The sequence below is a fragment of the Vipera ursinii genome, assembly GCF_947247035.1.
Source record: "Vipera ursinii genome assembly, chromosome: 12".
Classification (NCBI taxonomy): domain Eukaryota; kingdom Metazoa; phylum Chordata; class Lepidosauria; order Squamata; family Viperidae; genus Vipera; species Vipera ursinii.
The window spans coordinates 11,371,772-11,443,860 of NC_139525.1; the positions used below are offsets into that span (position 1 = coordinate 11,371,772).

General features: G+C 41.6%; 2 protein-coding genes across 2 annotated transcripts; one reads left to right on the forward strand and one right to left on the reverse strand.

The window, feature by feature from the left end:
* Positions 1-23,010: 23,010 nt before the first annotated feature.
* Positions 23,011-27,795, reverse strand: LOC310645841 (uncharacterized protein; the record flags this gene model as incomplete). Its single annotated transcript, XM_083371861.1, has 1 exon — positions 23,011-27,795. The coding sequence occupies exon 1, from the start codon at positions 27,778-27,780 to the stop codon at positions 23,011-23,013; it is 4,770 nt and encodes a 1,589-aa protein (XP_083227987.1). The 5' UTR covers positions 27,781-27,795.
* Positions 27,796-35,394: 7,599 nt separating this feature from the next.
* Positions 35,395-44,760, forward strand: CHMP1B (charged multivesicular body protein 1B). The gene is made up of 8 exons (XM_083372242.1): positions 35,395-35,646; positions 38,798-38,895; positions 39,758-39,904; positions 41,278-41,346; positions 41,434-41,541; positions 42,302-42,345; positions 43,523-43,595; positions 44,125-44,760. The coding sequence occupies exons 1-8, from the start codon at positions 35,631-35,633 to the stop codon at positions 44,167-44,169; spliced, it is 600 nt and encodes a 199-aa protein (XP_083228368.1). The 5' UTR covers positions 35,395-35,630; the 3' UTR covers positions 44,170-44,760.
* The last annotated feature ends 27,329 nt before the right edge of the window (positions 44,761-72,089 follow it).

The following is a 72,089-nucleotide window of genomic DNA, read 5'->3' on the forward strand; positions in this document are numbered from 1 at the left end:
TGAAATGGAAAGTCTTTATTGCACTCATCAGCCAGCTCAATTTGCAAAAATGCCTGCACTCTGAAATTGAACATGTCACTGGGAAACATTTCCCAACATTCATCTGCAGCCTTGCCTCTCACAACTGAGGCCCACCTTCTGCCTTGTCCTACAGTCTAGGATGATAGAGAATAGCTTTTGACTTTCTGCTGCATGGTGCCTCTTGGGGACTTGAAGGCTACTATCATATCTACCTTCTCTTCTCAATGGTGAAGCTTACAACCATCTCCCATTGAGGATATGCATTTAATTTTTAATATCTCTCTCTCTCTCTCTCTCTCTCTCTCACACACACACACACACATAGAGAGAGAGCGCTATACAGCATGAAAGCATAAAATGTTATGGTATGGTGAATACTGGCATTATTTTGAATATTAATTGCTGTGGAACATGGGTTCCAAAAGTCCAATGAAGTGAGTTGGGCTGAGAAAGAAGGCTGGCCCAAAGTCCCCCAGCCAACTGTCATGCCTATGGCAGAACTAGAACTCGCCGTCTTCTGGTGATTGGCCCAAAGTCACCCAATTGGCTTTCATGCCTAAGGTGGGACTAGAACTCAGTCTCCTGCTGATTGGCCCAAAGTCCCCCAGCCAGCTTTCATGCCTAAGGCAAGATAGAACTCGCAATCTCCTGGCTTCTAGTTGCTGCCTTAACCACTAGATCAAACTGATTCATGTCCTGCTTAAGGACTTTTTAAGGGCTATTATAGGTCAAAGATGCTTGTAGTTGGCTGAGGAGAAGCCAGAGCTCAGAAGTAGAAAGCTGCTTTGAATACAGAACTTTATATACAGAGATCCAAGCTTAGATTCCTGGCATCTCCAAGCATCTGGGAAAAACTGCATCCTAGAACCCCATCCTTCAAAATACCTGATAAATTCCCATGCACATTAAAACATATCTTTCCCCGACATTGGCTCATTCATCAATCTATCTTTTGCACTCATGCACCCTGTTCAAATTCTGCTTCTAAAATTAAGTTAGGGCTTAGATTGGTTCCCGGCCGACAGAAAACAGAAATGAAGAAAAGGGTAGATGACTTATAGACAAGCCCCTGGAAAGAAATGCAGCTGCCATGGAAACTGGAGATAATGGAGCAAATCCTGAAGCCTTAGATAGGCATAGATGTAATCAAAGGCCTGCCTGCCTTCTGAGTCACAAAATAGAGGAGCATTTGACTGCGTGCGGGAGGATTTTAGGAAAAAGTGATTCTCTGTTTGCTAAAATTCAGGATGTATAAAACAAAAGACAAAAGATCACACAGGCTTTTTTTAAAATGGTGATTAATATTTCATTTAAAATAAGGCAGAGCTAACCAAAATTTGAACAAGCCCAGCATTACTGGAGGAATTCTAAACATCCACTCTGGAGACAAAAAAAAAAACAAACTTGATGAGATTTAGTTGATTTAGGATAACGCCTAAATCATCATGAGCATCCATTTGGAAATATTACAGCTTTGGATGGAATAGTCTAACTACATTCCGCCCAGCTATTTCCTCTAAAAGATTATTTATAAGAAAACCGCCTTCGAAACCAACTAAACCAGTCTTCAAATGAAATAGATGGATATTCTATGAAAATTGCAATATCTCCCCAAACCTCTGGGCAATTGTCAGTAAAAATGTCCAGAAATATGTATGCAATTTGTAATTTATATAGTTTCCGATAAGCATGCCATGTGTTCCACTTTAGGAAAGATTTATCGAGAGTCAGGTGATGCAAGCCATCAGTTTGCATGTAAAAACTCTAGCTAAAAAAAATATCAGGATTTTGGAAAAAAAAACAACCTAATTTGCAAATTGGAATTTGAATCAATGAAAAAACAAAACAAATTCATTTGCACAATGGAATTTGAATCAGTGAATTATTACCCTTTAGCCACTAAGCAAAAATGCAGTCAAATCACAAGTGGAGCATCATACTTAAAATAAAAGTCATCTTAATGTCCTCAGCTCAGGTACATCTACAGTAATTGGGCGCTCCTCTTAATAGTAGCATAACAGAACTTGGCAGCCATTTTAATTATATCTGAACTCAAATCTGCAAGACAGTTAAGTTACATAAAGCACTGTAAATAATTTATTCCTGGGAATCTCCAAAGTAGTTGACCTATATCTCTCTCTCTCTCTCTCTCTCTCTCTATCTATCTATCTATCTATCTATCTATCTATCTATCTATCTATCTATCTATCTATCTATCTATCTATCCACACACACACCTACCATGTTTCCCCAAGAGTAAGACCTACCCTGTAAATAAGGCCTAGCTTGATTTTGGGGGGTGGGCCTAATATAAGCCCTACCCCTAAAATAAGCCCTAGTTTTAGGGCGAGACACACACCTAAAATTCAAGCTAGGGTGTGGGTGTGGGTGGAGCTGCCCCACGCACCCCACACCTGCTTACTGTTGCAGTCAGGCCCTCCTCACTGGCCCAGATCTTCTGTGGCGATGTCTGCAGCCAGGCCTGCATTTCTTAGTCACAGGCCTTTTCGGAAGGCCCGTGCAGCCAAGAATCAAGCTATGGATTGAAGCCATAGCTTGGTTCTGCAAGACCTTGCAGCCGAGGACTGAGCTATGGATTAAATTCCAGAAAGGCCTCTGACTGCAAAATGCAGGTCAGAATACAGCTGCAGGATGAAGCTGCTCCTTCAGCCCCAGAAGAAGTGGACCAGTTGGACGGGGATGTCGGTGCCAGAGGTGAGTGTAAAAGACACCCCCTGAAAATAAGACCTGGTACCTCTTTTGGAGGCAAAAAAATAAAAATGTTATTTTCAGAGAAACACAGTATATAACTTGATAAAGGACATGGGATAGGAAAATGTGTCAGTTTCAATGGCACCCATGTCACAAGAAGATATTAGTCAAGGACTGGAATTTGGCAACACCTCAAAATTGTGAAAAGATCTGATGGTTATATGAAATGTTGTGAACAGCTTCTCACATCATCGCATCACATGATTAAAAAATGGAAAAACAGACGGACCTAACAGGAAGAAGACATGTAATAAAAGCAAGCCCATCTCTTTTAGTAGGGACTCTCAAGAGCTGCTCCCATTAAGCTAATGTCAACAATCCTAACAAGAGCCTTTATAATACTACCTTATCTCAGGATAATGCATCATTTGCTACTACAATCTTTTCATGCTATTAGCATTCTAGTCACCTCATCAAACACTTAATAAGTAACCCACGGCCATATGCCACTTTGCTTTTGATGGGGAAAATGGGAGAAGGAATAGAAGGAGCCAACTTTCATCTTAAAAACAATTCTCTTTTCCAAGAATTGAACAGGATGGATTGCCTAGCCTCAAACTCTGTACATTAGTTGGCATGCTGGTGAAAACAATAGGCTCACAGGGAACCAAGTTTTTAATCTACTCATTTATTTATTTTTAATCTGGAGCTTTAGCAGGCTTATTGTTCTACTGGTTATGATGCCTTGATTGTGGAATGTTCCTTCCACCTTTTTCCATTTAATTCGGAGTCACTTTTAACAGCTTTAAGTGCCAGAAGAGAAATGCTGAACTCTTTCTATTACTGTGTGTGTCAAATACTTCATTGGCTAGAGAGAACACTAGTATTTAATGTTCAGGACCTTGGACAGTTACACACAACTATGCATGGGAAGCATAGGAAGGGCAGATGTGGGAATATTCTAATGTATCATTGGTAAAGGGACTCAGTAGGCCCCACTTTTTTGGGCAGATAAAGCAGGAAGGTACCTAATGAAGGAATCCATTTCATGTTACATCAGCTTGCTGGATTCTCTAGTTCAGATTCCTAACTGTGAATGAATAATTGATTGATTGATTGATATCAGTTTATTAAATCTTGTGGGGTTCTTTAGGACATCTCACAGTTCAGAATATAAGATTGTTTTTATCAGTAGACCTTTGAGGGTTCAGAATGTAGGATTGCTTTTCTTGATAGACTATTGAGACTATCAGATAAAAGTTATTGACTGTCGTTCTAAATCATTTGTAAATGCATTCATGGGCTGCATTGATTTGGTAAGCTATCTGGATTTTTTGCTCTTTTTTCTACTTCCCAAATGACAGACAATGATGATTTTATGAAAATGCAAATACAGCACTTAAGTTTTTCTCAATCATTTGGTATGATTCTGTGCTGATGGCTGAGGCATATCGGTATAGAAAAAGGCATACCTAATTGTGATAGTTTAATCCTAGGATAGGATAGGATAGGATAGGATAGGATAGGATAGGATAGGATAGGATAGGATAGGATAGGATGGGATGGGATGGGATGGGATGGGATGGGATGGGATGGGATGGGATGGGATGGGATGGGATGGGATGGGATGGGACGGGACGGGACGGGACGGGACGGAATGGAATGGAATGGAATTGGGAATGGAATAGGAATGGAACTGTTCTTTATTGGCCAAGTGTGATTAGACACACAAGAAATTTGTTTATGGTGCATAATCTCTCAATTTACATACAAACAACAAAGTAATATAACAATAAGATACCAATAGAAGAAGGTAAAAGGAAAGATGAGAAGGATAATAGTAATACAGCCATAGTACGTGGGTAAATATCCTTAGGCATAAGACAGGACTGTGGGAATTAGGTTCTCAGCAGAGTGATGGCACCCGAGGGGGGGGGGGAGAACCTGCCTCTGTATCTAGTTGTTTTGGCATGCAATGTCCTATAGAGGCATCCCAAGAATTTAAACAGTTTGTGTCCAGGATGGGACACAAACTGTAGGGCCCTCTTTCTGGCTCTTGCAATATACTGGTCCTCAATAGAAGACAAGCAAATTACTCTCTTCCCAAAGTGTCATTTGCTTTTACCCAAGCAAATGACTCTTTTCCATTTTTACTAAGTTTGGTTCAATAGAAAATCTGGTTTATGAGGCACCACAAAAAGGTGATCAACTGTGTTCAATTGTTCAGCTCTGTCTCATAGGTCAGAAATCCATAAAGAATGATATGGTTGATTGGACCTGATAGGTTGCTATGGAATACATTTGTAATTTTTTTCTTGATGAAAAATCTCATGTCCCTTGAACGTTTGCACTCTCTCACTTGTTTCAAGATAATATCACCCATCACTATTACTACTACTGGTGATCCACTTCTCAATATAATTTCTAGGAAGAAGAGAGCATTTTAAAAACTTACAATGGTTGGATTCTTGCCAATCATGTACTTCTGTAGAATTAATGTGATGATTCACTCGATCTTTTTGGCAAAAATACAAATGGTCATCTTGCCACTGATAAAATCATGAACCTCCCAAAGAATTGCTCTGAAATAAAACAGATAATAATAGAGAGATTTGTTATACAATGTCAGTCTGGTCACAGAATAAATCAAATGTTAGAATTATTAAATCCTGTATTCACAGCAACATTCTTTTGAGACAGAATAACTTAGGAGGATGTTTGTGACTTGTGAGATTTACAGTATATCTGTTTCCTTCAGCAGTGCGGGGTGGTGAACATTACATTCCCTCCTCCACATTTTTCCCACAACAGCCCCATGAGCCAGGTTGGGCTGAGAGGGAGTGATTGGTCTAATAATCTCTCAAGGATCAAGAATCAGATTTGCTGAAACCAAGTATGTTATCAATCCCAAGACATAAACAGGTATAATTAAAGCTTAAGATGGAAGAACAGAACAATCATATTCTGTAGCTTTACAGACTGGGTGGGGAAGATTGTTGAGCAATATTAACCCATGGGCTGGGCTAGCAGTTAAAATATCTGCAGTAAGACAGAGTTGATACCAAGTTGGACCATTGGCAAACCATCCCATCAAAAAGATGTTCTTCACCTTTGCTTGAAAAGTTATACTCAAAAAACCAATAACTTTGTTTCCAGTTTTGACTGGAGCTGGTCAATCACTTGGATGCTGCCCTGCACTTCTTAAAGGAAATCCAAGGAAAACAATAATGATCACAGGTAGCCATGACTAACTCAGGTTTCACTAACTGTTGATGAGTCTACTTATTCCAGACTAAGTCTGGCTTCAATATTATTGTCCAAAACCCAATGTTTTTGATCATTTAGACTAATTTTTGATGTTACAAAGATGTCAATGGGCATTCTTGCCAGTAGAGACATAAAAGATCCCATCCCAACTGATTGACCAGTTCAGAAAAGTCTCTCTTTGACTGACAGAACCTCCTCGTTTGTTAACGATGCTAGAAAGTGCGGGGAGCCAAAGAAAGAAAAAAAGCAAAATCACAAGAAGTTCATGAATAAAGCTATCAGGGGCATGGTGGGTGGCCAGGAAGCAACAAAGCTTCCAGTTCTTCTCCTAAGTTAACGAGAGGAAAGGATATGGGGGAAGGAAGCTTGCTTCGATTATATTCAGAAAATATGAAAGGAAGAAGGCCTTTTTTTTTGACAGAAGCCCTCGGTTTGAGGCCATTCATAAAACTGCAATCATTCATTACATATAATAGCTGAGCTTGGAAGAACCGGAAAAGCCTCAAAAATTCGATTCAGAAGTTTCAGAATGACACCTGCAAGCTTCCAGGATGCTTTTCCTTACATTTCTAACAATAGACCAATGATACCTTTTATAACAACCGCCTGCGATCTCATTTTCTTCTTTCTGGAAAGCAAGCTTTTGCAATTGTGAAAAGAAACAGGGGCGAGGGGGAAAAACAATCCCACAGGTCTGATTCACACCATGTATTAAATGGCTTACGCAAAAGGTTTTTTTAATATTAATTTTAATTAATTTTACTGTAATTGGGCTTTAATACTTAATTCTATTTTAACTTTTGTACACTGTATTTTTATTGTATTTATTGCCCTGTACACTGCCCTGAGTCCTTCGGGAGAAGGGCGGTATAGAAATTAAATAATAATTATTATTATTATTATTATTATTATTATTATTATTATTATTATTATTATTATTATTATTATTATTATTGAAAAGTTTTACAATAAATTTTTAAATACAACCCCCCCTCCTCGCCCTCCCCTCTTCCCAACCCCTCCCTCCCCTCGTCTCCCCCCTCCCCGACTTCCCAGAGCTGAATACAGGGTATAAAAATACAAGCATAATCTAAAATATGCTAACAACAATAAGACATTAAATTCTGTCACACTTTAACTCTCCATCGTCAAAATATTAATAAAATACCTACTAACTAGTTATACATCATATAGATCCAGTACTTATTCAAATGCTAAATGAAACTTTTTAGTCCCATATTTATTCTGAATATATTCAATCCATCTCCTCCATTCCACAATGTATCTCTGTTGCGATTGGTCTTTCAAATACGCTGAAATCTTTGCCATTTCCGCCAAGTTGGAAACTTTTAAAGTCCACTCTTCTATAGTCGGCAGTTCTTCCTTCTTCCAATATTGCGCTACTACTACTACTACTACTACTACTACTATTATTATTATTATTATTATTATTATTATTATTTATTATTATTATTATTATTATTATTATTATTATTATTATTATTTATTATTATTATTATTATTATTATTATTATTATTATTATTATTATTATTATTAAACAAATACCCACCAGAACAAAAAGATGCATAGCCTGCTTTCTGTAGATGTGGTCAATAAAGATATTTGAGAAGAAGAAAGCAAGGGCAACCGACTTCTTGCCAAGAAAACTGCAAGGACGCGCTTAGGCAGAGATCAGGAATCAACACTGACTTAAAGACACACACATTATATGCACAAACCACACAAAACACGCACACATGTGAGACCTTACATTGAAATGAGCTTCATGTGGATAGTTCTTGATTCATATAGAAAAGCAGTTTTTACACAGCCCCCCCCCGCCTATCAGAATACAGCATTTTCACCCCGTTCTCCTACATTTGTGTTATTGCCCAAGTTCTAAAGCTGAGCCCCCATGTAAAAACAAACCCTAGAATTTCACTGAGCTTTGCTTTCATAAACAGAGCTAAAATGAAGGATGCTGGGTTGAACCACAACACTTGTGTTCTGCTTCTGCTGCAGAGTGCTGTTGCTGTTTTCAGCTGTGATGGAAAATGAGAAGGAGAAAGAGTTGAAGAGAGCCGATGGCTTGCTTCTTCAAAGTGATAGGTCTGCTGCTGATTCATTGCAGCTTTGGGCTACCGACTCCTTGAAGAAAAAAAAAAGAATGTGCAAAGGTACAAAGAACAGAACCAGGGAATAACCCAAAAGGTATGCATCAGAGAGCGAGGCTGTAATAGTTACCCCTGCTTTTGACTTCCTGAAGTTCTAAGCTCTGGGCTGCAAATTCTTAGACAACTTCAATCAATCAGTGAGTGGCCGGGAGGAATGAATAAATCTGATCCAGCTCAAACTGCTTCTGATTGCTTGAAGGGTGCAGGAGTGTGTGTGGGGGGGAAAGAGAGAGAGCAAATCCCTCAGACCAATGATTCATTCAGGAAATTCTCCTTTCACCGGAGTGCCATTGAGACAGTTGGTGGGGGTAATTAGGAGGTGAAATTTGAAAGGAAAATCATCTCACTGTGACAGCAAAGTTAATCATCCAAGGGGGAAAAAGGGGGGTGGAAGAGGAGTACATATAAGAGGAGGAAGGCAGATCCATAACTGGACGTTCAATGGTTGCCTAGTCATACTTTCCAATTGCTTTGTTGGCTCTCCCAGCTCAACCAATTTGTCTTGTGGAGCAGACGGCTCAATGTGAGCCTCTCCATCAGACATGAGGGGGTCATCTGAATGAAATTGCAGAAGTTCTCTCCCTAATCTGTGGTTTCTTCTCTCCCTTTGCTCTCCAAAGCGAACCCCTCATCTTAGGAGGACACGTGGACAGACACATGCCTGGGGGGGGGGAAAGAAGAAGAATGAGCTGTGGATCACATATGCCTGACCCTAGAGAAGAAACAAGAAAGAGAAAAAAACACCATTTCTTTATAGCATCCCATAATAATCAGATCTTGGGAACGTGACTGAAAAGGGTTGGGGGTGTTTCTAGAACTTGGGGGATCGGTGGAAACTTGTCTAGCCCAGATTTTTCTCCACTAAGGGGAAAGTCCATGAATCTTACTAATGGGACACACATTCTAGAGTCAGTCTTTGGTGCCTCTGAAGAAGTGATCAAAAGTGGAGATCTTTCCTGTCCAGCCGAGCTGATGGAAATCAGAGTGGATGTCATACACATCCCATGCCTCAGTGGTTTTATGGATTTTTGTAAACTGAGACCCTCATTAATCCACGAATGACACTGAAGGAATGGAACAAGGTTCACAATAATAAAACAAAAAACCTCAGCGAGTTCCCAATAGAATCCTGAAATTCAGAAAGCTGAATTGCTTTGCTGAGCCCCCAGATGGCTTTTAAAGGAAAGGCAGCTGAAGACTTTGAGTTCCCTATAGATTAGAGAGCAGTAAATATTATATTTGTATCTACTTCTAACTACTGATGTTCTACAAGTTAGGGATTATTTTCAGAGATTGAAACTTGTAAGCAGAAAAATTGCTATTGCTTCAAACAGTTGCAGTTCTTATACAGAGTCTAAGTTCAAGGAATTCATAAAGGCAGGATTCTTCACTTAGTAGAAAATAGTTGTCCAGATACCATACAAACAGGAGCACAAAGCCTACAACACCTACACAAGTCCACATACACTGGTTGGATCATCTCATGTCTTTCCACGGTTTCTGAGTTCCATGGAATTCAGTTCCCACTAGTATCCACCAGCAGAACCATTAGTCTAGGATATTAAGAGATAATACATTCTTAGAACAGATACACAAAATCTGTTCAGTTGCAACCTGCAGAAAACTCAGGTTTTCTGTAGCAGCTAAAGAGGGTTTTAAAAAAGAGCCTTGGTGGAGCAGTGGGCTAATGCCTCCTTAAGTAACACCAGCTGCCTGCAATTAGTGCAGGTTCGCATCCCACCAGGCTCAAGGTTGACTCAGCCTTCCATCCTTCCGAGGTAGGTAAAATGAGGACCCAGATGGTTGGGGGCAATTAAGCTGACTTTGTAATAATGCCGCTTGGGGGGGTGTATGAAAGCCCTAATAAGCAGGCATATACATAGAATGAAGGCTACTGCTAAGCTTGTAAGCCGCCCTGAGTCTTCGGAGAAGGGCGGGATATAAATGGAATTAAAATAAATAAATAAATAAAAAAATACCCCTAAAATACCATCTTTTAATGACTTAGAATTGGGACAGCTTGTCTGACCTAAAGCAAAGCAATAACAGCAACAACAATAGACACGTATTGCTCTATCTGAATGGAAGTTTTTATAAGTGTGATTTTCCTCATAGTGTATATTATAAGGAACCTGTAGCAGATACAGGAAAGTCATAGAAATGAAAGACATGAATCTAAATCCTTCTATGTGCTTTGGTTTTAGCTCCTGTTCTTGCCCCAAATCTCACTCATTTTAGTGAATCTCTAGTAAACTAAAAGTATCTAGAGACTTTTTTGTGTGAGATTACAAAATTCAGAGCTTCGCAAGGCAGGCCTTTCCAGCTAGTAATGTTGCAACTTTCCACCTTCAGGCCAATTGTTGAAGGCAAGGCTCCAGGGAGTGCCAGAAATAATAGTAACAATATCCATGCATGGGGACCACACCAGGAGATGTTTCTGAGCTCCATCATCCCCTTGTTGGATTATTCCCTCCAGATCAAGAGGATTTCCAACAATGTCTTGCATGGATTTCAGGTTAGGCTGGAGTAAGACTTTCGCTCCTTCCGCCGTGACCTGAAAACTCACCTATTTGAACAAGCCGGCCTGGGCTGATGGGTTTGGGGTATTTTAATTGTAATTTTAATTCACTTTTTACTGTAATTGGGCTATTCTATTTAATTCTCATTTTAACTTTTGTATATTGTATTTTTATTGCATTTTATTGCCCTGTACACCGCCCTGAGTCCTTTGGGAGAAGGGCGGTATAGAAATTAAATTAATTAAATAAAAATAAATAAATAAATTTAACCCAACAACTTGCTGACCTTAGGTTCAAAGTCTTGAGGCAATGGGGGGGGGGGAGAGAGAAAGCCAAATACTTATCAACCAATGAAGTTGGCTGCAGAAAGGGTCCTTGAAGTTTTAGCTGGGACCTAAGGGAGAGAAACCTTCTTGGCCAAGATTTGGAGAAGACTACCTTCAAAACTCTGAGCTTCCTGTGAGGAATCCTTATAGCTGAACGAGGAGTATTGAACTACACGTTGAACTTCATCTAGTCAACCTCCCGGGTCTCCAGAATGTCTTCCCAGTACAAGGACCCCTTGCACAAACTCAAAAGAGTTTTGAACGCCTACAGAGATGGGTGAGACGTTCAACAGTCGACACAAAACAGCATTCCCCCAATAACAATAACAACAACAACAACAACAGGAATTACAATAGTACAAACAATGAGGCTACGAAATGCTCGGTGCCTCTTAACTCCAAGCTCCCCTTTTTCCCCCCCTCCGGCTCCTCGGCAAGAAGAGCGAAGTACTCACCGGGACGGCCTCGTGGAAGCGGCAGCTCAAGACCCCCCCCCCGTCTCCCCGCTGGCGTCCCCCAAGCCTGCCGGCGAGGGGGTGGGGAGAACGCGCCCCTCACTGCCCTTCTCTTCCCTCCGTTTCCTCCCAGAAATGGATGGCTCAGCCCCGAGCTGGTGAGGACGCCGGGGGGAGAGCAACGGTCGCAAGGCACCCCAGGGCCCGCCAGGCCCCCCCCAGAGCCGAGGGGGAAATGGGGGGCAAGAGGGGACACCCGAGAGCGGGAGGGGAGGAGGGAGGGGGGAAAGAAGCGCGGAGCGGCGGCGCCGAGGCTGCTGTCCACCTCCACGGTGGTGCTGAAATGCGCCCCGACCCTCCGGCTGGCTGGCCCGCCCGCCCGCCGCGGCTCAGCCCTTGTAGCGTAGAAGAGTGCCCATGGCAACCCCGCGTCACACAGTTTGAGGTGGGGCTGCCGGTCAGGGCATCCTCGTCGCCCTGAGCCCCGGCGGAGAGGGGCGCAGGCGGGGAGACCTCTCCCGGCCGCAGCCCGGCCCGCCCGCCCTTCGCCCCGTCCTCCTGGGGCTTCAAAAGCGCCACCTCCCCTTCCCAAAGACGATCTCGCAGCCAACTTTCTTTTCCCGGTGGGGGTGAGGTGGGGGTGGGTGGGGGATCTCCCCTTTCCCCCTCCTCCGAAGTCGCCTTGTCTGAAGCCAGCTGGCGGCGGGGCGGAGCTCCGGCACATTGTTTACCCAGCCTGGCTTTTGGGGGAGCCCCTCTCTTGCAAAAGGGGCCTGGGAGTCCCCGACCGTCAGGCTCCGTTGAGCCACATCCCAGCCCTCCCCGTTTCCATCGCTGTGAAGCAGCTGGGTGGTTTGGAGGGGGGGGGGAAGGGACGCTTGGAAGGAACGAGGTGGGATAAATATTGGGGACCCCCCTCCTCGGCGCCCTGGAGAGCCACCGCGCCATAATAACTAGGGAAGGGGTGGAGGTCGGTGCCAGAAACGGAAAATTCACGGGGGGAAACATGCCCGGACAGGCTCAGTCAAACGGAGTCCTTCCTTTTTCTGCTTTGCATATAGGGGGACCTTTTCGTGTAATTGATTATTCCGCCAGCAGAGGCTGTTTGCCATCTCTCTGCTTCCCCCAGGATTCAGTTTTGAGATTGAAATTTGAGAATACAGACCTAAACAGAGAGAAGCGCTCACTTGAAGTGCTCTGAGATTTAGACCAAGGTTCACCTATTACACCAATGTATAGTTTGCTTAACTATCCTTTAAAGTAGACCAGCGCAATAACACAACGTATTAACCTGTGAAAACATGGTTTGCAGACCACAGTGGCTGGCAGCAAGGAAATGTCAAACAAACCATATCCTTGCTTAATGCAGTGTGTGAAACTACAACCTAAAATTCAAATTTGGGAGAAATATGATTTTCGTTGGTCCTGTTTTGTGTCTTCAGGGAACTGGAGCAGAACAAATGAATCATATAGGCATTCACAGTAGGCCTTCACTTTCTTCACTGTCTTCAGAGGAGTTCCTTGTGATCCCCTGCTGTTCTCTGAACTTATTGGCTTGTGATCTAATAATGCTGGAAATGAAAGATGCAAACGTTTAAGTTACAAAGGAAATTTCTTTAAGGCATTGGATGGTTCAGGGGGAAAAAAAGAACCACTTGGTCTAAAACTACGGTCATTCCAAGCATTAAAAAAAAATTCTACGAACGGGATAGTACGTTTTCCCCAATTCACTGAAGATGTGGAGAACTTTCTCTTGTTCTTAGATCCCACAGCATTGAAGACTTGATAGCAGTTCATAAACCGCTAACATTCCAGAAGACGTAACAAGGATATTTTAACTTTCATTCTCCTTGTTAAGAAGCTTTCACCCTTTTGCTTTTCATTTCTGTAATAAAAGCAGAATGAATGAAGCAATAGTTGAAAGTCCCCTCCATCCATATTCATTTTCAAGGGCTAGATAACAAGGATTTGGGGTTTGCTGATGTGGAATCACCAGCTATTGGAGGGTGGGGGAAAGAAAAGAGGTATGCCAGCATGGAGTTGTTCTGTGGGGAAAGATATAGACCAGCCTAATGAAGCTTGGGACACGGTGGCTCATAGGTTAGGGCACTGAGCTTGTTGATCAGAAGGTCGGCAGTTTGGCGGGTCGAATCCCAAGTGCCATGTAACAGAGTGAGCGCCTGTTACTCGTCCCAGCTTCTGCCAACCTAGCAGTTCGAAAGCACGTCAAAATGCAAGTAGAAAAACAGGGACCGCTCCGGTGGGAAGGCAACAGCGTTCTGTGCGACTTTGGCACATGACCACGGAGACGTCCTCGGACAAGCGCTGGCTCTTCGGCTTTGAAACGGAGATGAGCAGCACCGGCCCCTAGAGTCGTAAACAACTAGCACGCATGTGCGGGGGAATCTTTACCTTTTAATGAAGCTTATCTACTTGTTCCCACGGAAATACAGCTGGTTTGGCGAGATTCTTATAATATAGTGATCAACAATAAAGAAACTGCTTTAGCCAATTCGTGAAATTGTTTAGGTTCTTGTGCCTGACAAGCCCATATTATACAGAGAAGTCCTTGATTTACAGCAGCTCATTTAGTGACCATTCAACGTTACACCATGACCATTTTTCACACTTGCAGCCATTGCAACATTTCCATGGTCACATGATCAAAATTCAAACCCTTGGCAACTAGTTCATATTTATGATGGTGTCTTGGGGATCAAACTGATCCCTTTTTGTGATCTTAAGCAGTCAATGGGGAAGCCAGATTCACCTATCAACCGTGTTACTAACTTAAGAACTGCAGTGATTCACTTCACATCTGTGGCAAGCAAGGTTGTAAAATGGGGCGAAACTCACTTAGCAAATTTTTCACTTAGCAACCTAAATTTTGGGCTCAGTTGTGGTCGTAAGTAAAGGACCACCTGTAAAAGGTCATCAAATTTTAAATGTACTGAAACATCCGCAGGAACTTTATGTGAAGGTAACTATTTTTCTTTGTTCGTCTTTTTCTGTGATCCCACTGTCAGAATGGAGGCAATATGGGATACACAGAAGATTACAAACTGTAATGAACTATTAGAGAAGCCCAACAGAAAGTCAAAATACTTTACTTTCTCAGCAGCAGCTTACCTCTCCTGAATCATTCAGGTATTTCAAAAATTCTTGAGACTTGGCTTCGTTTGCTGGCATGAAATTTGCTGTTTTGTCCCTTCATTTGCTAGGCTACAATTGCAATATTTATTTATTTATTTATTTATTTATTTATTTGATTTATATACCGCCCTTCTCCCGAAGGACTCAGGGCGGTGTAGAGGGCAATAAATAAGAATACAGGATACAAGATTTAAAGTTAAATGATTGTGCCCAATGTAGTAGGTTAATTAAAATAATGTTAAAACCCCAAACCCATCAGGCCAGGCCGGCTTGTTCAAATAGATAAGTTTTCAGATCACGCCGGAAGGAGCGAAGGTCGGGGGCCATCCGGAGTTCAGCCGGTAAGCGGTTCCAAAGGATTGGTGCACCCACCGAGAATGCTCTCCCCCTGGGGGTCACCAGCCGACATTCTCTGACTGGTGGTACCCTGAGGAGGCCCTCTCTGTGGGAACGTACAGGACGGAGGGAGGTTGACGCCGGGAGTAGGTGCTCCCATAGGTAATCCGGACCCATGCCATGTAGGGCTTTGTATATCATCACCAGCACTTTGAATTTCACCCGGAAGGCAACTGGAAGCCAATGCAGCTCACGGAGCAGAGGTGTAATATGGGAGTATCAGGAGACCCCCAAAAGAACTCGCGCAGCTGCATTCTGTACCAGCTGAAGCTTCTGAGTGGTTCTCAAGGGCAGCCCCATGTAAAGAGCATTGCAGTAGTCTAGACGAGAGGTCACAAGGGCATGAGTGACTGTACGCAAGGCATCCAGGTCCAGATAGGGTTGCAACTGGCGCACTAGACGAACCTGGGCGAAGGCCCCTCTAGTCACAGCTCCTATATGATCATCTAAGGTGAGCTGTGAATCTAAAAGGACACCCAAATTGCGAGCCTTATCTACGGGGGGTAATAACTCACCCCCAATAGTAAGAGATGGATTAATCTGAACGTCCTGAGATGCCAGTATGTACAGCCATTCAGTCTTGTCCGGGTTGAGTTGAAGCCTGTTCTTCCCCATCGGTTCTATTTACTGTGTGAATTCAGTCTTTACCATTTACTGCATACTTATATGCTGTGGTAATTGCAGTTTAACGAATTCCAAATTATAGCTTGTTAAACAGACTCCGGCACATGAGTGCAGAGTTTGAATGGAACCTGAAATTTTAAGTTCCATCTGCCAAACTCATAAAACCTCAAGAAAAAAAATAATTACTTAAGATGTAATCAAGTTTTAATCCCGTTGCTCTTCGCTGCCCAAAGAAGTAATTTACTTTTTTTTACTCTTGGACACTGGCTTCATATCCAAAATATTAGTCAGCAATGAATCAACCGCTTGAACCAATGATGAGTAACTGCTCTTTCAACAACCCATTTTGTAAGACAAAATGTCATGCCTTTCTTTCGCTCGGGCTGAATAATTCAATTAGTCTTTTACTTTCCTATTCACATCCCTGCCCTCTAGGTCAGGTTATACCAGAAGGTTCTTGATGATAACTCAGGTAAGGTTAAAAGAACACAATCTGAGCCTTCCCCCAAATTTTGGATGAGGTAACAAGCCCCTTTAAGCATTAGAACTGAGAGAACTCGTAGGTGCCTTGTGAGTAGCCATAATAACTGTATTCGATTCAATTTAAACTAAATTACATAAAAAGGTAAAGTTTTCTCTGTCCTGTCGTGTCTGACTCTAAGGGGGTTGGTGCTCATTGCCGTTTCTTGGCTGAGGGAGCCACCATTGACTGAAGACATTTTCCATGATTATACGACCACCATCGCTGTACTTCAAAAACACACAGAATGCGGTTACCTGCCCACCAAAGTGGTACCTATTGATCTACTCACATTTGCATGCTTTCGAACTGCTAGGTGGGCAGGAGCTGGGGCAGGCAAAGGGAGCTCACCCCATTGTGCAATGCAGAGGTCTCTAACCTGGGCTGTCAGCTTCCCAGCCGACAAACTTAAAGTCTTTTAACAGCTGAGCCATCACACCTTCTCAAATTATGTAAACCGTTAATTAAATCCAAATTAGCTTTTGCCCTGACTCTGTCCATTTCTGGAAATGAGTGAGCATGCCAATCAAAAGTCAATTTTTTTGGTCTAAAAAGAACTTGCACACCTTTGAATTAAAGCCTGGTCATATTATATTCCTGCCCTCCCCCCCCCCCAAAAAACCCCTCAGCATCGGGAGGTGGGAGGGGAAATTATGCCCTTGAAGGCATCCTTTGTATTTTGGCTAACGATGTGCTCTTCTCTACCATTAAGAATTGCCTGGAACATGTCCAACAATAGGAGTCTTGATGAAGATGGAACTGAGACATGCACGGTTATCTGGTGAGAAGCGCGGAATAGTGAATCAGCTGGCAAGATAATACTCTTCTGATAGGGGGTTTGAATCGTTTCCCAGACTGGAAAGGGCAAACCAACAATCCAAGACCAATAAATATCCTTCATTTTCTGGATGAGGATAGTGGAGAATATGACATGAGTAGGAAGATGAAAAGTCTGGATTTGCAGAGATCTGTAGGGTGCTGAATTAACACTCTTCAAAGACTATTCAAAGTAATAGATCAGGGGGTCTTCAAACTTGGCCCTTTTATGACTTGTGGACTTCAACTCCCAGCGTGCTTTGCTGAGGAATTCTGGAAGCTGAATTCCACAAGTCATAAAAGGGCCAAGTTTGAAGACCCCTGTAATAGATCAAGCAGAATCAGTGTGATTCTAATGTAGGCTTACACAGAACCAACCTCAACTGAGTCCACTCTGAAAGTTCTTTTTTCTTCTTCTCTAGCTCTTTCTCTCTTTCTCTCTCTGTTAGTTGCATAACTAACGTAAGTTGCAAGACTCACTTAACATATGCCTAGCTTAGCAATATAATTTAGGGGGGGGGTGTCAATTGTGGTCGTATGTCAAGGACTACCTGTACTGAAATAGGAGGATCCCTGCATAACTCTTTTGAGGTGGTTCCCTTGGACTTGGAGCAAATCCAGTTTGTGAGAGGAACAAGCTGCGTGTCAGAGTCTGGCGAACCTCCAAAGGGAATTCACAGATGGTTCTCCAAGAATCAGATCAAGGATAAAACAGGCCAGGAGAAAGACTGGCCAAGGGGTGGGAGATGGCAGCCAGCCTGAGAAAAGCATAAAGGAGAAGACATAAAGTATCAAGAGACAGAAGGTGAACCATCTCATAATTGACAACCCAGCCCAGGAGGCAAGAATCATGGAAAAAAGCATTAATCAAAGAGCTTAATCAATCGATGATAAATGAGAAATTTCCTCTTAAACTTAGAATAGAGCTGGAAGGGATCTTGGAGGTCTTCTAGTCCAGCCCCCTGTTCAAGCAGAACCTATACCATCTCAGACAGGTGATTGTCCAGTCTCTTCTTGAAAATTTCCAGTGATGGAGCACCCATGATTTCTGGCAGTCAGCTGTTCCACTGGTTGATTGTCCTCACTATCAGGAAGTTTCTCCTTAATTCCATGTTGCTTCTCTTTTGACCAGTTTCCAACCATTGTTTCTCATCCTTCCATCTGGTGCTTTGGTGAACAACCTGGCCCCTCTGCCTTGTGGCAACCCCTGAAATACTGGAATACAGCTATTGTCTCCCCTATTTCTTATTTAAAAGGGATGCGGTGGCTCAGTGGGTTAGGACGCTGAGCTTGTCGATCAGAAGGTCGGCAGTTTGGCGGGTCGAATCCCGAGTGCCGCGTAGCAGAGTGAGCGCCTGTTACTCGTCCCAGCTTCTGCCAACCTAGCAGTTCGAAAGCATGTAAAAATGCAAGTAGAAAAATAGGGACCACTACGGTGGGAAGGTAACAGCGTTCCGTGTGCCTTTGGCATCTAGTCATGCCGGCCACATGACCACGGAGACGTCCTCGGACAAGCGCTGGCTCTTCGGCTTTGAAACAGAGATGAGCCTAGAGTCGGAAACGACTAGCATGCATGTGCGGGGGAACCTTTACCTTTACCTTTATTTCTTATTTTCTTTAGACTAGCCAAACTTAATTCCCACAACCATTCTTCGTATGTTTTGGTCTCCAGGCCTTTGATCATCTTAGTTGCTCTTCTCCGAATTTTTTCCAAACTCAACATCTTTTTTGTGATATGGTGATCAAAGTTGGCTGCAATATTCGAGGTGCGGTCTTACTAAGGCTTTATAAAGCGGTACTAATACTTTGCGTGCTCTTGATTATATGCCTGTTTATACATCCCAGGATTGTATTAGCTTTTTTTGGTTGCTGTTGTATACAACTTTCCAAGATTCTGTAATTAATCCCAGACCAGTATTAAAGATACTTTATTGAACTCTACATAGTGCTTGCTTCCTTGATCATGCCTGGCTGTATGAGACATGGTCTAAGGTAATTTCAAAGGAATAGGGAGCAAGTCTGCAAAATTAAAATTTATTCTCACCAGTTGGCTGCAGCTAGACCCAGCACCTAACCAATCCCATATTTATCACCTTTGCTAACCCTATGAGGTTTATACAGATAGTTCTCCACTTACAACAGTCCAAGTGATTGTTCAAAGTCACAACATCACTGGGAAAAAGTGGCTGATGACCATTTTGCACATGTCCAACAGTTGCAGCTTCTCTGTGGTCACAAAATTCAGACCCTTGACAAGTGACATATTTATGACGGTTGCAGTGTCCCGGGGTCATGTGATCCCATTTTGCGACCTGACAAGCGAAGTCAAGGGGGAAACCAAATTCGCTTTACCATGTTACTAACTTAACAATTGCAGTGACCCACTTAACAACTGTGGCAAGGTAGGTCGCAAAATGGGGCAATACTCTTTTTAACAAATGTCTCAGCGACAGAAATTTTGGGCTCAATTGTGGTCGTAACTTGAGTAAATCAGTGTCTCCCTAGGTAAAGCTCCAGGACTGGGTTGAGTAAACTTCACTCCTCCAAAGGTAGGTGGGGTTGAGTAACCAGTCATAAGCAGCAGATTAATGACTAAGATTCCACCCCAACTTGAGGACAATTCAGGATGATTCCAGTCATGCAATACAAAAATGATCTGAAGAGCTGTTTCCTTTGATGCTGGCTGGAGAGAAAGGTCAACCCTGGCTTTGGAATCCGGCACCCTGGCTTAGCTTTCAGTATGAAGACAAAGCTGATGACATCAATGGAGAGAGACCAGAAAGACACAGAGCATCTGGAAGCTCTCCCCCCCACACACACCTCTCTCTCTCTCTCTCTCTCTGATGGAATGGGAGATCAATAGGACCTGACAAGGTGCAGCTGCCACCTCCAATGACGTCGAAGCAGACTTGCCTTTTCTGAGACATGACGTCAAGGAAAGATGACTCATTCTAGATAGAAGGAAGGCAGAGACCTTATTTGGTTCTATATTTAAACACTCAAAAGGAAGGAAATGTACCCTGGACAGGATTGGATGCTTCCTTTCTGACACACAAAAGTAGATTGTTGGGACATGGATGCTGCCCCCGCCCCCAAAACCAGGTCTTTTATAGAAAGGAAATGGAATAAATTATAGTCACAAGCTCTTGAGTTTCATCCTACATAAATGCTCACCAGTAGCAGCATGGCATTGGAAACAGCTCAAAATAGATGAAACCTGTAAGAATTCTAAAATTATTGGGCCAGGAGGATGTACTTAAGTTGGCTGACTTCATACACTGGAAAAGTACAGTATCGCCTGCAAATCCTAATGTCACTGTGGATTGGTGGAAACCTCTGTTGAAAAATGAGGAATGTAAAATAATTGTGGCTTGATTTTTAGTAGAAAATGGAACAGAAGGAAAGTTGGATAGGCTTTCAAGGTCGTTGTTCTACCTTACCACAATAAAGAGTCCTTGCCTTGCCCGTTTCTTGACTTGGCCCTACCTTAGAGGCTAGCACTGAGACAGCTTGTTTAACTCAAGACATGAATAAATCACAACTGGAAAATGTATTTAGCGCATGGCACAACTGGAAAAGCCTGTATAACATTAAAGCACAAAGCAAACTTTGCAAACCACAATAGCTGGGTCCACAAAAGCCACCCATCCAAACCCAACAATGCAGGAACCAGCTTAAATGTTGCCAGCTGCGGCATCGATTTATGTAGTAATGGTCAAGACGAATGAAAGTCCGCTTTTGAGAATTCTCAGCAAATAGCAATTATATCACTTTAAGGAGACTTAATTAAATAAGCTTTGATTGGACTACTTAACGTATCTGCAAGTTTACAGATTAGGAGAACCCCACTGTTCATACTGTGGATTTTGACTGGGGAAGAGCAAGAGATTACAAATCTCTGCTTCAACACAGGTTTCTTTGCAATGGCGGAGGGAGGAGGGAAGAAGGAAGGAAGGGAGAGGAAGGAGAGGAACTGGGAGAGAGAAACAAAAGAAGAAAGAACAAGAGGGAGGAGGGAGGGAGGAACAAAGGGAAGAGAGGAAGAAAGGAAAGAGATAGACTTGAAGATCTCCAAGATCCCTTCCAACTCTGTTATTCTCCATTTTGTTTGTTTCTAGCCCTAACCAAAGCAGCCTATAGAGAAAGCAAGGTAAATTTTATTCTTTCTGCTCCGTTCTTCAAGCTCAGAAAACCACAACAGACATTTCCCCAGGCTCGTTTTGCAACACCCCCACAAAGCAGGTTAAGTTAAGGTAAAAAGGTAAAGGTTCCCCCGCACATGCGTGCTAGTCGTTTCCGACTCTAGGGGCCGGTGCTCATCTCCGTTTCAAAGCCGAAGAGCCAGCGCTTGTCCGAGGACGTCTCCGTGGTCATGTGGCCGGCATGACTAGATGCCAAAGACGCACGGAACGCTGTTACCTTCCCACCGAGTAGTCCCTATTTTTCTACTTGCATTTTTACGTGCTTTCGAACTGCTAGGTTGGCAGAAGCTGGGACGAGTAACAGGCGCTCACTCTGCTACGCGGCACTCGGGATTTGACTCGCCAAACTGCCGACCTTCCGATCGACAAGCTCAGCGTCCTAACCCACTGAGCCACCGCGCAAGCCAGCTATTGCCTTTTTACAGTGCATGGATTTTAGTGTTGTGTGAGCCCAGCCATTATGCAACCACCATCAATGAGGAATGGGTGACATATTTGACTTTTCACTTCTGATGTAGCACGACTTGTTCGCCAGTCAAAGGGGAAAAGTTTTATAGGTGTTCCTCAACTTACAACCATTTGTTTAGTGAGCGATGTTAGAAGGGCACTGAAAAATGTGACTTATGACCAATTTTCACTGTTACAACCAGGCAGCATCCACAGGGTCATGTGATCTAAATTTGGATACGTGGCAACTGGAATGTATTTTATGACAGTTGAGGTGTCCCAGCCTCATGTGGTCAACTTTTGTAACCTTCTGACAAAGAAAGTCAATGGGGAAGCCAGATTCACTTTACAACCATGTTTACTGACCCAACAACTGTATCAAGAAAGGTCGTAAAATGGGGAAAAATTCTCTTAACAACTGTCTTGCTTAGCAATGGAAATTTTGGGCTAAACTGTAGTCAACAACCAGTATTTGTATAAAACATGGGTGGGGGAAAAAACACTATTGGGATGTTTAAAAATAGAAAAATGACTTTCGAATGCTCAAGCTATTCCTATTACCTGATTAAAGGAATGGTCATATTTTAGGCTTTATGGCAATGACTAATCCAGCGGTTTTCAATCTTGGCAATTTTAAATTGTATGGGTTTCAAACCCCAAAATTCCCCAGTCAAGAAGATGGCTGAGGAATTCTGGGACTTAACATCCACACATCTTAAAAGTTGCCAAGACTGGAAAACACTGCTCTAAGCAGTGCTTTTTTTTGTAAAAGAAAAAGGTGCCGGAACTCACACATGTCATACAACCCACCTTGCCTATCCTACAAGGTTCCATCCAAAAAAGGTGCCGGAACAACGTTCCGAGCGTTCTATGACAAAAAAAGCCCTGGCTCTAAGCATTTTCCATGTGCTAAATGTCATTATTACTGGAGCATATGAGTCAATTGTCAATGCTAGACATTAATCAGACCTTATCTGGCACATCAGTCTTCTATTATCAGGATTTTTTTAAAAAAAAAATAACTTTTTTTGAATCGGAGACTCAATCATCATTGCAATGAAGGTCTCAAGTAATATAGCCAAATGAAAGATTAGCTACCTAAAGGAGAAATGACTCTCCAAATTCCAGCACGTTGGCCATACCCAAGAGAAAATGGTTGATAGAAATTGAACTGTCCTTGAAATGAAACATAATAAAGAATTAAAAGAATCAGCTAAGACAGTCCTAAATATAATGTATATAAATTTTCAGCAGTTAGTTCTCCAAAATAAAATCCAACCATAGGAACAAGTCTTCAGAACAAACATTCAACTCAAGGACAGTAACTTAGAGCTTTCTTTTTTCCAAATGTATTAGATTCCCCCTCTAACTCTTCCTTTAGAGAGAAGATTGTCCTCTTGAAGTGTCTGTATCATGAAAATGGCTAGATTCGCTCTCAGAATCCAGCATTTCTCCTGATGGCTCCTCTTCCAATTCTTCTGATGTTTGCTCAATGTCATTTTGGGTTAGCTCTTCTTCAAACTCGTACTGAACAGACCTTTCATTAGATGCATTGCTGGCAGTTCCTGCTTCTCTGGGTGCACCCTCCACTTCTTCCAAGACCACATCAAAAAGGGATCGATGAGAAGCTGTTGATCTTCTTCCACTCAGTTTGAACCTTGGAGAAAAATAAATTGCAGGCGTTGGCCTGTTGGTCTTTGGCGTAGACATACACATTCCATCTGGCTTGTCCTCATCCAGGTCATCTATTAATTCATCATTTTCGTCTTCCTCATCTGAAACAATAATTGCAGTAGGCTTCTTTTTCCCCCACCAAAAACTGTCTCTGCTATCACATGGACTGTTGGAATCGTCAGTGACCACAGAGCCATCTACAGCATTACTAGCCTGGAGGTTTCTGGGATGCCCATGTTCTCCCCCAACAGACTCAGTGGCAGAGCTACAGTAGCTATCCAACCGCAGCTGGAATCCGTCATTTTCACTGTCCTCCAATGACATGTTTTTTTCTGAGGTAGCTTGTGGTCCGTTCTCCGACTCCTCCAAGGAGAGATTAAAATTGACCTGAAAGTGAGAAGAAACGGCAAAAGATCCATCCTGCCTGGTTTCTCTCACTCCAGATTTCTGCAGTGCACTGTTTTCTGTCATTTTGCTAGCCCTGGTCTCATGGGGTGCCACAGCATCTAGTTCATTCATTTCACATGCATCTCCATGAGAGATTGGAAGAACATCAAGTGACATTTCAGAAGGTGAGGCATCCTCCATATTAGAAATAATCTGAACCATTTGCTCATCAGCCACATCTTCAATAGTCCGACTGCTCATTATTTCACAGGCATCTCCACAAGAGATTGGAAGAACATCAAGTGACATTTCAGTCTCAGTTTTGTGCCCGCCATCATCAGAAGGATACAGAAATGACTCCTGCAGCAGTTTCATCTGGACATCCTTAAGCTCACTTCTTGCTTCAGGAGATGGATCGCAAGAGATCATTTTGGATTCAGAGATGACATGGCCTTCCACAGATAATGAAACCGCTTGGGGAAAAGAAGATACAACATTTAAGCTTTCATTTTGTTCCTCTGTTTGCAGTCTGCTTAGTTGATACTCTTGGTTTTTGGAATGCAGAACATTGCTATTATTTGTATGGAAAACTATTTGCTCATCATCCGTATCCTTGGCAGGTAGCTCAGAGATTGCCCTGGATTCAGGACTGCAGTCCACTTTGTTAGATTGTGAAGAACTCAGAAAAGTGGACACAAGACCTGTCCCAGCCTTTAGTTCAAACTCTTGGAGGCTGCAATATTGGTGTTCTTTCTCCTCAGAAGGTGAGGGATCCTCCATATTAGAAATAATCTGAACTATTGGCTCATCAGCCACATCTTCAATAGGCAGACTGCTCATTTTTTCACAGGCATCTCCACAAGAGATTGGAAGAACATCAAGTGACATTTCAGTCTCGGTTTGGTGCCCGCCATCATCAGGATACAGAAATGACTCCTGCAGCAGTTTCATCTGGACATCCTTAAGCTCACTTCTTGCTTCAGTAGATGGATCACAAGAGATCATTTTGGATTCAGAGATGACACTGCCTTCCACAGATAATGAAACCGCTTGGGGAAAGGAAGATACAACATTTAGACTTTCATTTTGTTCCTCTGTTTGCAGTCTGCTTAGTTGATACTCTTGGTTTTTGGAATGCAGAACATTGCTATTACTTGTATGGAAAACTATTTGCTCATCATCCATATTCTTGGCAGGTAGCTCAGAAATTGCCCTGGATTCAGGACTGCAGTCCACCTTGTTAGATTGTGAAGGACTCAGAAAAGGGGAGACAGGACCTCTGCAGGGCTTTATTTCACACTGTTGGAGGCTGGGAGGTTCTTTCTCCCCAGAAGGCGAGACATCCTTCATATTAGAAATAATCTGAACCATTTGCTCATCAGCCACATCTTCAATAGGCAGACTGCTCATTTTTTCACAGGCATCTCCACAAGAGATTGGAAGAACATCAAGTGACATTTCAGTCTCAGTTTGGTGCCCGCCATCATCAGGATACAGAAATGACTCCTGCAGCAGTTTCATCTGGACATCCTTAAGCTCACTTCTTGCTTCAGGAGATGGATCACAAGAGATTATTTTGGATTCAGAGATGACACAGCCTTCCACAGATAATGAAACCGCTTGGGGAAAAGAAGATACAACATTTAGGCTTTCATTTTGCTCCTCTGTTTGCAGTCCGCTTAGTTGATATTCTTGGTTTTTTGAATAAAGAACATCGGTATTAGTTGCATGGAAAACCATTTGCTCATCATCCGTATCCTTGGCAGGTAGCTCAGAGATTGCCCTGGATTCAGGACTGCAGTCCACTTTGTTAGATTGTGAAGGACTCAGAAAAGTGGACACAAGACCTGTCCCGGCCTTTAGTTCACACTCTTGGAGGCTGCAATATTGGTGTTCTTTTTCCTCAGAAGGCGAGGCATCCTCCGTATTAGAAATAATTTGAATCATTTGCTCATCAGCCACATCTTCAATCATCAGACTGGTCATTTTAGAGCTCAAATTGACCATATCACTAACATTATTGTCATCATCACTTACAAGATCAACAACTTCATTACTGACGACAGGACTAATAAATACAGGTGACGTAACAACAGGACTTGGAGGAGGAGTTGGTGATTTCTTCATGGATGGGGTGGGTGAGTCCACGACTATTGGGCTTGTCCTTTCAGACATGGATGGTCCAAGAGTGTCACTTGATGAAGACTTGGGTGGTTTTGTTTTTGGCTGGTTGGATGAATCTATATCTCTCAGCCATGCTCCTTCAGTCATGTTTCTGATATTTCTCATCAGCTGGTCATTCAACTGAGATTCTAGTCGCACTAATTCTTGGGCTTTTTGGACTCTGTGTTCAATGTACCTGTGGGCTTCTTCATTTTCAGCTTCGTCCTCATGTGCTGTCTCACGTGTGTACATCAAATCATGGTCAGAAATGCCAAATATCTCCAGCATATGGAGATATGCAATGTGCTCATCCAACTTGGTGTCTGTTTTTCTTTGGGTGGCATGTAAGGACTGCAACTGCAGTTGTGTGGCTGAGCTTCGAGTGTCTTCCAGGGTGAACAACTCTCTTAGCTCTTGTCTAGTGAAATAGCGATAGGGGTTTTTCTTATCACCCGTGCTTTGACGTATTAAGGAATCCTTGAAGACTTGTCTTCTATAGATCTTCTCTTCTACTGTCCCACAGGTAATTAGCCGGTAGATTATGACATTGTCTTTTTGGCCAATCCTGTAAGTTCGGTCCACAGCTTGAGCATCTGTAGCTGGATTCCAGCTAGGATCAAAAATCACCACCCGGCTAGCAGCTGTTAAGGTTAAACCGACCCCACCAACTTGAGTAGTAAGCAAAAAGACAGAGTAGTCCCCATCTTTCTGAAACATGCCAATTCTCTTCTCTCGTTCTACCAAATGGGTCACTGTCCCATCAATGCGCATGAGCTTAAAGCCCCTGTGAGTTAAGATGCGCTCTATAATGTCCAACATTTTTCGTGATTGGGAGAACACCAGAGTTCTGTGTCCCTCGTCTTGCAGTCTTTCCAGCAGCGCCACAAGGAAGCTCAACTTTCCTGACTCCTGAATTAGCATCTCATCAGAAACATGTTTAATACTCCTCTTCATGTCTGGAAACTCAACAGGTTCATTTTCACCAACTTCTTGTTCGCTATAATTGGACGCTTCCAACCCAAGTTGAATACATGCTCGATTTGACAAGAGCCTTGGATGATCGCAGAGCTTCTTCAGGACACTCAGTTCAGCCAGTGGGGACCTTGTAGACGTCAACAGCTCCTTGATATGATCCAAAGAGATAAATTTTCTATATATTTCCTCTTGTATAGGTGCTAAAAACACCCATACAATGAACTCGTTCTTTCGAGGAAGAGAAGGCATGGCAGAAGCAACATCTTTACTTTGGTCTTCAGGAAGTTGGCTTGGAAACTCAGTCTTCTTCTTCTTCTGGAGCTCATCTTTAGTCCGTCTGAGAAAATAGGGCTTAATGATGGACATCAGGTTTTCCGAGATTTTAAGTCCCAGAACTTTCTCTTCAGGAGTGGCGTCTTTTTCCCTAGCTTTTGTGATAGGATTCTCATATTCCATCTTAAAGGTTTTGAGGGTACCCAAAAGTGACCCTTGGCAAGCAAAATCAAAAAGAGCCCAAAGTTCCTTGAGATTGTTTTGGACCGGAGTCCCTGTGAGAAGGATGCGATTTTTGGAAGGAATGGCGTGCACAGATTTTGTCGTTTTGGCAGATGGAGTTTTGATTTTATGGGCTTCATCCAGAATGATATAATCCCAAACAAACTCTTTCCCACCAAAGCTAGATAGCTGCTGCCAGTTGTTGAGGACCATCTGGTAGGTTGTGAGCAAGATGCCCTTTCTCCTCTGGATCCGCTCCAGATACCTGTTGCGTTCAGCTTTGTTGGTCCCATGAAAAACTTTCACTCGCAAGCCTGGGGTCCACTTGGCAAACTCTTTCTCCCAGTTGTTAAGAAGGGTAGTTGGGAGAATCAGCAACACGGAACGGATGAGTTCTGCGTCAAACATCCCAGAGAGGAACGCGATGATCTGAATGGTCTTCCCGAGTCCCATGTCATCTGCCAGGATGCCGCCCTTCCTTCCATCTTGATACAACTTGTACAAAAAAGCAACCCCTTCCTTCTGATGATCAAAAAGCTTATTGTGCATTTCTTCATACAGCATGAGTCCACTTTGACACACGTCCACAAAGCAGTCATCCTCTTGATCCAGAGCCAGAGAAGCCAAGGCTGCCTCTAACTTTTTAACGTTCGCTGTCAGCCTTTCACTGAAATGGATTTCAAGAGCCTGTTGGAACAATTGGACAGATGCTTCCAAGTTCCCACTTCTGGCCTCCTCCTTTGCTTGGGACACATATCTGTGAAATCAAGAGAGAGTTCTGTAGTCAGAAACAAACAGACAGAAAACCACTCAGAAAAATAAAGAACACAGAAGAGAATTATTTTAGTGCTTTCTGCCTGTGCAACGTAAGTGCCTTGGATTTGGAGGTGGGTGGTAATAGTAGCGCTTATTTCTAGGCTGGTACAGGTAGTCCTCGACTTACAACAGTTCATTTAGTGACCATTTAAAGTTACATCAGCACTGGAAAAAATGACATACGACCATTTTTCACAAGACTGCTACACCATCCCTGTGATCAAAATTTGGGCAGTTGGTAACCGACTCATATTTATGACGGTTGCAGTGTCCCCGGGGTCATGTGATCAACTTTTGTGACCTTCTGCCAAGCAAAGTCAATAGGGAAGCCAGATTCACTTGACAACTGTGGTACTAACTTTAACAACTGCAGTGACTCACTTAACAAATGTGGCAAGAAGTGCTGTAAAAGGTGGTGGGGTGGGGAAATCACTTAACTTAGCAAGAGAAATTTTGGGCTCAATTATGATGGTAAGTCGAGGAGTACCTGTATTAAAGCCAGGGGATTTTTGCAAATCTGAAAAGTCAACACATTCTCCTGCATTGTATATTATCCTCTTTCTCCTTCCGGCTCCTAAACGTGGCGTTCTAGTATCAGAGAAGGGCTGGTTGCAACCTGTTCCACAGCCTCAAGATGACAGCGTTGCAAAGTTATCCTTTACTTTCAGCAAATGTTTTCATCAAGTCTTTCTTCTAAATAATTGAAGATGCAGTTCCAATGTCAATGCTGCAAACATTGACATATTTTTGCACTGACAATATAAGAGACAGCCTGTTACTTTAATTGCTTCGCTTTGGGGTGAAACATCAATCAGATGTTTTGAGAAGATAAGAAAAGCCCCCATACAGAATGGGAAGTGAAACTTCATATGTAAAACTAATTGGATAATGTGATTTATGATGTGTAGATAAGGGCGGGGATTGTGTGTGTGTTATGATGGGTTTGGGGGGAGGAGATTTCAGATTCTGGCATCCCTCCATGAGTGTCCATGTTTCCTTTCATTATTAAGATTTTTTAGATAAACAATGCCTGCATTTTGTTTGAACTGTCATTTATCGGAACCATGACATCCAAACTTAGTCTCCCCCTCACTTTAGATTTGATTTTTTTTAAGCAACACGTGCAGCCAAGGTTCTTCATTGACATTATTAGCAAACAGGACTTTATCCAGATAAGGGCTAAATTCACATCTTCTTCTAAGCGAGGGGTGCCCAACTTTGGGAACAGAACTGGATGGTAAATTTCTGGGAGTTGAAGTCCACACGTCTTCAAGTTCCCAAGGCTGGACACCGCAGTTCTAAGCTGTGTTTAGGCATACTTTGCCCAGTAAGTCACCGCTGGCTTGGTTCGCCAAACGCTAAGCCAGTTAGTGGTCAAGGCACTGGCCTAGAAGCCAGGAGCTGCAGTCCTGCCTTAAGACATGAAACCCGAATGGGTGACTTTGGGCTAATCCCTCTCTTTCAGCGCAAACCCACCACACACCATTGTGGTTGTGGGGAAAACAGGAGGGGGGGGAAAGTGAAAGTTAAGAGATGGGAGAAAGTGAAAGTTAAAACAGTGCGAATGCCAGCCGGCATCTTCTCTGGAATGGGAAGAATGCAGCTGCTTGCCAGTCTACAAACAGAGGCTGTTTCCAAAACAATTTGTTCAAAACCGATTAGGTGGGAGGGGGGAACACAATGGGGAAAGCTTGACTCAGAATTTGGGCGTGCAAACTCCAGTTTTGGCTTGGCTTTACTGCGTTCTGCTTAAACTTTAGTAAGCTATACCTGTCCCACCAAACAGAATGTCAGGTCCCACCCCAATCCACGTCTTAGGAAAGAGAAACTCTTGAAGTCAGAATTGTCCAAAAAGGAACTTTTACTAAAACATAATTGTCAGTGGGAAATCTAGACAGGATCTGAAAACTGTGTTACAGGTTGGTACTTTTAAAGTGTCCCCGAGTGAAACCCCCTCCCCTCAGTCCATTTGGTCAGTCCTAGATCAATTAAGGTTCAGGTGTCAAAACCTTCCAAGGGAGAAGGGATCTTCCATGCTTTTACGACATTTCCTTCCTCCCTTTCAGATTCTAATTGGAGATACAAACCAGATCTCTCCCCCCCCCACTCCCTTTCTTTGTTCTTCTCAGTTCAAAGGTTCTTTCCCTGGTCTAATGACGGCCTCCAGGCAGGCTAGGATAGGTAAAGGTAAAGGTTCCCCCGCACATGCGTGCTAGTGATTTCCAACTCTAGGGGCCAGTGCTCATCTCCGTTTCAAAGCCGAAGAGCCAGCACTTGTCCGAGGACGTCTCCGTGGTCATGTGTCCATGGTCATGTGGCCGGCATGACTAGATGCCAAAGGCGCACAGAACGCTGTTACCTTCCCACCGGAGTGGTCCCTATTTTCCTACTTGCATTTTGACGTGCTTTCGAACTGCTAGGTTGGCAGAAGCTGGGACAAGTAACAGGCGCTCACTCTGCTACTCGGCACTCGGGATTCAACCTGCCAAACTACCGACCTTCTGATCGACAAGCTCAGAGTCTTAACCCACTGAGCCACCCTGTCCCTTTTAACAAATGTATAAGGATAGCCAATTAACATCTTCTCTTCTCCTCCTTGGGAATGGCAGAACCCAGTGAGAGATTTAAGATTTTTAGAACATACAGATGGGGATTTATGAATGGGATACAAATGGATTCTGACACACAGGCAAGACTCGTTGTTACTTAAAGGCACGAGCAGAGGCAGGGCTGACACTCGCATTCTTTCCCCCCACCCCAAAGATGATTCTGCTTCGCTCTTAGCTCCCTCCCATTGATAAAAGACCCCCTTGGTATCTACCCTATGGAAATTCTCAACCATCGGGTTGTCCCAAAGGCGCTCTTCGTTTGCAAACGTTGTCAAAGGGGGGTGGGGGGGGGAAGTCTAACCGCCTTTTGAAGAAAAGGACCTTTGGGGACGACCCCCTTAGTAGAAAAACAAATGAAATAAATAAACAAACCTTGATTGTCAAAGTACAACATGTGTACATTGAGATTAGCTGAGCCTCCCCCCCCCCCGCCGTGCTCTCTCCCCCCAACACACAGTGACAACAAACCCTCCATCCCACCACACTATGTGAACCAACTACCCCACACACCGGATATGGGGGAGGGGAAGAAACCCCTCTGACCCCGATCCTGCCAAGCCCCCCCACAAAGAAAGCCCCTTCCCCACGTATGCAAAACCCCTCCAGGCGGAAATACCTGCGGTACTCTTCTCTTCGCGCCGGGCTCAAAGCCGCAAGATCCGTCATGCTTTTTGCCCAACGGCGCGCAAAACTCTGCAGCTTCCGGGATTCGCTCCGGTTTAAAATCTGCGCGCAAACGCGCCAACCTATCCCGGGCGGCGGGTGGGGATCTCCCCTTTCCCCCTTCCTCCGAAGCCGCCTGGTCGGAAGCCAGCTGGCGGCGGGGCGGAGCTCCGGCACATTGTTTACCCAGCCTGGCTTTTGGGGGAGCCCCTCTCTTGCAAAAGGGAGGCTGGGAGTCCCCGACCCTCAGGCTCCGTTGAGCCACATCCCAGCCCTCCCCGTTTCCATCGCTGTGAAGCAGCTGGGTGGTTTGGAGGGGGGGGAAGGGACGCTTGGAAGGAACGAGGTGGGATAAATATTGGGGACCCCCCCCATTGGGCGCCCTGGAGAGCCACCAGGCCTTAATAATTAGGGAAGGGGTGGAGGTCGGTGCCAGAAACGGAAAATTCACGGGGGGAAACGTGCCCGGACAGCTCAGTCAAACGGAGTCCTTGCTTTTTCTGCTTTGCATATCGGGTGCGTGTGTGTGTGTGTGTGTGTGAACCCTTTCCTGTAATTGATTATTGATTATTCCGCCAGCAGAGGCTGCTTGCCATCTCTCGGCTTCCCCCAGGATTCAGTTTTCAGATTGAAATCTGAGAATACAGACCTAAACAGAGAGAAGCGCTCACTTGAAGTGCTCTGAGATTTAGACCAAGGTTCAACCTATTACACCAGGGGTCTTCAGGCTTGGCCCTTTTTATGACTTGTGGACTTCAACTCCCAGAATTCCTCAGCCAGGCGTGCCTGGCTGAGGAATTCTGGGAGTTGAAGTCCACAAGTCGTTAAAAGGGCCAAGTTTGAAGAGCCCTGTTTTACAGCGATGCATAAGGTAAAGGTAAAGGTTCCCCCGCACATGCGTGCTAGTCGTTTCCGACTCTAGGGGCCGGTGCTCATCTCCGTTTCAAAGCCAAAGAGCCAGCGCTTGTCCGAGGACGTCTCCGTGGTCATGTGGCCGGCATGACTAGACGCCAAAGGCACACGGAACGCTGTTACCTTCCCACCGTAGTGGTCCCTATTTTTCTACTTGCATTTTTTACGTGCTTTCGAACTGCTAGGTTGGCAGAAGCTGGGACGAGTAACAGGCGCTCACTCTGTTACGCGGCACTCGGGATTCGACCTGCCAAACTGCTGACCTTCTGATCGACAAGCTCAGCGTCCTAACCCACTGAGCCACCGCGTCCCACAATACAGCGATGCATAGTTTGCTTAACTATGCTTTAAAGTAGACCAGCGCAATAGCACGACGACGACGTATTAACCTGTGAAAACATGGTTTGCAAACCACAGTGGCTGGCTCCTCATAGCAGTTTAGGATATGTCAAACAAACCAAATCCTTGCTTCTTGCTGTGTGTGAATCTACAGCCTCAAATTCAAATTCGGCAGAAATATTCAAATATGTGAACAACCGGTTCCCTGTGTGGATGCCACTTCTGGAAGTTCATTCTGGGCCTGCGCAACAAAAAATTAGCTATCCGTTCTGCTGAAGTGGTGTGAACCAGCTGAATCCCACCACTGGAGAAATACCCCTTCCATTGGTGCTGTTTGGTGCCTTCAGGCAACTGGAGCAGAACAAATGAACCTTGGAAAGATGGAGGGCAATAGAAGAAGGGGACGACAGAGAATGAGGTGGCTAGATGGAGTCACTGAAGCCATAGGCGTGAGTTTAAATGGACTCCAGAAGATGGTAGAGGACAGGAAGGCCTGGAGGAACATTGTCCATAGGGTCGCGATGGGTCGGACACGACTTCGCAGCTAACAACAACAACAAATTGGTGGTAATACAGTATTTTTGATAAGATAACAAAATGTAAAAATACCGGGCTGATGTAAGTGAATGAAAAGTTTGAATTTTAAAAATAAATTAAGTTTGAAAAGATTTAGGATTAAGGAGTGATTGAAGTATTGAGGGAAAATTAGGCTGAATAAGAATTTTGAAAAAAGAATATATAGTGATTTAATAAATTAACTTTTACAAATAGAAGGGAAACATAAATTGATTGGAAAAGATGTTATAGGTAGATGTTATGACAGATAAGTAATATAGTATTTTTATAACATGAAATATGAAAACATTGGGATGGTGTATTTAAATGAACAATTTGGATATTTAGATGTTAATTACTGAGAAAATTATAACTGATAAGAATTGATTGAATATTAAGGAGAAATTGAGCTTAAACAAGATTTATGAAAATAAGATATATGGTGAATCTAAGATGCTTTTTACCAAAATAACAAATTGATAAGGAAAAAATGCCACATATAGACGCTATCATTGTTTGTATACATTTGGAAGAAAATGTTTATATTTAATCATTTATATATTTAAAATATCAAATATCAAAACCTATATTTGTTTAATGTTGAAGGAGAAAACTGCCTTTGAAATCAAAGGCAGCAAAACATAATAAAAAAGTAAAACACTCTGCTAACAGTGCTAAATGTATATTAATTTTCAGCAGTCTTCAGAACACACATTCAACTCCCCCTCTAACTCCCTTTAGACAGAAGATTCTCCTCTTGAAGTGTCTGTATCATGAAAATGGCTAGATTCACTCTCAGAATCCAGCATTTCTCCTGATGGCTCCTCTTCCAATTCTTCTGATGTTTGCTCAATGTCATTTTGGGTTACCTCTTCTTCAAACTCGTGCTGAACAGACCTTTCATTAGATACATTGCTGGCAGTTCTTGCTTCTCTGGGTGCACCCTCCACTTCTTCCAAGACCACATCAAAAAGGGAACTCTGGACTGCCCCCGACCTTCGTTCATTTCGCCGGGACCTAAAAACCTGGCTCTTTGAGCTATCTGGCCTGGACTGAGGGGTTTAATGTTTTAAATTGTGATTTTAATTTTTTGCAGCTAGACTTAATTTAATTTAATTTTATATTGTATTGTTTTTAAATTTTGCCTTGTAAACCGCCCTGAGACCTTTGGGAGTAGGGCAGTATATAAACCGAATAAATAAATAAAATAAATAAATAAATCGATGAGAAACCCCTGTGTATGATGTGTTCCAGAGCTGCAGATCGATCTGCAGAGAGAGGCTGCGATTTTTGAGATGGCCTCGTTTTCTCTCACGTGTTTTTCTCAGGACAGCAAACTTTTTAACTCCCCAAAATGCCCACTGGGTGGGTGGGCAGAGGCAGGGGATCGCGCTCAAATCCGATGTCGTGCAGCCTCCTGTGCTAAGTTAAAGGTAAAGGTTCCCCCGCACCTGCGTGCTAGTCATTTCCGACTCTAGGGGCCGGTGCTCATCTCCGTTTCAAAGCCGAAGAGCCAGCGCTTGTCCGAGGACGTCTCCGTGGTCATGTGGCCAGCATGACTAGATGCCAAAGGCGCATGGAACACTGTTACCTTCCCACCGTAGTGGTCCCTATTTTTCTACTTGCATTTTACGTGCTTTCGAACTGCTAGGTTGGCAGAAGCTGGGACATGTAACAGGCGCTCACTCTGCTACGCGGCACTCAGGATTCAACCCGCCAAACTGCCGACCTTCTGATCGACAAGTTCAGTGTCTTAACCCACTGAGCCACCGGGTGCTAAGACAGACCATTAAAAATCCCCTTCTCTCTGTTGAATCAATTGGCCATTAATCAGGAATGATAAGAGGCTGAATTCCCATAAGTCTGGATGGACCACTTCTCTGGCTTGCTCGCCCGAGGCTCCTTCCCAGATGCGAAATACTACATACTCCATCGTGACCCGACTTGGCAGGGGATGATGGGCACTCTCCCCCGTCCTGGTGACCCGGTTGAGAAGCGCCCAAGCCCTGCAGTTGCCTCGTCTTCCCGACAGGGCGCAGCCTCCTCCTTTCCCGGTGACGCCATCAAGGAAATCGAAACTCTATTGGCTGGGAGGAGGAGCCTGGCGCCGGGGCGGTCTTTCAGCGGCTTAACAAACACGGCGCTCCCATTGTGCGCATGCGCCTCGGTCAATTTCCCCCCCCCCCACACACACACACACAGCTGCCGCTTCTCTCCTCCTCTTCGGCTCGTCAAGCTCCGCGTGACGTGATGTTGACGGAAGAGGCGGGGAGTGAAACTCGCCGGGCGGAGGCGGAAGCAGGAAGCCCGCTGCTGAGGGAAAGACGAGGAACCCAACGGGTCGCCGGGACCGAACCGCCTGGCTGTTTTCCACTGTCGTTCGACCAGGCCCGTACCTGAAGCGCCGCCATGTCCAACATGGAGAGTATCCTGGGTGACGCCCGTCGGGAAAATGCGGCCGGGCCTCGATTGGTGGTGGGGCCAAGAAAAGCCCGCCTCCTGGCGAGATTGATGGAGTGGGGGGCGTGGCCACTGGGGGACCCCTACGGCAGGAGGCGCCCTTGGGAGGGGGTGATTCTTGTGGGAGGAGCTTCAGCGCTGAACCTTTCCCTATTGGCGTTTCAGGATTGGAATGGCAGCGGGAGTAGCCCGTGGGGTGGGGTGAGGGCGTTTTCCTCTCTTCCAAGCAGGATCTGTCATGGTGGAAGCTTATTTCTCTCCCTTTTCCCCTCTTTCCTCCTTTGAAACAGCCCTGTGCAGGCGAGAGCATTCTCAGGATCCCCAAAAGTGTTGGGGTATCCCCATTTTTCTCCCCTGAAGGATCAGACCAGTGTTTCTGAGACTTGGCAACTTTAAGACAAGTGGACTACAACTCCCAGAATTCCCCAGCTGCCAAATTTCAGAAAGCATGGACTACAACTACCACAATGCCCAGGCATCAGGGCGGGCAGCTGTGGATAACCCCTGAGGGACAGAAGCTGCTCCGACCTTTCCAGGCCCACGCTGAGCTGAGCAGAGCCTCTGTAGGGATACAAAATAGTAGCGTATCTGAATAATGGACATTAATTGCATGGTTTATTTAAATTGGTTATAGCTCCCCTCTGGGGTAGACCCAGGGGCTTATCTAATGCAAAAACAAAACAATTAAAAATATATCAAAATACACAGCCTGGCTAGGAGTGCCCCAAACCACAGGTTGGGATTTCCTATAGAATTCTGCCTGTGAGAGAAAGTTGTTGTTCACTTGCTAAGTCATGTCCGAGTCTTTGCAACCCCATGGACAGTAGCATGCCAGGGCCCTCATCCTCCACAGTAGATAGCAGAAATAACCAAATATAAAGCACTAAGAACTAAATAACTTTCCTGGCTTCTAGGCATCTGCTTACTTTGCGTATCCATGGACCTGACAAAATGGCCTAGTGTCCACACGAAAAGTTGTATCCCAATAAATCTGTTAGAATGGAAACACTCTCCCTCCCTCCCCCCACCCCCATTTCCATTTTGCAGTTTCAGAATTGCTGTTTGCAGATTTGTCATGGTTGTTGATTGACGAGAACATGTGCCCGCTCTAAGGTTTCTCTGATGAAGTGCTAAATATGTTTTTTTTGTTTGTTTGTTTTGCAGCTTCTGGCTGGGCTTCCAGACCAGCTGGTTAAACGTTTTCCGTGTTTCTGTCTGACGTGACACACTGCAGTGTCATGCCTGGATGTTTCTGGTTTCTATCAACTGATTTTTTTTTCCTTAGTTGTATATTTCAGAAAGCTAAGACAAGAATATAAATTTTGTTTTCTGTGCTGTCTTCTTTCTAAATCCTACTCCTGTTCTTCTGGTTGGTTATTTATTTATTTATTTATTTATTTATTTATTTATTTATTTTAATCCCATTTATATCCTGCCCTTCTCCGAAGATTCAGGGCGGCTTACAATTTAAGCACAAACCAATGTGCTTAGCAATAGCCTTCATTCTATGTATATGCCTGCTTATTAGGGCTTTCGCCCCCACCCCAAGCGGCATTATTACAAAGTCAGCTTATTGCCCCCAACAATCTGGGTTATAAAGTACATGGAGCAGAAGCCCTGGTTTCTACATCTTGACAGCTGACTTCACACCTCTTTCTAAGTCTCAGATAAATCACTTGATGATAGCTTAGGACAGGGGTCTTCAAACGTGGCCCTTTTATGACTTGTGGACTTCAACTCCCAGAATTGCTCAGCCAGCGTGCCCGGCTGAGGAATTCTGGGAGTTTATTTATTTATTTTAATTCCATTTATATCCCGCCCTTCTCCGAAGACTCAGGGCGGCTTACAAGCTTAGCAGTAGCCTTCATTCTATGTATATGCCTGCTTGTTAGGGCTTTCACACACACCCCCAAGCGGCATTATTACAAAGTCAGCTTAATTGCCCCCAACAATCTGGGTCCTCATTTTACCTACCTCGGAAGGATGGAAGGCTGAGTCAACCTTGAGCCTGGTGGGATGCGAACCTGCACTAATTGCAGGCAGCTGGTGTTACTTAAGGAGGCATTAGCCCCCTGCTCCACCAAGGCTCTTGAAGTGCACAAGTCATAAAAGCCACGTTTGAAGACCCCTGGCATAAGAAATGTGAATCTAGTCATTTAGTCTCTCTTTGTTTTTATCATACTTGCTTTAGGTCAGGACACAAAGATATGTCTTCCTTTTTGTTTTTAATTACAGTTACCAGATATGTGCTGTGGAAATCAGATAATTTATTAGATGATAAGTAACAACAAAAAGTTAACAGTGATCTGTACCTAATTTATTTCACTTAGAATGTATATGAATGTTTGCAGCCCAAATCTGATAGCTCTACTGTTATGAATCTTGAGTGCTCTGATTCCTTAGAGTGTCCAAACTGGTTAGTTTGATCTTTGTATGGTGGCTGAAAAAAAACAACAAGCTTTCTGTATATGGGCAATAGTTCCAATCGGTAGAGAATTGTTTTAGTTTAATGATTCCAATAGTGGAAAAGAATTCTGTTCTTGGTAAACTGAGCTTTGAAAATCTGCTGCGGATGTGCTTATTTGATTATATGGAATGTATAGATAATGGCTTCAGTAAAGGGAATTTCAGTTATTGTTACACATTGAGAAAATACTGCATTTCTCTTTCTCTGTCTGCCAGTAATATTTAATCACAAGTTGGAATTAAAATAGTCTCCTAATGGAGGTATGCATTAGTGGCTTTAATTGACCTATATTTAAAGAAAGGGAGTATTTTCACTTTATAGCCTGCCTTATAATAACTAGAATTTTTTTTAATTGATTGATATCATGTTTAAGCTAGAAAAAGGATTGTTTCTTGCATGGATTCTTAGTGGTTTATAAAAATCAAGCAAAAATTTTAAACCCAGACAATTGCATAAAAGCAAAACATCCCGGTAATATAGATGGTGTGAAATAAATATGCCCATGTCTATATTTGGAGGGAGGTTATATCTAAATATTCTCTCCCTCTGAATATTGAATATTAAATTTAAAATATTTAAATTTCGGAGTCCCTTTTCAGGTTGCTAGGAGCATGAAATATTCTTACATTATTCTTAACTTCAAATCCAGAGCATCTTTTCAATTTGAAATTTGCTGCCAAAGAGCTTAACAGAAATGCAAAAAAGTGTGATAAAGAAGAAAAGCTTGAAAAAGTCAAAATTAAGAAGGTAAGTAATTGATATAAACATTTTCTCTATGGTACAAAATGAGAAATTAGGACGATGACATTAAAATACATAAAATACATACAAATTGGTATGGAGTATCTGTGGTTATTATTTTTGTCTACCTATACTAACAAAGAGTAAAATTAATTTATTTTCACAGACTAACATACAGAATTTCCTGCCTCCCAAATACGTACAAATTGTTTCTTTAACATTAGTTCTAACTTGGACTTGATAGCGTTAGTGTTCTGATTAAGGTGTTGGATGGGTTAATATAATTTATTTGAGAATAATCTAGTCAGCAGTCTGTTAACATTTCTCAGATTCTGGATACCATGACAATACCAGATCATTCATTTCAATATTTTATTATTTATATATTATGAAATGTATTTGCCGCCCATCTCAAATCCAACAATTCTGGGCAGCTTGCAACATAAAAATTATTAAAAATCATCAGTTATAAAATAATAACAGTGTTATCCACTCATTAACACGCTCTGGCAAGATCAGCTCATTTAGAATGCCTTCAAAAAAGTGTATATTGACTGGAAACGTGACTGTTGATTTGATTCCATCTTGATTGGTTGTCCTAATTGGCTTCCTGCTACATATCTGCCATCATTTGCAAAGGTTTTTAGAGATCTGCTTTTCTTCGTTCCAGTCATTCAAAGTGTTGATCTGCTGCAGGTGCATTTGAGAGTACAAAAACAACAAAAGAGACACCAGGGATAACCATCAGAAGCTGTCACCCATCCGAAAGACTCCATGCACCTAGGAATGGGATTGTCAAACATGAGGGTGTGTCCTGTTCTTTCCATAACAGAGCCGAAGAATTGTGTTCTTTTGTTTCCTTTTTAAGGCAATTCAGAAGGGTAACACGGAAGTGGCAAGAATCCATGCAGAAAATGCCATCCGACAGAAGACCCAAGCAATCAACTTCCTGCGCATGAGTGCCCGGGTAGATGCTGTGGCAGCAAGAGTGCAGACGGCCGTCACGATGGGCAAAGTAACCAGCAATTTATATATTAAATTTTTATCCCACCTTATAATAATAATAATAATAATAATAATAATAATAATAATAATAATAATAATAATAATAATAAATAACTGAAGATTCCTCCTCCAATTTTCCCCACATTAACAGCCCTGCAGGGTGAGTTTAGCTGAGGGTGAGAGACTAGCTGGCCCAAAGTTTCGCAGTTGGCATCCATGCCTAAGGTGGGACTAGAACTCACCGTCTCCTGGTGATTGGCCCAAAGTCACACAGCTGGCTTTCATACCCAAGTCGGGACTAGAATTCACAATTTCTTATGTTATAGCCTGGTGCCTTAACCACTAGGACAAAAGTACTCTTTTTTTAGCAAGGAACATATGTGGCCAAAAATACCCTTGGTCTCTACTTGACATGCATTATTTGGGGAGTGCCAATGACAATGCTTAACATTTGCTGCCATAAATTCAATCCATGGCAGTTCCAGATAACAATGAGAAAGATCTCCACATGAAATGCTGAAGAATCTGGGACGGCGCTCATGCACTGTGATGAGCCACTGTTTGCTTAATTATTGTTTATTGAATAAGCCAGGCAGCAGCCTGGCTTATGAACTACAGTCTCTAGATTTGTGCAGCACAATAGATCCTAATCAAACAGACAATATTAGTGAGGTCCTTGGTGCTCTCTGAGCTTGGTGGATTTCTGCAGATGTTTCATTGCCAAACTAGGTAATGTCATCAATGCACTGATGATGTTACCTAGTTGGATAATGAAATGCCTGTAAGAAAACCACCAAGCTCACAGAGCACCAAGGATCTAATATTTCAATCCTGAGCTACAAATATTCTCTTCTATTGAGACAATATTAGCATTGAGTAGCCTGTCATGACTGAAGAAGATGCTTTGGCTGGCTACGCTTATTTAAATTAACAATAAACTATGATGTACCAGCAACTATGCCTGTATTCATATGGCACACTAGCACTAATCTAAATAAAAGATGCTATGGTATAATGTGATATTAAAACAACCCTTATCTATGCCAGATTATGTAAGTAGCATGGAGACAGAAAGAAACGCAAAATTTAACTTATTCACTTTACCAAAATGCCATCTGAAAATATCTTTTTCCAGTACTGCTTAAAAAGTAATTTACAAGGTAGTCATGAATGGCAGAGATTTGTTGTTGTTGTTTTCACCTTAAAATACCATACCAGCTGTTATACAGCTGTAATAATAATATTCCAGAATCTGCATCAGGACATTACAAGTTTTCTAGTTTCTTTTATCAGGTGAAGTGTTACAAAATAGGAGCTAAGGAAATTGAGGGGTGGGGGTGGGAAAACTCCCTTGATATGATTATCATATACTTTCTCTTCTAGGTAACAAAATCCATGGCTGGAGTGGTTAAATCAATGGATGCTACATTGAAAAGTATGAACTTAGAAAAGGTAAAAGGAAACATTTTGCTGTTTGTTTTTAAATGTTTCCTGCTACTCTTTTGATGTCTTTTACTGACCCCATTTGTTTACCTACAGATTTCTGCCTTGATGGATAAATTTGAACAGCAGTTTGAAACCTTAGATGTTCAGACAGCACAGATGGAAGACACCATGAGCAGTACTACTACACTAACAACACCACAAGTATGTACCCATTAAAGCAGAGATGTCTGTCTCCACTTGCAGTAGTCTCTTATCAATGTTTCTTCACCTCAAGAACTTTTAAATGGGTGGACTTCCAACTTCTGGAATTCTGGGAGCTGAAGTTGAGCAATCTTAAAGTTCTTGAGATTGATAAACACTGGTCTATATGTTCTAGTGATTACAGTATCTTGGCCCTGGGGAGATAAATGTTCAAAGGAAAGTTTGCTTCTTCATGATGGGTCTCCTCTTTCTTTGAGAACTGATTAAGTTCTACAGTGTTTTCAGCTGAGAGACTGTCATATTTTTAATAAAAAATATACACGGTTTCTTACAAGTTTCTTACAGTAGTGGACACTGTACAATCTGCAGTAGGTGAAATGTTGAGTGGTTTTTTTTTCCTTTGAAGTCTGCAGAAAAACGTTGGAAACGATTTGTTTATCTTAATAGTGTTAATTAGGATTGAAAATTGAGAGGAGGAAAGGACAGGTTTTCCCATCTCATTGCTGTGAAGAATTAAGAATATTCTTCCAAGCACTGAAGGAGCAACACAACAAGCAATAAAAGTACCATAATCCTAAAACTGTCCATTAAAAAAAAAGAGTATAATGGCTGCAATGCTCTGAAAGTTAATCCCACACAATTACAAATGTCCTTTCATGGCCAAGAACTCATTGGAAGTACAAAATCTCCAGTAAATATCTCTGTTGTGTTGCTGCCCTGTTAAGTGTAACTCAGTCTTTCCTAATGTCTGCTTTTTTAGAACCAAGTAGATATGCTCCTTCAAGAAATGGCTGATGAAGCTGGGTAAGTGTGAACATTCAAAAGTCAAAATAATGAGATTCAAGGTGCTGGTGATGACCTATAAAGCCCTAAACGGCTTGGGTCCGGGATATCTGAGGGATCACCTGCTGCCGGCATCAAGCTCCCTTCGTCCAGTGCGCTCCCACAGGGAGGGTCTACTCAGGGTGCCACCGGTAAGAGATTGCCGGCGGACGACACCCAGGGGTAGGGCCTTCTCAGTGGGTGCGCCTGCCCTTTGGAATCAGCTGCCAGTGGAGCTTAGGACTGCCCCCGACCTCCGTTCATTCCGCCGGGACCTGAAGACCTGGCTCATCGAGCTCTCTGGCCCAGGCTGAGAATTTTAATTTTAATTTTAATTTTAACTGGGGTTTTATTTGTTCAGGGACGGATATAATTTTTTAAATTGTTTTTAACTTTGGTATTTTTGTTTTTAATCACCCTGTAAACCGCCCTGAGTCCTTCGGGAAAGGGCGGTATATAAATGTAATAAAATAAATAAATGAATAAATAAATAAATAAATTAAATAAATAAATAAATAAATAAATAATGCAGTACATGAAAAAAACATATTTGAGGGAAGAAGGAATTCCTGTTTTTCTCCAGCTCAGCAGAGTCCCACAGGATTGAGCAAATGGACAGGCATAGCATCCTCTAACTTGTTGCCACTGGTTTCATACATGGGCCAAGCTTTGCTGGTTGGAGAATGAAAGGTGTTGATGTTCAACACATCTGGAAAGTAGCAACTTGAGGAAAAGTGAACTAGGTTATGCCCTACTATTAATATTTCCTAAAGCAGAAGATTGTAATGCTCTCAGAGCTAACATTGACATTTTTCCGATTGTAAATTAACATCAAAATTAGGATCATAAGTTGATCACAAGACTGGGATCAGTTCCCAAAGTTCACACTTGACAATGGGAGCAGCAAGAAGGAATTCTACCCCTTCCCCAAACTATACTTATGTCAAACCCTGATCTGTTGTACGTCAGGTGTAGAGGTTTGTATATTCCAACCATTCTAGGGTTGATTGTAGCTTGTGTGGTGTAATGTACAACTTGACTCGGGTATACTTTGTAATTTAAGTGAGATGGTTGGGGTTCGTTTCTGGAATATGGAATGCCATACCTGCATGCCAGTGTTTAATTTACTGGGTTGTATTTTTCTCCCTTTGAATTTTAGGCTTGATCTGAATATGGAACTACCTCAGGGACAAACAGGCTCTGTTGGCACAAGTGTTGCCTCAACAGAACAGGTAAATATTGCCAATCCTGGCTTGTTCTCTTCTTCCCTCATACTATAGTGCATGCTGGCTGGGGGATTCTAGGAGCTGAAGTCCACAAATGTTAAAATTGCTGAAGTTGGGAAACACTCCCGTAGAAGATTGGCTGGGATACTGTTAATATTTAAACTTTTAAATGCATCTTGCTAATGTACAATATAGCTCGCTCTTATCATTTGGGGCTAGATTACTAAAATGAAATAATCTGTAACTGTTAACGTCTTAAACAATTTCTTTTCCCTGCCTCATTTCTTCTGCATCGCCTTTGTTATGTAAGGCCTGTTTATCTACTTAATTTATTTACAAGGTCCAGAGGCCGTTCACTATGAGCTTCTGTATAGTTCTTAGAAAACTTCAGAAGCTTTTTTTTTAAAGTAACAAACCCACTTATCTGGCGCAGGGTTACCTTGACTTGCAGAATTTGCTTGTATATGATCTCCACCCCTTCTTTTAACGTGTTTTGTATCTTGATCATATGTTCATAACTGTCTCTGTTCTGAAGGACGAGCTTTCACAAAGACTGGCACGTCTTCGCGATCAAGTGTAAGGAAGAGTCAGATCTGCAGTATTGTACATATGCTTCCAGTTTGCATTCTCTGTACATATTTCGTGGCCTGACTAGGGATTTCTGTCAAAAGTTTTAAATAATCACACTAGTGAACACCTATCCCTTCCCCCCCCCCTTTGCTGTGCTTTCCAACATGCATGTAACTCAGTGGTGGTGTGCCACAAGTACATTTTCTAGGTCTCTATTGTACATTTTGAAGCTGAAGGTTATATTTTTGCAAATCTCTTTTTCAATGACGAAAACGTCACTTTTATCGGATGTCGCCACAAATAATCGAACAGAAAGAAGAGCCTGCATAATTTTAAGTTATGTAACAAGTTTTTAAATTATGGATAATCTTTGCAATTAAATCCCTAAGATGGTGTGTGATTCACGTGGTGTCGCATTATCAATAGGATAAGATACATGTGTATAACCACCAGTATTACATCACTGGAGAATCTTTCCAAAGCAAGCCTTCTTGTCATCAACACCTGAAATCAAGCAATATTTATGCTATCCTCATAACCTGAAACTTATATAGGTGTCAACAGTTCACTACCAAAGGAATAAAATATATTTTTCAACGTTTTTGCCTAGATTTCCTTAAAACTGTACATGACACTCCCATGTAGGAAGGAATACCTTGATACTGTAAGGAACTAATCAAAACATCAGGTCTGAAATGTCATTTTAAGATTGTGGTATTGTTGGATCTGATAGCTTTCTGCTGCGAAAGAATAAGTGGGGCAATCGGCTGATTTATATCGGAAACGAAAATGAAGTTGAACAAACATGAGCATACAACAGAAGTATTCGTGAAGTATGCTTCAGTTCTGTCTTTGTATCTATGCTTAAAGCAAATGGTAAGATAAAGATATCTTCAACCCAAACCCTATTCCTGATGTTTTTTTTTAAATCCATGCCATTTTCGTGTTGCTGGTCATTGAATAAATATTATTACTTTTTTTTCTTCACAGCCAGGGAGAAGTTTATCCTTACTTCCTTCTGGGATGTTTTTCCACTTTCCCAATCTAGCGTATAGACACGGACTTTCCTGGATATCTCCCACGTTTGTTTGTTTGTATCCTGCCTCTTTCATTTTCACAAATAACTCAAGGTGGTGAACATATCCATCCTCATCCTCCTCTTTTCCCCACAACAACGACCCTGTGGGATGGCTGGGTTGAGAGAAAATTACTGGCCCCAAATCACCCAGTTGGCTTTCATGGCTAAGGCGGAGTTGAACTTGGCTGTCTTGCTTTGTAGTCTGGTGCCTTAACCTTTAACCCTATCTAGCTTGGAAGCCCAGATCAGGTTGGCCAGTTGCCACCTGCAGAAACTAAAAGAAATGACAGTTCCTGAAAAGAGTCCGTGGTTAGAATGCAGTCCTGCAGGCTAATTCTGCTGACTGACAGCTGCCAGCAGTCCAGCAATTTGATCCTCACTGGCTCAAGGTTGACTCAGCCTTCCAACTTTCCATGATCAGTAAAATGAGGACCCAGATGGTTGGGGGCAATAGGCTGACCCTGAAAAACCGCTTAGAGAGGGCTACAAAGCACTGTGAAGCGGTATATAGGTCTAAGTGCTATTGCTATTCCTCTTCTAAAATATGAATATCCTGCACATTGCTGTTTAGAGGATTTCAGCTTTTCTCACTCAGGGAAGGTTAGGTATCTTTCTGTGGTTGAAGTCGTGTTTACAACTCCAGCGTACCACCTTCACTTTGCATTTGGCAGGTGAAGCTTCAGTTACAACTGAGGGTTTTAACTTCAGTTTGGGCGCAGGTAAAAATCACCGAGATAAGCTTTATGCAGTTTGAAGAGATGTTTTAAGGTAGGTGGGTCATGATTCAACATGAGTCAGCATGAGAAAAACCTGAGCAAGTAATAGCTGCTTAATTGATTTTTTTTTTAATACAACAAAATATTCTGAACAGTTGGGGAGAGTCATTCTGAATGGGTGGCTTACAAACAGGATAGGGCTGAAATCTTGAACCAACAGAAACAAGTGGCAGATGAAGCTATGGTGGCGCAGTGGTTAGAATGCAGTATTGCAGGCTAATTTAGCTCATTGCCAGGAGTTCGATCCTGACCGGCTCAAGGTTGACTCAGCCTTCCATCCTTCCGAGGTCAGCAAAATGGGGACCCAGATTGTTGGGGCCAATAGGCTGACTCTGTAAACCGCTTAGAGAGGGCTGTAAAAGTGCTATAAAGGAAAATAAGCAATTTTTACAATCTTGCAGTCTTATCATTCCTTGTTTCTTCATAGCAGAGCGGCATGGAGGAAGTGAAGGGCATGTTTTTCTGTTCCCCAAGCTGTTACTTTGCATAATGGTTAGACACTGTCATTTTATCTCTTAAGAGAATGAACATGTGTCTCTGAATGTGTTCTTCCATTTGTTCTATGTCTGCGTGAATGAGCATGGACTCTGATTTAGCAGTGTGTGGTGTTCAGTTACATTTTCATTAGTCCGGATGCACGGTTCTCTCTTAATTTTTTTACAAAAATTAAAAATGATCCAAATTCCAAGCAAAGTTCTTTGAATTAAAAATGATCCTCATATGCAAAGTTCTTTGAAACTTGATTATTTTGTGAGATTTTGTTTGATGTGAAGGAGAGTCAGAGATAACCCCTAGTGCTCAGTTGCCAACCTTCAAGTTTATACGAAAGAATGGAAAAATGTTTATGTTTAAAATGCCTATTATTTAGTGTGGCTTTATTAGGGTGTTATATTTTAAAATAAAAATTTGACTTGAGAATGCAGTTAAGTTACATAATCTACTAAAGATGATGTACGTAGATATGACTACAAATTAGATTTAAGGGAAAAAGTTGAGAAGTTTGCCCCTTTTCCGAAAGAATCTACAGTACAACATGTAGATATTTTATTGTATTTTATCTTTCCAATTCTCAGGTTATTTTCACAACGACTGGCCCGTATTTATCCAGAGAGGTTTAGCATTGAGCAGCGATTTAAATCTTTTTCTGTTCCTATTCTAAATATAGTAGTACTTTTACTGATGGTAATTCCCATTTTCATGTTTTCTTTGTATGGGAGCTGTTTCTTATTGCCTTTTACTATGATTTTAAAAAGAGATTCAGAATCATTTTCCTCATGATAAATTTGATTTTTTTTCCAATGAAACCAGTAGAGGGGAGTAGAACACCTTGTTCTAAGGACCAGTAAATTTTTCTTTGTTTAAACAGTGTTGGAAATACCCTTATCAGTGTATTTACTTCTTAAGAAAATCATCCTATGAATTAAAATCCATGCTTCTTAGATGTTCCCATTTCACTTTCAGTTTGCCTTTGTCTTCCACTTTTATCATTTTAAAAGTAAAACTATTTTAATAACCAACTAAAATAATGTGTGCGATATGTGTTTCAAACTTCAACACCTTACTTTTTATCATCCCGGTCTTAATTGTGATAATCAAGAGAAAGAGAAGCTTGTAAATTAAATTAATAAATAAATAAATTAGTAAATAAATAAACAGTACAGAAATGATGCTGCTTGTTTATATTAATTCCCAAGATCTGGAATTTAGAAACAAAATTTCTACATTTGAAGGTTTAATTGTGATCTGTTTTTTCATCTTCAATATCCCTTAAATCTTAAAGACTATCTAGAACCATCTTGGAATCTCATGGAAATCCATCTGAATATTTTCATTTTCATTATATTCATCTTCATTCGTATTCATTTTAAGTCTATGATTACTTGCGAACCTTATACTTGGAATATCTGATGTTCTGTTACTTTTATGACATGCTTTTTGATTGGGGAGAGCTGGTATGATGTTTGATAATCTTTAGGTGATGTGATGTGACATGGGATCATGCTTCCTTCTCACATCATTGTACTGTTATTGCATTTTACTACGTTTTTTTAATATATATAATTCGCCATTGTAGTTGTGCTATCAAACTCAGCCATCAGGGGGCAGTATGTTCTATACATTGACTGGCTTCTCCCATTTTTCCCCACTGAGAAGCAGTAACTGGGATACTGCTGTTTCAAGGACAAATAGGCAATGTATTGAAGGTATACATTGCCGCTGGTGGATCACTTAGGTATTGCAAGCTCCACATTTAAAAAGGCAATATATTGAAGTCCATGGGACATATTGCCCTCTGATGGCTCACTTGGGGATTACAGGCACAAAAGAATACTGATTTTATAGGACATGCTACCCTCTGATGGCTGAATATGGTATTATGAACCAAAGTAAGAAAATACAGAAATATAATGGATATATAGGCATGTTATCCTTGATATTTCCCTTGGGTATTGCAGGCTCAATGAGGAAAATTGAGTTAGGATCAGGTTTACGATTAGTCATTCCAGTGATGAGGGCACCATCCCTTGTGTACTATAGGCACCATATCATATGTTAGTCCTGGTGGCTGACTGGGGTATTGCAGGCTCAAAAGGAATATAGGGCAATGTAAGGAACATATAGAATGTTAGACAATATGTGCCCCATTGAGTCATCATTTCAGATATATTTCCTTACCTAAACAGAAGCAGTACGATCATGGGTCATTGGTTGACAAGGTTAATGCCAGGCCCAAAACTAAGAATAACGTGGTTCTTCCAAGCTAAGTTCTTTTATCGCTTCACACCTATAGACAAAATCTTGCCAGATTGAGAATTCTACTATGTACATCTCAATATACTCTTAGGGAGGTCTGTCTTCACCCTCTTTCTCTCGCACATAATATCTGGACTGAGTTGCCTCTTATTGCCCTGGTGGTGCAGTGGTTAGAATGCAGTATTGCAGGCAAACTCTGCTCACAGCCTGACGTTCGATCCTGACAGAGCTCCTGGCTGACTCAGCCTTCCATCCTTCCTTTTACCAAGTTGGTAAAATGAGGAGCCAGATTGTTGAGGACAACATGCTGACATTGTAAACTGCCCAGAGAGGGCTGTAAAGCACTACGGAGCAGTCTATAAGTCTTACTGCCAGCGCTATTCCCCCTCACAACGTTCCATCACAACTTCCTTCTTTAAAACTGTTAATTTTTATATGTTTAAACCCCAGATGAGAAGTTTGGGTGCCAAACCCAGGCACATTCCCTGGTGAGCTGCCTTCACTGTAGCATCATATATAACTATAAAGACGGTCCAGTTGAGACTCACAAAGCCATCACAGTCACAATATGAGGGTGTGTGTGTGTTATTTATTTATTTATTTTTTTGGAGTGTGGTCAAGACACTTGCTGCTGATCCAGCCAACTCTAATTGAGCCAGCTATCACTTGGGGTGATAGGGATTTGAGGTTCCACCCACCCTCGCTGTCTTTAACCATGACCTATTTAATAAGCTACAATTGGCCAAGGGCCACTCAGCTCTAAACCTGAAACCGCGGATCCAATGTATCTCAGCTTCCCCATGGCAGTCTGTTTCAGTCTTAATTATTTTAAAATCCTTGCTGTGTGTGATTTGAAGCTCTTAGCAAGTGCAGGTTTTCTTGCTGGGAGTGTTGTAAATTAGTTCCAGTCTATAGGGGAATACTGTAACGAATGAATGTGATCTGGCAAAAAAAAAAGGCAGAAGGTCAGGGCTGGGGGCTAGGAGAGACCCCCAAACCAGTTCAGTGGATCTTTTTCTTGAATAACCTGACACGTAGGAATTTTTTTCCCCTCTTTTTTTTTTTAAAAAAGGTGCAAATAGAGAAGAACTCTTTGTTTCTTCTCCAAATGATTTTGACTGAAAAGTTCAGTGGATTTGTACAGTGGTAGATGCATAAGCTTTATGCACACATGCACAAACAAAACCACAAGCCAGCTGGGATATCCATCCTACATCATAAGATCTAAGAGGCAATGAGGAGGAGGAAGAGGAGGAAGGCCAAAGGGAACAGAGCAAGTTTTAAAAGGGAGGGACTGTTTAAGCCTTTATATCCATATCCTCCATATCTGATTTTCCAGGTGCTGCAAATTTCCTCTGGTTTAGAGGGAAAGCCTGTCACTTAAAAGGAGAGTAAAGATTTTCCCAAGATAAGTTCTTTCTTTATATTACTGACTTTTTCCTGAAGATTTTTGACCGTGAATCTGTTTTGATTGTATGTCATTTTTATTAAAAAAACATTTAAACAAGAAGATAGAAACGAATGCAAAGTGATATAAAGGAAGGAAGAAAAAAAAGACATCAAAGAAAAAGCAAAAAAAATGCAGGAAAAGGGGAAAAAATAGAAAAGAAAGAAGAAAGATGTAAAGAAGGGGCTCCTGACGTTTTTTTTACAATTTACTCAGGAATAAAACCACCGAATTTCCATATTTACAGATGACAAGATAGGATCAGAGGGCAGATCCTATCTCATCATCTGTAAATATGGAAATTGGCCACTTTTTCTATGACTTTCAGGCCCATCCTTTCCAGCAACGCTGCAAAGATGTTTTTTTTTCCAAAACATTTCTTTTAAGAAAAGACAAGACCCTTATAAAATTAGGTTTAAAAAGATAAGAGTCCCTGTAGATTTTACTCTGCTAGTCATCACCGACCATAGAAGGTGTTGCTCATCTCCGTTACAAGGCCATAAAGCCAGTACTGTCTGAAAACATTTCTGTGGTCGTGTGGCCACTATGACATCACGGAGCGCTGTTACCTTCCTACCGAAGTGGTACCTATTTGTCTACCCGCGTTTTGGGTCCGGAGTACCTTAGGGAGCACCTGCGGCCGGCATCAACTTCCCTCCGCCCAGTGCGCTCCCACAGAGAGGACCTCCTCAGGGTGCCTCCGGTCAGAGAATGCCGTCTGGTGGCCCCCAGGGGGAGGGCCTTCTCTGGGGGTGCACCGGATTTGTGGAACCGCTTACCGGTTGAGCTCCGGATGGCGCCCGACCTTCGCTCCTTCCGGTGTGATCTAAAGACCTACTTGTTTTTTTTATTATTGAAAAGTTTTACAGTACATTTTTAAATACAAAACCCCTCCCCCTCCCCTCTCCCCAAACCTCCCCAACTCTTCCCTCCCCTCCCTGACTTCCCAGAGCTAAATACAGGGTATAAAAATACAAACAAATATAATCTAAAATATGCAAACAATAATAAAATATTAAATTCTATCGCACTTTAACTCTTAATAAAATAACTACAAGCTAGTTATACATCATATAAATCCACTACTTATTCAAATGCTAAGTGAAACTTTAGTCCCATATTTATTCTGCATATAATCAATCCATCTTCTCCACTCCACAATATATCTCTGTTGCGATTGGTCTTTCAAATACGCTGAAATCTTTGCCATTTCCGCCAAATTGGAAACTTTTAAAGTCCATTCTTCTATAGTCGGCAGTTCTTCCTTCTTCCAATATTGCGCTACTAAAAGTCTCGCTGCCGTAATTAAATTCAACATCAACTTAGTGTCCACAACGGTAGTATCTGTGATAATGCCCAGTAAAAACAATTGCGGACAAAACTTTATCCTTTTCTTGAATACTTTTTGCATATTCCACCAAATTTTAATCCAAAAAGCTTTAACCCTTTTACAAGTCCACCATATATGAAAATACGTTGCATCCTCACAGCTCCGGATGGCGCCTGACCTTCGCTCCTTCCGGCGTGATCTAAAGACCTACTTGTTTAAACAAGCCGGCCTGGTCTGATGGGTTTTGGGGTTTTATTATTGCTTTTAACGTACTGTATTTATTGTTGTTTTGTATTGGGCATTATGTTTAATCTTTTCTTAATTTTTGTATCTTTGCATTTTAGTATTTATTGCCCTGCTCACCGCCCTGAGTCCTTCCGGAGAAGGGCGGTATACAAATAAAATTATTATTATTATTATTATTATTATTATTATTATTATTATTATTATTATTATTATTATTATTATTATTATTCAAGCTGCTAGGTTGGCAGGAGCTGAGGTGAGGATGGGAGCTCACCCTATCACGTGGCGCTCAGGACTTGAACTTGGGCTGCAGGTTTCCCAGCCAACAAACCCAGCATCTTAACCACCCTTCTTATAAAATAAAGGGTTCCCTAATTATCACTCCATTCTCTCTACTGAAGCACATCCCAAGATTTTCAAACCATCTGATGTTTTATAAAAATAAGAAACCATGTAGATTTTCTGCGAGTAAATTACAATAACAGACCGTTAACAGGGTCCCTTGAACACTGCTGTTTTTTAACCTGTTAACTATTTTTTATTTCACCTATGTAATGCATGACAGGTTAACGGGATTACAAATAGATGCTGAAACTTATAAATTTTGGACCTGCTTTGCAGGGGCAGGGGGGGCGCTATTGTTGCAGTCTTTTGTTCTTTTTGATTCACTTTTTTAATATTCTTCTCTTCTTTTCTCTCCTTTATTTTTTTTTCTTTTGGATTTTGTATTTTAATCTTTTGAATAACATTTTTTTAAAAAAAAAGATTAAAAAAAAGAAAGAAAGATTGAAGTTCTAAAGCCAAGACTTTGGGGTTTGCCTTTTACTTCATTCTGGTAAAAAGCTAGGACAGATAATCTTTCAGGTGTGTTACACAATGTGCTCGTATATTATGGGAAGGCTGGTTGGCTGACACACAGAAGACCAGGGGAGGGAGATGGGATGTTTGGGTACAGCTGCTAAATATATTTAACCGTGGGGCCAGTTAGTCACACTTTGGGAGTTTTAATTGAATTACCTTTGACAGTGAACAGCAAACCTAGTGGGTGATCTCTAAAACTGATGAATGGGTTCTCCTAAATCAATTAGCATATAGGATTCTGGAAGGGAGGGCGCATGGATACATCCTGTGGCTCGGTAGGGGCTCAAACTAGAATGACAGCAGCAAATGCAAGAAAGGGGGCATCTCCTTCCAAAGCTGACCTCTGCTCGGCAAGCATGAAAGGAAAACAAGAACCCAAGAAGAGCTGAAATGCTAGATAGGAAAGTCACCTGAGATCCATCCTGGCTCCGTTCATGCGAGCTACTTACAAAGGGGCTGATTAATGCTGGGGCCGTATATTAAGAGAAGAGACAGGAAAGTCCAAAGCTCCGTGTCCAACTATAAACTGTAACATCTGCTCCTTTTTTATTTCAAAGACAGGTAAGCAAGGATCTCTGAGGGTTAGGTGAAGCTCTGGTGCCTCAAGCAAGTTTTGCGCACCCCGAGAGTAACAAGTACAATGAACTGTATGCATTTCCTGGTCCTGCTAGTTAATGAGGCTGTTTGGATGGCAAACCAATGGTGGGCAAGGGAAGCTGAATATTTAAGAGGAAAGTAAGTCTCAAAGGGTTGCTTCCTTTGAAAAAGAGCCTTCTTTTTCAAAACTTCACTCTTAAGTTCCTTTTGTAGTGTATTCAATGCTTTGCTTTGAGATAAATTAACTTAGAAGTAGACGCTTGATATTGTGCCTTCCTTCCTTCCTTCCTTCCTTCCTTCCTTCCTTCCTTCCTTCCTTCCTTCCTTCCTTCCTTCCTTCCGGTTTCCTGCCTGAGCAGGAGATTGGACCAGAAAACCTCCAATTTCCCTTCCAAATTCTATTCTATTCTATTCTATTCTATTCTATTCTATTCTATTCTATTCTATTCTATTCTATTCTATTCTATTCTATTCTATTCTATTCTATTCTACTCTACTTCTACTCTATTCTATTCTATTCTATTCTATTCTATTCTATTCTATTCTATTCCATTCCATTCCATTCCATTCTTATTTCTAATTCTATTCCGTTCCATTCCGTTCCATTCCATTATTCTGTTCTGTTCTGTTCCGTTCCATTATTCTATTCTATTCTATTCTATTCTATTCTATTCTATTCTATTCTATTCTATTCTATTCCATCCCATCCCATCCCATCCCATCCCATCCCATCCCATCCCATCCCATCCCATCCCATCCCATCCCATCCCATCCCATCCCATCCCATCCCATCCCATCCCATTCTATTCTATTCTATTCTATTCTATTCTATTCTATTCTATTCTATTCTATTCTATTCTATTCCTTATAACTTATCCCTTATTCTCTGTTCTGATTCTATTCTATTCTATTCTATTCTATTCTATTCTATTCTATTCTATTCTATTCTATTCTATTCTATTCTATTCCATATTTTCTATTCTATTCTATCCTACCCTACCCTACTCTATTCTACCTCACCCTACCCTACCCTATTCCTCCTTTCCTTCCTCCTCCCTCCTTTTTTTCTTCCTCCCTCCCTCTCTCCCTCCTTATTTTCCTCCCTCCCTTAGTTTCCCCTTTTAAAAATGGTCCACTGAAGGAGTTTGCACATAACCAATTCATGTGGAATTTCTTTCATGTCTCCGAGTCCTTTTAAGAATGAAGCATGCATGGTAATTGGCCTGCAGAAGTGGAAGATCAAGGGATCTTCCCGAGGTTTTGCAATTTGGCAAATTAGGGAGTGGTTCATTCACTAAGTATAACTGAGCTCAAATCATTATTAACAGTATGCGAATCAGCCAAAGTCCAATTTTAATTTGCAACATGCAAATTAGATGATTCAAAGAATTCATTCAACTCATGGACACTTGTGCATGTGAGCACACACTTTCCTTCTGCTGTTTTTCTACCTTCAAGTCAGTCTTTGATTCCTGGCCCATGCTTGGAGTAGACCTTGCCATCTATTTTGCAGAGGTCTCATTGCCTGTCTTTTTCTTCCACATTTACTGCTGCATCTTTTCGGTGGCAATAAAAGTCTTCCTCCGCTTCTCGGTGGCCAAGATGGCACATGAGGCTGAGCACAGGAATGCCACTGAAGACGTAAGGTTTCTTTCCCAGCAAATTGATATATATATATATGGCTTGGTTCCCTTCCATGAATAAATGCATCAGTCTTCCCAGGCCAAAGCTAAACATGCACACAGAACATAGAATATCAGGGTTGGAAGAGTCCTTGGAGATCTAGTCCAACCCTCTCCTTGAGCAGGAGACCTTCTACCAGGGATGGGCAGCTATGGACCCTTTACAATATGTGAACTTCAATTCCCAGCATTCCTGAGCCAGCATAGTCATCCACAGGTCATAAAGGGGCCATAGTTGCCCATCCCTGCCTTATACTATTCTGGACAAATGATTATTTAATCTATTCTTGAAGACCTCCAGTGATGGAGAAGGAACAAGGTCCCATAAAAGTCTAAGCTTTGGAACCTTTTCTCCCTTTCCCTTCCCCTTCCTCCTTTCCTTTCCTTTCCTTTCCTTTCCTTTCCTTTCCTTTCCTTTCCTTTCCTTTCCTTTCCTTTCCTTTCCTTTCCTTTCCTTTCCTTTCCTTCTTTCCGAAAAAGCAGTCCTTCTAAATTTCCAACATACTGATGAATCTCTTTCAAGTCCAAATCTCAATGGCAAAGCTTTTTAAATCATCTAAAGGAGGCTCAAATATCTTAACTTATTTCCAGAATAAGGGTAGATGGTTCTGCATGTGTGTGAGAACATATACAGGATCTTCAACTGCCGAGGTCTGCGAAACAGATGATTGCTGCATGGGGATATACAGCTGCTCCAGAAGAGCTGATTGACAGGCTGAGGTCAGAATGTGGAATGCATTTATAGGACGCTGTCAAATTGCAGGGAGTTGCTGACAGCTTATTCTACAGTTCACTTCCTTTGCACACAGGCGAGATTTATGCTGGTGTTTTGAAGGTTTAATTAAACTTGGCTTCGCAAATGACTCATCCACAGTTGCGAGGCAAATCTTTCAGGCCGTCAGGAATCTACCACTTCTTTTTACATTGCTCCCTTTGGGGGGTGGGGGTGGGGGGAAATGAGCTTTTGTTAGACTTCCCTTCTTCATACTCCTAATGTTGGGTTGGCTGTAGGGATTGAATCAATGGCAGAGAGAGGAAGGACAAGGGAAGGTGCATCAATGGAGAAAATAGACCTCAACATTATCAAAGGAAGGCCCTCTACTGTAGGTATACGGATAGTCCTTGACTTACAATCGCAATTGAGCCCAAAATTTATGTTGCTAAGCGAGACGGCTAAGCAAATTTGGTCCCATTTTACGACCTTCCTTGCCACATTTGTGAAGCGAATCAGTGCAGTCTGGCTTCCCTCCTTGGCTTTGCTTGTCAGAAGGTCACAGAAGATCTTCACGTGACCCCGGGATGCGGCCGCCGTCATAAACGTGAGTCAGTTGCCCAAGAGTCTGAATCTTGATCACATGATCACAGAGATGCTGCCAGGGCCGTAAGGGTGAAAAACAGTCATGAGTCACTTTTTTTTCAGCACCGTGGTAACTTTGAACGGTGACTAAATGAACTGTGGTCAGTCGAAAACTTAACCCGTGTTGCTCTTAAGGCCCTTAGAAAAGACTGAAGCTTTGTTTAGCTCAGCGGGCAATCTCTCACGGAATTCCAGCTGAGCAAAGTGCATCTCTTTCTCTCTGCAGAAGCAAGACTCTGTGTGTGTGTGTGTGTGTGTGTGTGTGTGTGTTAAATGGAATCCACATTGAAGCAGAGGCTTATCACAGCAAACGATGTCCATGTAAGGTCTGTTGACAATTGACTAGCAAATTAGTGGTCCAAAAGGTTAAGTAAGGGGTTGACCAACATGTGTAAGCAATGGATGGGGCATGCCAGAAGAACTGCCTTCCTGACACCTAATCTAGGGAGCAGAGGAGACGAGGCAGAGGGGAAGGGTTAGTTAAAAAGAGGGTCAGGTTGCAGGCTCGGAGTTGAGTTTGAAGCTCTCCAAAGCAGCATGTAGTAGAGTCAAAATTGCAGATCAGGGTGGACGACTTACAAAAAAACACTTGCGGCAGACAACAGATTTCTATTTTTTCTTTTTTCCCCCCAAATAACATATGCAAGCTTAATCCCTTGCTGTCTCTTCAACCTTATATATGTAACTTGGAAAAAAAAAGATCTCTTCAACAATCTCTTCGATCCTGCTATTCAACAATTAGATCATAACGGCCAGCATAGAAACCTCCTTCTACCAGAGTAAAATAGCTTATTTTCAATCAAAAACAACAACAACAAATAAGTAAAAATAATAAGATTCCGGGTGCTATCCTAATTAGGAAAACAGACATCTCACTTTGCATGTCCCTTTGTGGGGGGAAAAAAAATATTACGCGTGTCTCGCTTTCTGGAACAACCGGCGGACAAATGGTACTTCTTCCTTGTGGGTCACTGACCTCCAAATGGGCAGCGCTAGAAAAGCAGAGACACAATCACACACGTTCTTTAGTTAAATGTGAAGCAGGCAGGTGGGAAGCCCATTGGCAATGCATGAAAACAAAGCCCCCTGGCTTTAAATGTCAATACCGGCTGAAAGAACAACAAGCGCAATCGGTTTGTTGGGCATCTTGACTACCAGTTTTTCTTGCTCTCTTTATATGTGCGAATCAGTCTTTTTCTTTTAAAAAAAAAAGTTGGTGGTGATGGTGATGATGACTTAGCTGAAGGCTGCAAGTAACACAAGGTTGACGTGATGCTAGAATTCACTTTAAAAAGCGAGAGCGTGGAATTCTTCGGAGGAGGCTTGACGTTTTGATTTTTTTTATTTCTCTTTTGTGTACACAAATAGGTATGTTAAGCTTGCCAGATACATAATACCCCCTTTTTTTCCTGCCATGAGCCAGCAGGAAATTGTTCTGCCTTAAGTCAGTGATCTGCTGCTAAATTTCAGCCATAGGGTAAAAGTTTGCAAAAACTGAGGTTGAAGGCTGCGTGCAGCTCTGGATGTTAGCTCGCTTACCTCTTTTCGTGTGGGGTTTTATCCTGGATTAGCTCCTTGTCCTTTAGTTCAACAAATTGACACTGTTTAGGAGTGGTAGATAAGCCTTGAAATCTGGAACAGTCAATAAAACCCAACATGGCCTGGCATTTGTATGCACGCAGCTTCCTATATCTGATGCTCAGTCTCTGTCTCTCTCTCTCCCATCATCTCTAATCTATCTCTAATCTATCTGTCTCTATTCCCCCCCCTCTTTTTTTGTTGTGTACTAGTGTATCAGTCTTCTCTATGCAGTTTTCATTAGGAGAATTTGTGGCCAGATAAGACTATATTTATTTAATTTATTTTTTATTTTAATCCCATTTATATCCCGCACTTCTCCGAAGACTCAGGGTGGCTCACAATCTAAGAAGCACAAATCAATGTGCTTAGCAATAGCCTTCATTCTATGTATATGCCTGCTTATTAGGGCTTTTGGGGGCCCCCAAGCGGCATTATTACAAAGTCAGCTTATTGCCCCCAACAAACTATTAAACTAGCTCCAAGCAGTAGGTTATTATATTAAACTATTAAACCTAGTTCCAAGCGGTAGGTTATTATAGCTGCATCCACCCATTACTTCGCTTGGTTAATTAATTCCTGTATTTTTGATCTTGGTAAATACCTAGAATCACAATCCAGACAGGCTATTCACCACTTTCACTTTTCCCTTGCAAAAACAAAAACAACAAAAAAAAGAACTCTTTTTTCTGGATTTCTTTCACTTGTGTCTGATTCTAGTGTATCTGGGCATTTCTTTGTAAATAATCAATTTTCTTCTAAAATCAACCACAATGCTCACCAGTTTCCCCCTGCCCCCACAAGGAACATAAAACTCATGGCGCTGTTTCCCTGCAAAAGAGACAGTGGAAAACCTCAATCGGCTCCCGTAACGCAACGAGGAAATGCATTTTACTGTGGATTACACTTCATAAAAAAACAGAACAGCCAGGAAAAGTTACCCTATTTTTCTCTTTTCTTTCCACGCGTTCAAAGATCCTTTTCGTGCAGCTGTTTTCAAAGTCCTTTCTGCAACTTTCTCTCCACTTTGTGGTGACCCTGAAGCAATTCTTTATGCCCTCGGAGGTGCCTTTTAACTGTCCAGGTGGAATTCCCATTATTGAAGATGGGTCTTGTTTTAATGTCAGATGGTACAATAATAGAAGCAGATGGCAGGACATTTAAGAGTTGCTTGTCGTTTAGTCAACACCTTTTATACTGAATGAAAATGAACCAGAAACGACACGAGATTGGTAATTTTGAGCCTTCCATATTTTTAGTGCCTCATACAAATGTTGATGTGTATATAAAAGTATAAGCTCTTTTTTTTTTAAAAAAAATACTCTTCGTGCAAATGTTAGAGCCTTAACCATGGATGCCAAATATGAGAGATTTTAGTAGATTATAGCAATTTAAGAAAAACAAAATAAACTAATCCACTGTGCCCATGATGCTAAAATTAATAAGTCATGCATAACCAACAAAATCAGAAAAAGAATAGGTGTGTAAAAGAACAGGTTACTTTTCACTGTCTGGTTTGGCCCAACATTTAGTTTTTATCAGTAAAACTTTTTTTTTTTTATAAAATAGCTACTCCCCTCTATACACATTAAAAAAACAACAACACTTTAGTCCAGCAACCCCAAGTTTAGGTCCATATTGTTACTGAAAAAACCTACATGGCTATGTTCCTGAAGCTATATCATCTCAGCTGGATTTGATTTGAAGGAGACTTGCTACTAACGAAGAGGGTGGCAAAAATAGAGAGAGACCCACTCCATGGAATGTTCTTGAGAACATCAGAACACCAAAGTACAAGGTACAACAGCCACGAATAGTTGCAGAGCCGTTCTAATGTATTTTGCATATGATTTGCTATAAATGATGTTGCACAGGATATTGCCTGCTTTATTCCCTCCGTATTTGCTACCACTATGGATAAAAACAAAAACAAAAAAACACTTGTCCACCTAAAGACCAGTTGCTATCCTGCAACACGTTTAGGACAAGATGGAGAAAGTCTTGGCCTCGGCCAATGAAACTTGGCGAATGCTTAGCTCTTTCTTTCAAATTGAATCTTTTACTACAGGACTAAAAAGGCCTGGAAGGGGGGAAAAAAACAATTTTTAGAGAATGGAGTGTTCCTCCCTCCCTCCTTCTCCAGTTCTTCTGAGAAATATCAACCCAGCTTCACCAGAAATGCTCTGGATTATAGAGGAAAGCTGCTGATCAACCTAAAACAAACATTGCCGGCGTCCTGCAGGCAGTGCTTCAAATCAACTGAGCAAACATGAGCTTCTGCCATACTTCCTTGTTCCTTCTCTCTCTCTCTCTCTCTCTCTCTCTCTCTCTCTCTCTCTCTCTCTCTCTCTCTCTCTCTCTCTCTCTCTCCACCTCTCCTTTCTCCCCCCTGATTGTCCCTGGAGGCTTTCAAACATCTTGAAGAGCCATCTGCGAGCACATGTCAGCAAGCCGTCTGCGTGCTATTGTGATTTTTCTTCACAAGGCTCCGGTTGATTGGCATCTGTCTGTTGAGGAAGATGTATCTTGTTTCAAGGAAAATACATGTCAGGTGTACATGCTGAGGGGAGGAAGAAAAGGGGCCCCCAACCCTGGAAGAATTAACAACCTTAAATAATTTGATTTAGCTCCATTGATTGACTGGTGCAAACAAGCTAATGGAATGTTGAGTTGAGATGATTAACTAAGGTGGAGATGTTTTTTCCTTCTCTCGATGCAGCAAAAAAAACAACAAACCAACAGCATGACCAATGAATTAATATGCTGCTTATAAACACACCCTCGTGATTTCCTTCCTCCCTTTTAAAATGGGGGTAGGGGGAAAGGAGAACCAGCATTGGAAGGACCAAGAGGTCCCACTTTTCTCTTCAAGCCTAGCTGGGGAGATCAAAATGGAAAAAAAACACACATTGTCTTCTTCAGCAACAATTGCATGTACATATATTATCAGTCCAAAGCAATTAATTGTAGAATGAAGTCCTCTTCGTTTAAATTTATAGACCATAGGCTGCCAGCTGGGTCTAGCATATCATTATTATTACAGTTGTCACACAATTAGCAGATCTTTTGATTGGATTTGACATTTTTGACATTTGACTGATGGTGGCTTTGTCGATGCCAATGATGCTCTAGTTGCTTTGGGATTTCACTCGAAGGGTCAACTGTTCCATTTGGCACATTCGACAAAAGAAATTCTTGGCTCTTTAGATTGACCAAGAGCAGTGCTTTATTGAAAGTCCATCTAGGCATGGCAGAAGCAAAGTCAGTTCTGGGATTTTTTTCCACGAAAATCCATCTAGGTACCGTAATTCCTCTTTTCCACTCCGGACCACCTACAGTTCATAGTTCATCAATTACATTCAGGGTTTTTTTTTTTGCTTTGGGAAAAACTGTCTGCTCTCGTCAAACATTCTTCATGACTTGGCCTTGGTAGATAACGTGTCCCCAGCAACAGAAGGTTCGCTTGCATTCCACAGCCTCCCCCCACTTAGGAATTCACCACCCTCCACCCATCATTGTTTGGCAAAGCTGAGAGCGAAAGCGGATGCAGGCAACTATGGAGTGGAGTCAGATTTGACCCAAGGCAACTATTTACTGTTGGGACTATCTTTGCTTTCTTTTGCCACAGTCTTTCTAATTCTATATGCAAGTCTTTGTATTTTGTGATTAGTTCCTTCTCTTCTATTCTGCTATCTCCAGGTATTATACAGTCACTATCCAGACATCATCATCATCATCATTATTATGATGATGATTATGATTATTACAGGTAGTCCTCGACCTATGACCACAATTTAGCCCAGAATTTAGGTTGCTAAGTGACAAATTTGTTCAGTGAGTTTTGTCCCATTCTACGACTATTCTTGCCACATTTGTTAAGTGAATCACTGCAGTTGTTAAATTAGTAACACAACTGTGAAGTGAATCTGGCTTCCCCATTGACTTTGCTTGTCAGAAGATTGCCAAAGAGGGTCACATGAGCCAGGAGGACACTGCAAGTGTCATAGACATGAGTCAGTTGCCAAGCATCTGAATGTAAATCACATGACTCTGGCGATGCTGCCACGGTCATAAGTGTGAAAAATGGTCATAAGTCACTTTTTCACTGTTGTGACGGTCACGAAATGCACTATTGTAAGTTGAGAACTGTCTGTACTATTTTGAGTTAGAGAGAGAGAGAGAGAGATACCTAACCAGAATCAATTCACCCGAAGTCCACCACCTTAAGTTCTACACTACACACCACACATACATACATACATACATACATACATACATACATACACACCTACTTGGGTTGCTCATACCAGCAATCAATGATTCCAGCAACTGGGAAATAATTTGAATGGGGTTATGGCAGGTCATATCGGTTGGACAAGACACCCTCTGTTTGGAGAAGAAAGCTTGTGTTATCTCTTTTACATGCTGCTCGTCTTTTATGGCGTAAACATTTCCAGTTCATTTTGAATCCATGTCACAGAAGAATCATAAAGACAGGGTCCTTATTGGCTACAGCTGTGGCCTGTACGTTTAATGTAACCTACAGAATTAGGCTGTCAAGCATCTGGAGTCAAGGAATATTGTTTTTCCATTCTAAACTTGCCAAAACTGGAATATAAAGTTTGATTCAGATGCAATTAAATCTGTTCTACCTACAGTATAAAGTAACACTTCCAAGTTATATAAAAGGTGATTTTTATTGATGATCAAATACTCTGAGCTGTGGCATTTGGAAATTCTGGGGCACAGAGCCAATGTATTTGGGAAATGGTAAGTCTGGAAAGGAATCCATTAGGACTGTCTTACTTGATCAATACTGGTTCGCTGTCACCATATCATTTGTTTCACTTGGTCAATGAAACTCTAGCAGTTGACTTTGTACAACTTCCCAAATGTGTGTGTATATGTGTATGTATACACACACACATTTGGGATGTGTGTGTGCGTGTGTCTGTATATATGTGAATACACACACAAACAAACATACATACAATGGTACCTTGGTACTCATTGTTACTTGGTTCTGGGAGGTGCGATGAGTATCAAAAACTATGAGTACCAAATATTTCCCATAAGGAATAATGTAATGAGTCACAAGGCAGCCGACACCAACAAGTTCTAGCTTGTGCGTTGAGTACCAAACCAACGATGAGTAGCGAGACAAAATTTTCATATCAAAATGCATTGAGTATTTGAGGAGTTGAATATTTGAGGAGTTGAATACCAATATACCACGATATAGATGTATGTAGATAATAGACCATTAAATAGGTCTCTCTGCTCCTATTTCAATACCTTATATTGCATTGCAGAATTTTATTTTCTTTTGAGGTATGTCCTTTTGTATTAAACCAACAGAGACCAGATTGTGATTCAATATATTATGTGAAATCTAGAGCATTCAGTAACAATATTAACCATATTGGGTGAGCGTGGCCACAGCTCATGTTACATAAACCAGACCATCACACTAAAACAGTTGATGACTGATTGGGAGTAAGGACACAGTATGTTATGTGAACACGGCACTTGCAATTTGTTAAACTGAATTTGAGTGCAAACTGAGTTAATGAGTGTTGCAATTATTACAGGACTTTGAAATAAATGTCCTGCAGGAAGGCTGATGTATATTAAGACTAGCTGATATGCAGACTCCTCATCTAAAGTTTTGCACATATTTGCACAATACCCAAAAGAGTCCGGTACAGGTAGTCCTCAACTTACAACAGTTCATTTAGTGACAATTCAAACTTACAACAGCACTGGAAAAAGTGACTTATAACCATTTTCCACACTTATGAGCGTTGCAACATCCGCATGATCATATGATCAAAATCCAGATGCTTGGCAACTGACTTACATTTATGACGTTTGCAGTGTCCTGGGGTCATGTGAACACCTTTGGTGTCCTGCTGACAAGCAAAGTCAAAAGGAAGCCAGATTCACTTAACAACCATGTTACTAACTTAACAACTGCAGTGATTCACTTAATAACTGTTGCAAGAAAGGTTGTAAAATGGGGCAAAACTCACTTAACAATTGTCTCCCCTAGCAATGTAAATTTTGGGCTCAATTATGGTTTTAAGTCAAGGACTACCTGTAAACATTTTTCTGAACTTTCACAATACGCTAAATTATAAATTAACTGCACAAGCAGGGTCAGTATAGCATGCCAAGCGACAAACCCAAACAACAAAAAATTTAGCCAAGGTTAACATTTACCATGTTAACCTATGCAGATGCAGTTGCCTTGCCTTTAATGGACCTGGTTAAGTGTTCTGCAAATCAGAATCAAGAGTTCAGTTCCAACAATTAAATTTACTCATTAAAGGATGAAAAGTCCTTCTAAATTCAGTGGTGCGGTACTTGAAGCCCTAGAGGGTTGGGTGACCCTCAAAGGCTTTGAGTGTGGCTCAAACTTTATTACCAGAATCCAATTTTCTTTTCTTTTTTCCCCCATATAAATTTATTAGTCTTTTTAGAGTATAAAATACAAATGAAAATAGTGGGAAAATGGAACAGGGGAAAGAGTGATGTATAGAACGAAAGGGGGAAAAAATCATTCTTCTATTTTTAGTGCAGTAAGTAAAGGTAAAGGTTCCCCCGCACATGCGTGCTAGTCATTTCCTACTCTAGGGGCCAGTGCTCATCTCCGTTTCAAAGCCAAAGAGCCAGCGCTTGTCCAAGGACGTCTCTGTGGTCATGTGGCCAGCATGACTAGACGCCAAAGGTGCACGGAACGCTGTTACCTTCCCACCGTAGTGGTCCCTATTTTTCTACTTGCATTTTTATGTGCTTTCGAACTGCTAGGTTGGCAGAAGCTGGGACGAGTAACAGGCGCTCACTCTGTTACGCGGCACTCGGGATTCAACCTGCCAAACCACCGACCTTCTGATTGACGGGCCCAGTGTCCTAACCCACTGAGCCACCATGTCCCTTTAGTGCAGTAGAGTAGCCATAATAATGTTACAGCCTCAACATTTTTTACTTGACATACTCAGTATATACTAACTAGCCATTTCTATTTCAACAATAAAAACCTGTCTAATCAGTAAATCCCAAAGTAAAAGTGAAAGCCAAAAACAAAAGTTTCATTGATGGTTTATCAAGTGGATTCTATATAATTTTTGAAGATTAATTATTTCTGCCAATGAGGGACTTACTGAACACTATTTTACAAGGAAACTCTATGCCGGATTCATGGAAAGATGCCTCCATCTCTTTAATACCCAAAGAAGGACAGGCCTTGACTCCTGTGAAAAACTACAGACCAATTTTCCTTCTTAATAATGATTTTAAACTCTTTACATCCATTTTAGCTGAAAGACTTAAACAAGTTTTACGAGACTACACACATGAAGATTGGTGTGGTTTTTCTACCCAGAAGACAACAAAAAGATAACATGAAAATAATCTTGGATATAACTGAACATCTACAACCATGTAGCAACAAACTTTTTTTTTTCCATCTCAAGCCCAAAAATTCAGAAACGGTTTCCAGATAGAAGCAAAGTCAGATGTAATTTTCATGTGGCAAAAGGGGGAAATGACTAAAAACGTGACTGAAGATTAATGAAAAACAATATTTTTTTTAATTTATTGTTCCGCCACCCATCTCCTCTACAAGGTGACGCTGGCTAGCTTTTTACTGAAATTAATTCTAAGGGTAATACTGGCTGCGGAGGATGTGGTTTGTACTCCAACTTTACTAGGCAGTATCAGGTGCAGGATTGCAAGTCGAAATCTTCGGTAGACAGAAGATTTTATTCTGTTCCTTTAAAAATTAAATATCCTCTCCAAAAAGGGGGAAAAAATAGCTTGAGGACAAAATAGTACACTAGCATTGAGTCCATGAAGTCTTTTTCAGGGGGTGCCCTAAAGATGTCTTTTGATTCACTCCAAAGGGGTCAAAAAAGATTTATGTACCTTGCTTATTGAATACAATAAAACAGAGCTTTGTGTAATTGCTGCAGCCCATAGTTTAAAGAAAGAAAGAAAATAAAAGAGAATTCAAAGCAGCTTAATAAAGCCCAGACTGACTCTGTCTCTTAGGAAAGTGTTTTAGAAAAATGCATACAGGTGCGTGTTGCCCAGGCAGACCTAACAAAGTCAGCCATGGGGACAGGTGTCTATTGCTGGCATATGGCTGTCAAATTAGAAACCCTTAAGGCTGTTTGACCAGCTACAATTACTGGAAGTGGAGCTTTCCTCTCATAATGTGGAAGAGGGCCCTTTCGGATTTTAAGCTGGTTATTACTCAAAATTATTTTTTTGTCTCTTCACCTGCCAAATCCATCTGCACTTTCCAACTCTGTTCTAAAAAGTAGCAGGTGCCCCCCAAAGGGTTTCCTGTGATTAGAAAATGAATCATTACGGTTCAAAGTCTTCTATTCGTGGCGTAGGGGAGGGTGGGGAGATGGGTGGAATAGTTCCAAGTAATTTAATTTGGGTGATGAATCCCCATAACTGCGCGGAGTCAGAGTTTCCTCTCTGTTGTCTCCAGACTGACAGCCTGTCTGTCACTGAGAGGGTTTATAAAGATCTTCCTGGTTCGGATCCTAACAACGATCTGGGATCTCCCAGATCTGCTGCCAAAGGAAGGAAGGAAGGAAGGAAGGAAGGAAGGAAGGAAGGAAGGAAGGAAGGAAGGAAGGAAGGAAGGAAGGAAGGAAGGAAGGAGAGATAAGGGAGGGAGGGAGAGAGGGAAGGAAGGAGAGATAAGAGAGGGAAGGAAGGAAGGAAGGAAGGAAGGAAGGAAGGAAGGAAGGAAGGAAGGAAGGAAGGAAGGAAGGAGAGATAAGGGAGGGAGGGAGAGAGGGAAGGAAGGAAGGAAGGAAAGATGGAAGGGAAAGGAAAGAAGCATTAAAATTCTTGACTTCATAATATTTATGTTTACAGTAAAAATGGCAGGAATTAGCCTAAAGTCCTACAAATGTTACATCCTGCAAGAGTGAAAGAATGGAGAGAAACTTCCTTTATTCATTGCATCAAGCATGAAGAAATATTTTGGATCTTAGATCTGTTTTATGCACAAATTTGACTTAAAGCAGATGGATCTGTCAAAGATCACTCATACAGGTGAATCAAATTGAACTGATTAGTTGCTAAGTGCTCACAGCTGTTGGGTTAAACAGACAAGGAAATTGTTGCGGGGATCACGGCTCACTTGAAGACGGGATTGGAATGAAAACATGAGGAAGAACAACTGAAATTTACTGGTGAAGCCATTCAGTCCAAAGACCTTTGGAACATTTGTCGAATGGACAACAGAGGACATTTGTGGCTGTTTTCTCAACAGCTATATTTAGCCTGTCTACAAAGGACCGAAGGGAAGGTTTTCTTAATGGAGGAGTGATGTGAATCCTGTTGTGTTGTGGGTTCTGGAGAGCAGGAAGGACGCCGAGACAATGAGTACAGCATAGCAGCTCTTTATTAGGTGAAGGGACTGTACTAGGGAATAGGGGCTACCTGCACTCTTATATATACCTGGCCAGTATCTGGCCAGGTACTCAACCAACCAATCGGTTTGAACCTCTGTTTCCCGCCAAAATGCTTCCCGCCAAAACAGTTACAGTTCGACGCCTCCTGGTGGTGACTCTTATACACAGCTTTAGGTGTTGCAATAAAGCTTAATACATAACAAATCCATTTGCACTTTTACAAATCCTGAAAATCTTGCAAGGCTACTCACCATCATTTTGTGTTTCTGGACTTGCCTTGCCTTCCTGAACCCTGGAAAGAGAAGAAAAGATGGCTGTAGAAAGGAGTTGACAGGGTAAACTTTGAGAGATGTTCCGTAGGACCTTCAATGTTGCCATCCAGAGAAGTGTGTGTTCATTTCACATTGGTTAAAACCCTGAACTTACATTCGGCTCGACTTTTGTTTGTGGCCAATGGCTCTTTCGAAAGCGTCGCATGGTTTTGTTTTTTGTTATTCCAATTCCATCATCATCGAGAAAGAATAGATGTCTCCACTTTTCAGCGACGGCCTTTAATTTTGTGGGTGTCTTCTGTACTTTCAAAGGTAAAAGGTAAAGGTAAAGGTTCCCCCACACATGCGTGCTAGTCGTTTCCGACTCTAGGGGCCGGTGCTCATCTCCGTTTCAAAGCCGAAGAGCCAGCGCTTGTCCGAGGACGTCTCCGTGGTCATGTGGCTGGCATGACTAGACGCCAAAGGCGCACGGAACGCTGTTACCTTCCCACCGGAGTGGTCCCTATTTTTCTACTTGCATTTTTATGTGCTTTCAAACTGCTAGGTGGGCAGAAGCTGGGACGAGTAACAGGCACTCACTCTATTACGCGGCACTCGGGATTCGACCCGCCAAACTGCCGACCTTCTGATCGACAAGCTCAGCGTCCTAACCCACTGAGTCACCGCGTTCCTGCGTACTTTCAAAGGAAGCCAGGAAATGGCAACTTATAGCTTTATTTATTTACACACCATTCTCCATGCTAATGGACAGAAGCCCTCCGAGGTTTCAGGATGAGCGAGTCTACCAGATTTGAGCTGCAGAAATGAAATTGACCATTAGAAGGCAGTAAAGAAACCACACAAACACACACACACACAAATCTCTCTTTGCTGCCATCTGGTGATTTCTGGATTTTGTAGGCCAGAACTGAACCAAATGGTTGTGTCTTTCTCAACCCTACCTGGAGAGGCTGAAGTTTCAATCCAGCATTCCTTGCATGCAACGGAGATGCTGTACCCTTTGCAAGACTGGCATAGGCATTGCCTTGTTCCAGATTATATCACCAATACTACATCAGTACTTTAGCTCTTAGCTGGATGCTGTGGCTTTTCAAAATTCACCCCCGGTTTTGTGGAAAAAAGAATTCAGATGGAGAACTGGTAGAGAACAGAAGAATTTTTCCAGCCAGTTCTCATCCAACCACTGTCCCTTTCCATCTAGACACCTCCATCAACTCCAGCAATACCAGACTTCTTGGGTTTCAAGCCATTTAGGGTTTGAAGACTGCATTCCAAAACACATTTGCTAGGGAATAAATATATTGGCTGCAACGGGAACAACTTCAAATAAACACGAATGGGCTTGTGGTATAAAACCACCCCTGTTGTAAAACCAAGTACGATATTATTATTTTTTTTTAAAAAAATATGTATTTTATTAATGTTTTTTACAATAGCAATCTTTAGTGCTTCGTGAACAGAGTGCTGTCTGGGTTCATATACTTAAAACAATCAATGATAATTAATTTCTACCGTTAATATGTTGGTTGATAATATATTTCTTGATGCTCCCTTCTTCCAGTAGAATTCTCCTTTTGTCTACATTAAACAAATACCATTCTTAACATTTTCAGTATATCCCAAGTTGAATGTAAATGTTTTTAGTATTTATGCATTTAACAATAACATCAATATATAACATGTTTTCTAATCTGCCTTTGTTTCCATTAAAAGTCATCTTATTAAGTCATTATATGTCCTGTTTTAAGATTCTTATTGAAGCTTAGTTTCTCCTCACTATTCAGAGCACTTATCGGTCATACTTTTCTCAAAAGTACAATATTGTTGTATGATTAGATTCTTAGATTGCTATCAGACTGGAAACCAGGAGACTGAGAGTTCTAGTTCTGCCTTAGGCATGGGTGACTCTGAGCCAGTCATTCTTTCTCAGCCCAACCCACCTCACAAAATAGGAAGAGGAAAGAGTATTAGGCGTATTCACCACCTTGAATTAATTATAAAAATAATAAAGGCAGGATAAAAAAAATCTAAATATTTCTTTTTTTTTAAAAAAAAAAATAGCTAGTACCATAATATGTTCCATTGACATCATCAATTGCCATATACTGTACAAGCCAAAGAGGCAGCATGTGTATCTTTAAGAGTGTATAGCTATATCTTTGTGATAACAAAAGGAACAGATCAATATTGTATGCGTACGCATCTGCTTCCAATGATATCTGTTTACGTATTAGTGTGCCGGACAAATTTGTAAACATGTACATTTGAAACCTGGGGAGAAAATAATACCGGCTTTCTCCTTTTATTGGAACAGCATGGCGTGGTGGCATGTGAACCACACATGTAAATAGCTTTAATATTGGACAGGTTTCAAGGAATACATGTACCTTTTTGCCTGTTTTGTATTGCCATCCAATCCAGGTCTGTTTATATAATTCCAATGCAAATTATCATCTAATTGCAGGCCTAACTGGAAGAGAATCTACGGAGGAATACATATCAAAGTAAAACCACCACAATTACAAGCGTGCGTTCAGTTTCTTTTAAATTTGTACCGTAAACACGACAGCATTCTGGGGCAGACAGCTGGGAAACTGAACTTGGATACCAGCTCGTGATTTAATTTGGACTCGTGGAGGATCAAAACGTAATGCATTTCAAAGAGGTCGTAAAATCACAGTACTTTAAATACTGTCAAATCCATTCACCCACTTCTGTAAATGTAAGCAGACATTCCAAGGCAGACAGGATTGGGAGGGAGGTTTTGAAAAGAAAAGAAAAGAAAAGAAAAAAAAGAAAAGAAAAGAAAAGAAAAGAAAAGAAAAAAGGAAAGGAAAGGAAAGAAAAAAGCTCTCTTAAGATTGATGTATTCTGGGCAAAAGTTAGAATATTTATTAAGTGGTACCTTTCTAAGAAATTGTAATGCAGAATTCTGCAGATAAACTGGAGGTGATTCGGTTATAGGCTGGAGAAGAAAATAATTTATATTTATATTTATATTTATTTATATTTATATTTATATTTATATTTATATTTATATTTATATTTATATTTATATTTATATTTATATTATTTATATTTATATTTATATTTATATTTATATTTATATTTATATTTATATTTATATTTATTTGATTTATATACCGCCCTTCTCCCGAAGGACTCAGGGCGGTGAGTGGACAGTCAAGACTGTCTTATTATCCCTCCGTTTGTGCAACGGTGCTATTATGTATTGTTTTAATTTTGTTACACTCAGGCAGTTACAGAAAATGGAGGGGGAGCCAGATACAGTGATTTGAAAATATACAGGCTTCTAGTCCTCAAGGATTCTAAAAAAAAATGGAGTGATTCCGGAAACAATTTCGTTTGAGTTTATAACTTAAGATAGGAGGACACATTTTTCTGGCAGAAAAATCTCAGTTCAGAGATAGGAAATTAAGTGAGAAACCAGGTTTCAAATGTACATCTGTAATGTAGACCAACTGGGCATTCTTCAGTCATGCTAGTTGCACCCTATGTTCTGAGGACAGGGATGGAGAAATGAAGTTTATTGAATATAACAACAAGAAAAAAGCTTACTCTTTAATTTCACTACAGCTAGTCCTCCACTCATGACCGCAATTGAGCATGAATTTTTGGTTGTTGTTGTTAGTTGCGAAGTTGTGTCGACCCCATGGACAACGTTCCTCCAGGCCTTCCTGTCCTCTACCATCTTCTGGAGTCCCTTTGAGCTCACACCTACTGCTTCAGTGACTCCATCCAGCCACCTCCTTCTCTGTCGTCCCCTTCTTCTCTTGCCCTCAATCTTTCCCAGCATTAGGCTCTTCTCCAGTGAGTCCTTCCTTCTCATTAGGTGGCCAAAGTATTTGAGTTTCAACTTCAGGATCTGGTCTTCTAAAGAGCAGTCAGGGTTGATCTCCTCTAGGACTGACCGGTTTGATCGCCTTGCAGTCCGAGGGACTCGCAGGAGTCTTCTGCAGTCTTCTTTGGTTGTTAGAAGGTCACAAAAGGAGATCACGTGACCCGAGAACACAGCAATACGTCATAAAAATGAGCCAGTTCCCTAGCAGCGGAGTTTGTATCGTGTAACCAGGGGGAAACTGCAATGGTCGTGTGAAAAATAGTCATAAATCCCTTTTGGTCAGTGCCATTGTAACTTTGAATTGTCGCTAAACGAATAGTTGTAGGTCGAGGACTATTGTTTCTATAGATGTCAGGTTCTGCTTTCCCAAGTAGAAGAAACAATTTCATATAGCTACTCGGATAGTGTTGTTGTTTTTTAGCTTTTGTAAATTATGCTGATGGTGCACAGCATGGAATCTGCCAAGTGAATATAAATTGTCTGGAGAGATATGTGAAGACAATGTAATTACCTCTTACGTATAATTTCACGCTGTGAGGTTTACAGAAACAGGAATAAATGCCTTAAATTAAACATCTTTGTAAGGGAACATCCAACAGGATTCAGAATACCTGCATTTTAATAACTCTTGAAAGATACGACCATAGCCC

Bases quoted from the DNA above. Each gene is read 5' to 3' on its own strand.
- CHMP1B (XM_083372242.1), top strand. The intron at 41,347-41,433 runs GTAAAAGGAAAC...GTTTACCTACAG, and splicing joins AAAGTATGAACTTAGAAAAG to ATTTCTGCCTTGATGGATAA. The intron at 43,596-44,124 runs GTAAATATTGCC...TCTGTTCTGAAG, and splicing joins GTGTTGCCTCAACAGAACAG to GACGAGCTTTCACAAAGACT.